The sequence below is a fragment of the Chionomys nivalis genome, chromosome 5 (genome assembly GCF_950005125.1).
Source record: "Chionomys nivalis chromosome 5, mChiNiv1.1, whole genome shotgun sequence".
Classification (NCBI taxonomy): Eukaryota; Metazoa; Chordata; class Mammalia; order Rodentia; family Cricetidae; genus Chionomys; species Chionomys nivalis.
The window spans coordinates 100032834-100104922 of record NC_080090.1 but is presented as its reverse complement, the minus strand read 5'-3'; the positions used below and the strand labels follow the sequence as shown (position 1 = coordinate 100104922).

General features: G+C 46.7%; 1 long non-coding RNA gene across 2 annotated transcripts; it reads left to right on the top strand.

Annotated features, from left to right (window-relative positions):
* The first annotated feature begins 22591 nt into the window (after window positions 1-22591).
* On the top strand, window positions 22592-67065 carry LOC130874990 (uncharacterized). 2 transcript variants are annotated; one of them, XR_009057159.1, is made up of 5 exons: window positions 22592-22692; window positions 62517-62606; window positions 64619-64777; window positions 64860-64993; window positions 66535-67065. It is a non-coding gene; the product is annotated as an uncharacterized LOC130874990 (long non-coding RNA). The 2 variants fall into 2 exon arrangements; XR_009057158.1 differs by lacking the exon at window positions 22592-22692 and adding an exon at window positions 55805-55934.
* The last annotated feature ends 5024 nt before the right edge of the window (window positions 67066-72089 follow it).

Genomic DNA, 72089 nt, shown 5'->3' with positions numbered 1-72089 from the left:
TGTTTTGAGAACCTGTGATTGGTATTGTATATGTTTGTATGTCATGTATGTGTGTGGTTCATGCATGTGAGTATGCAAATATGCACACTTATGCATGTGTACGTGTAGGCCAGAGGAGGAGACATTTGGTGACTTCGTCTATGGCTCTTCGCCTAATTGTCTTGAGACAAGATGGCTCACTGGACTAGAATCTCACTATTCAGGCAGGCTGGCTGTCCAGAGTTCTCCGTACCCTATCTCCAGCCCTCAGTGCTGAGGTTACAGGCAGCTCAGCCATGCCCATCTTTTCACGTGGGCACTGAGGTTTAAACTCAGGATCTCATGCTCTCAGAGCAAGTGCTCCTAGCCACTGAGCCATCTCCCAGCCTTTTGCCTTTATTCTTTAAATATACATTTATGGGATACAGAATTAGGAGGTGACAACTCTTCTCTTTCAGCACTGGAAATACACTGTCGCTTTCTTCTGGCTTTTACGGTCTCTAATTCTGTTGTTATTTGAGTTTGTGTTTCCTCAATTTTCTCTGGCTGCTTTCAAGACTTTTTTCTCAGTCTCTAGTTGACAGAAGTATAATCATAACTAAATTATAATTGGCGTAGATTTCTTTGTGTTTTTCCCCCATTTAGAATTGTCTCCGCTCAGGGTGGTATAACAAAATATCACACTCTAAGTAGTTTAAACAATAAATATTTATTTGTCACAGTTCTGAAGGCTGGAAAGCCCAGGATTAAGGCACCCGCAGACTCCATGCCTGCTGAGGACTGCTTCGCTATGCTGAAAGGCAGACTTCTCACTACACCTTCACAGGTTCTAGAGGAGGAAGCACCCAGCACTCTCAGGCCCAAAGATGGCATTAAGAACTTGCTGCTTGCCGGGCGGTGGTGGCACACGCCTTTAATCCCAGCACTCGGGAGGCAGAGGCAGGCAGATCTCTGTGAGTTCGAGACCAGTCTGGTCTACAAGAACTAGTGCCAGGACAGGCTCCAAAGTTACAGAGAAACCTTCTCTCGAAAAACCAAAAGGAGGAGGAGGAGGAGGAGGAAGAAGGAGGAGGAGGAAGGAGGAGGAGGAGGAGGAGGAGGAGGAGGAGGAGGAGGAGGAGGAGGAGGAGAAGGAGAAGGAGAAGGAGAAGAAGAAGAAGAAGAAGAAGAAGAAGAAGAAGAAGAAGAAGAAGAAGAAGAAGAAGAAGAAGAAGAAGAAGAACTTGCTGCTCTTTCAGAGGACCAGACTTCAGTTCCCAGCACCAACAACTGACTGTAACTCAAGGGCACCTACTGAGCTCTACAGGGACCCCAAGCAGGTGTGTGTGCACACAAAGAAACACACTTACACATGAATAAAGGAAATATTGTCAAAGGTGGGTACTAATCTCATTTGGGGGATCTAACCATCATCTCTGTTACCCACCCCCAAATACACCTACCCCACCACTGCATTAGGGGGTTGGGCTTCAGGGGGGAGACAGAGACATTCAGTCCATAGTATGGACCCCTCATCTTAGTCCTAAGAGCTCGTGTTTCTTGATAAATGTGGGCAATTTTGAGTCATTATTTTTCTTTCTGTATTTCTTCTTTTTTCCATTTTGTGTGTGTTTTTGTGTACACGCACATGCGCATGTGTTTTGTTTTCATATGTATGGGGGTACACATGTGTACCAGTGCATGTGAAGGCCCGAGGCTGATGTCATACACTCTCATTCTTCCTGATTTGTTGAGGCAAGATCTCTCTCTCTCTCTCTCTCTCTCTCTCTCTCTCACACACACACCTTTTATTGAAAATTTCCCCTCCCCCCTGCTCCCCCAGTTCCTCAAATCCCATTCAGATTCACCCCTTTCTGTCTCTCATTAGAAAATAAACAGGTTTTAAAGGGATAATAAAATATGATAAGATAAAACAGAATAGAATGTTGGAATTGGACAAAGCAAACAGAAGGAAAAGATCCCCAGAGAAGGCACAGGAAAGAGAGACCCTCTTGTGCCCACACTCAGGAATCCCATAAAACACTAAATTGGAAGCTATAATAAATATGCAACTGGCCTGTAAGGTTAAAAAAGAGAGAGAAGAAAAAATATACAAATAAAATTAAATAAAAACAAGATAAATTCATAAGAAGCAGGGGGAGAAAGGAAAAGGCTCTGACATGACATTTTGAGACAAGGAACCTCCAAAGATGCCACTGAGTTCACTTTCTGTTTGGCCTCTACTGCAGGGCCTGCAGCCTGCCCTTAAGAGTAGCTTGTTCCCCGGTGAGACTCCTTTGCAGGAAACCCAGTTTTCATTGATGGTGGTTATCAACTGAAGATGGCTCCCGGCTAGCTCTGGGGAGCCCTGTCTCCACCTTCCAGGGCTGGAATTAACAAGTCGACTCCCATGCTTACCCAGCAAATATGTGGATTTCTGGAGAGCCAAACCCTAGTTCTCATCTTCTGTAGGAGTCATCTCCCAGCCCCCTGCTTGCATGTTTTCAACTCCGCCTCCTCCTCTTTCCTGGAACTCCAGTGGCCGGGATGTTAGAGTTTTTAGACACCCAGGGCCTGAGGGTTAGCCTACAGCTGCTGTTCTGGCTTGGTTGTCGCTGATGATGTTTTTGGTTTGGTTTGAGTTTGGGTTTGATTGTTGTTGCTGTTGTTTGGGTTTGGTTGTTAATGGTTTTGGTTTTGTTACTGTTTAGTCTATTTCTTCTCCATTACTCAGGGAGGTTCTATCTTCCAGTTCACAGGGCCTTTTCTCCATCGCCTCAGCTCTGCTGATAAACTCATCCAATTGAGAGTTTTTTCTTTCACTTCTTTTTTCTTTTCAGTTCTAAACGTTCCTTTAACTTTTTTCTTTGTTTCTTCAGTGAGTTTTTTTCCCCTGAGGCCTGATACTTTTCGTTTCAAATTTGTGTGTTTGTAATTGCCAGGTGTAATTTTGGTCGTGTCTGTTCAGTTCGACAAGGACGTGGGTTGAGGCACTACCTTGTCACCTCTAGATGGAAATAGAAGCCTGGGGACTCCCATTCAGACTCCAGTGGTTGCCACGTAGGAGAGTTCCCCATTGCCACTGAGAAGGGTGGGGATTCTGACTCCGGTGTGGTTCTCACTGGCACTGAGAAGAGTCCTGAGTCCTGATTGTCCAACAGGCCTCAGCTGACCCCACTGCAGTGTGAAGGAGAGGGGAGGGGTATCTCTCTAGGGCTGGGATGGGATAAATGTCCTTGTTCATCTCACCGTACTGAGAGGGAGTGCTGAGGCACCTGTGTATGAATCTTACCGTAATGGTGGCCGAAGTCCAGGAACGCAGCTCCATTGTGAGCCTGCATTCACAAGGCTCCCGATCTGATCCTCAGCGCGACTAAACCAGCTGTGGTGTTGCAAGACTGCAATCCAAGCATTTTGGAGACAGAAACAGGAAGATCCGAAGTTATGGTCATCCTCAGCTACATAGTGAGTTCAAGGCCAGCCTGGGCTGCACAAGGGAAGGAAGGAAGGAAGGAAGGAAGGAAGGAAGGAAGGAAGGAAGGAAGGAAGGAAGGAAGGAAGGAAGGAAGGAAGGAAGGAAATATATTTTACCCACTGAACCATCTCCTCAGCCCCACTGTGCCCCTTTGATAGGGACCTTGCCTGTTTTCAGTGTTCTATTTTCCCTGCCATAACTATGAACTCACTTCTCTGTGAAATACTGCTTCACTGCCATTCAAGTGCCGCTGCTTCTAGGGCCTCACAGTGAGAACAACCAAGAGTGGGTATGTGTTAAAATCCGTGTATACATGTGTCTGAATTAATTATGTGTGTGTGAGTGTGTATTATGTTTGTGTGTGTATGTGTATGAGTGTGTGTATTGTGTGTGTGAGTGTGTATTATGTGTGTATGTGTGTGTGTGTATTGTGTGTGTATGTGTGTGAGTGTGTATTGTGTGTGTGAGTGTGTGTATTGTGTGTGTGAGTGTGTGTATTATGTGTGTGTGTGAGTGTGTTATTATGTGTGTATGTGTGTAAGTGTGTGTATTATGTGTGTGTGTGTGTGTGTGTGCTCGCACTCATACTGAAACCCCAGTGCAGTATCACCATGACCATTCTAGCATTTTATCTTCTGTTATTTGAGTTCCTATTCTGGGGAAACCTGGCTGTAATTATCTACAACGTATTTATTTGTTTAACACTCGTATTCAGAGAAAGTTAAGCTGTGCCTGAATGGGAAACATATCTACTGAGCCCAATATAATTTTTGTGTCTAGTACTGGTCAACTTAGCCGCAAGGCAGCCGAACAAGACACTGTCTTCCAGAGTTACCCAGTTCAGTTCTGTGTCTCTACCTCCTTCCGTGAGATTATGTTACTGTGCACTTATAATAAGGTTGTCACTGGCCAAATTCTACAGTTGCCCTTATGCTTCCCCTCAGCTGGTGATGTTTTACAGTTTGTATAAAATTTCCCTTTGTGGTGTCTAGTCTTACAGGTTTTATGGGTGCCCAACTGTCTTAGCACCTCTTCCTGTTGCTATGGCAAAGCTCCTGACAAGAGCACCTTAAGGGAGAAAGGCTCTGCTTTAGCTCACAGTTGATGGTGGTACCGTCCATGGTGGGGAAGCTGAGGCCGTGGGCACCGGATGCAGTTGATCACATTGCACCCCTCATCTGGAAGCAGGAAAGGCAGAAATAAATGCACAATCTCACTCAGTTCCCTCTCACATTTATTCAGTCCAGAACACAAGTTAGGGAATGGCCACAGTGGGAAGGTCTTCCCAACAATTAAGTTGTCCATTAACACCCCCTCAGGTATGCCCAGATGGGCCATTTGCTAGGGGATTCTAGGCTCTGTCAAGCTTACAATTAACATAACCATCACACCAGTTGCCCACTCCCCCCAACAATCCTGCCACCTGGTGGCTTTTTGTCCTAGTGGTTTTATTTTTGTAGATATTATTGTGTATGTGGTGTGTGTATGTGTGTGTGTGCATGTGTGTATGTGTGCATGTAATTGGAGGTTTCTCTCCTGCCCTCCAGTTCCCAAATAACCACTCAGAGGCTTAATATTACCTATAAATGGTTGGCCAATGGCTCTGGCTTATTATTAGCTAGCTCTTACTTTTAAATTAATCCACATTTCTCATCTATGCTTTGACACATGTTTTGTGGCTTGTTACTTTATTTTTTACATGTCTTACTTTCTTTGTGGCTGGCATCCCTGAGACTCTACCTTTCTTCTCCTATATCTCTGCTTGAATTTCCTGCCTGGCTTTATCCTGCCTTGCCATAGGCCAAAGCCACTTTATTTATCAACCAATGAGAGCAACACATATTCACAGTGTACAGAAAGACCATCCCACAGCATTTCTCCCTTTCTGTCTAATCAAAAAAGGCTAATTATAGTTTTCCTTAGTTATGATAAAAGGTAAATTAGATACAAAACTTTAGACTCACAAAGATAGGATAGATGATAGAGTATTTTCCTTAATTTTGCCAAATACAATTAGACTAGATCTTATAACTGCAATTCTTACTTGATAATTGTTTTGTTATATGTAATTTTACTATGTTAAAGTAAAAACATTCCTGTTTGATTAGACATAAAGTGGGAAATGCTGGTCTTTCTGTATGTTGTGATTATGTCTCATTGATTGATAAATAAAGCTGTTTTGACCTATCAGTCACTTTTCTCTGTGTTCTGAAGAATGTCTGGCAGTTTCTTCTGTGAAGCAGGAATCTAAAGGACTATCCCACCTTATTTTAGCAAAGTTTAGCAGTCATTTTCCTGTGGGTCCTGCTTGTCCAGTTTATACAGCATGCTGTCAAGCAGTTTAGGCAAGAGCAGTTTCTTTCCCAAATGGCTAGCCTTGACACATTGAAAGCAAACTTCATAAGGAGTTTCTTCAATACCCATCATCCTTTTTTGAAATAATTCATGCTGCCTGGAGCAGATGTATCTCATCGTCATGAAAAACCTTAGATTAACAAAACATTTTAAATGCTATACTCTGTAGGTCTTTAAAGTATTTAAAGACTATCTATTTAAAATATATTTCTATATGATATTGAAAGCATACCCAACATATCTATAAATATGATTGGTAGAGATGACTAATTACTAACCTAAGTTTTTGAGTATCTTAAATCATTTATAATAATAGCTTTCAAAAATTAGAACTTTGCCTTATATTTTAAATGAACTACATAGGTACAATAAATACCTTAAACAAGAGCAGAAACATATATACAATTTGCTGTAACAAAAATAATGTTAAATTTGTATTAATATACAAAAATCATTGAAACAAGAATAGAAACATAAGCAATGTAACAAAATTAACATTAAATTTGTATCACTATACCAAAATCCATGCCAATGCAAAATAGCTAAGATCAATAGTTGAATTTTTATCCTATATTCCTATAGTCCCCTAAATATAACAAACATCCACAACCCACCAAATAATCAAAGACCATTCATACTCCACCCCCCCAACTCTTGGGAATGTGGACATTGCTTTCTCCAAACTGCTTCCTGCTGTCTGTGGATGAAGTATCGTTAGGGTCCCTGAGAAAATTTGAGATAATGACCAAGTCCTGGAAAGATCAACTATAACCTTTGTTGATGGATGTCACCTGTCAAGGTTCAGGAGGTTTCTTTTGATCAAATCTGGTCCATCTTAACCTGGAATAAATCCATAGCCTCTTGTTTCCTGTGGAAACAAGAGCAAAACAAGAGCAAAACTCCTTCTCCAAAGCAATGCCTCTCTTAAGTTCCATTTTACAAATATATATTTTTTACTTCTGTTTTAAAACTAAGGCATTTAAAAAATATTTAGGTTGGTGTATTTTATCAGTCTCTCTTTCAGTTCCATGTCTCCTGTATCTTGCCCATCAGCTATCAAAAAATTTAAAATTAACACAATAACATACAGGATCCAGATTCCCTGTGTATTTCTTATCTCTATGTGACTTATTCTTTTTTATTATTTTATTTCTCTCTTTAAAGACTTTTTGTGTCATTTTTAAACTATTTATTCCTTTCTATAACTGTCTATATTCTTTTTATTTCTTTCTTAAGCCTCCAGACATTGTAAAACACATTGGAATTGGTGTAGAAGTTCTTCTGTCTGGACCTCTCTTTCTGTGTATCTTTTAGCCTTTTTTGTCTTTATGAGTAAAAACTAGACCCACCACACAGTGCATGGCTGATTAGCCTCTCTGTACAGAGACATGCATGAGACTGCGGAACCCTTGCAGCTTAGCTCATGGCAGCTGGCAGCCAACTCCATCTTTAGGCAGCAGTTGTGAGATGCATCCCTGTGCTGTTACTGGCATGAGACTGTGAGACTAGAAAGCCCAGTGTGGTTCTATTTCTGTGCATTCAGAACCGTTTTTAAGCTTTCTTGGGTCTCATGTGGCTCCATGCCAGACATTGGCCACCATTATGTAATCCGAGGTTTCAGGTTTCTCTGTTCTGCCTGGCAGTTCCTGAATAACCACTCAATGGCTTAACTTTACTTATAAATGCTTAGTCAATGGCTCAGGCTTACTATTAGCTAGCTCTTACATTTAAATTAACACACTTCTCTCGTCTATGCTTTGCCACATGGTTCATGGCTTGTTGCCTTATTTTTACATGTCTTCCTTCCTCAGTGGCAGGCTGATGTCTCCCAGATTCTGCCCTTCTCCTGTATCTCTGTTTGGATTTCCCACCTGGTTTTATACCAAAGTCACTTTATTTATCAGCCAATGAGAGCAACACATATTCACAGTGTACAGAAAGCCGATCCCACAGCACACACAGGTGCATGCATGCCACAGCATGTGTGCAGTGGACAGAGAACAACTTTCGGGAATCCATTCTCTCCTCCTACCTTCCACCTTTATGTGGGTTCTGGGGATTGAACTCAGGTCATCGGGCTTGTGCAGCAAGTACCTTTACCCACTGAGCCATCTGGGTATGGGCACATTCACGATCTCCTCTGGAAAAACATCTGGATTGTGTCCAATTCTGGTTGTTTTATAGACAAAGCTGCTGTTACACATTCCCCACGTTTTGGGGAGTTGACTCAATCAGTAAAGTGTTTGCCCTACAAGCAGGAGTATCCAAGCTCTGTTCCCCAGAACCCTCGCTGGCAAAAGAAAACCATGTGTAGTAACATGCCTGCAAAACCAGCTTCAGGAAAGAATGGGTATTCTAGCCAGAGAACTCCAGGTTCAGTGAGAATCACTGTTTCAAAAAGTACGGAGAACTGGTGAAATGACTCAGTGGGCAAAGGCTCTTGCTGCCACGCCTGATGATCTGCCCTTGACTGCTGGGATCCCCACAATGGAAGGAGAGAACCAACTCCCACAGCTTTTCCTTTGCTGTATGCTCCTCTACACACTCACATACACATACAAATAAATACAATTTAGAAACTTTAAAGAAATAAAAATAGTGCTTGTGGATATTTTTGCTTATTGTTTTGTTTTGTTGAAGGAAAGAGGAGACTTGGCCCTGTAAAGTACTCGCTGCACAAACGTGAGGACTTGAGTTCAGATCTCCAGCACCCCTATAAAAGCTGGGCATGACATAAACATCTGTACTCCTAGTGCGGGGGGGGGGGCAAAACACGTGGGTTCCTGGAGTTCACTGAGCAGCCGTCTAACTGAGAAACACTGACTCAGAAAATAAGGTGGAGGGAAACTGAGAAAGACACTCAATGTTGATCTCTAGCCTCCACATGTAAGTGCACCCCGATGCACGTGTGCACACGCGCATACACACATGCATGCACGCATACACACACACACACACACAGTTTTTGCATGTGCATGTCCAGTTGTTGCAACTGTTGGAAAGTGTTCCAATTTCCTTTCTGTTGCTGTGATAAAAACGACTTGGTAGAGAGCGCTTATCTCATCTTACACTTTTAGTTCGCGGTCTGCCATCAAGGGAAGTCAAGGCAGGAGCTTGAAGCAAAAACCCCTGGAGCACTGCTTCTTCCCAGGCTCATATTAAGCTACCTTCCTAGTAGACCCCAGGCCACCTGCCTAGGAACGGTACCACTCACGTGGGCCTACATTCATTAGCAATGAAGAAAGGGCCTCCACAGACATATCCACACACCAATCTGATGGAGGCAGTTCTTCAAGCGAGGCTCCCTCTTCCTAGGTGGGTCAAGTTAACAACCAAGATCAGTCATCACAAAAGGAATGTCATTTCGACAGATTCTCTTTGTATTCTGGCTGAACGTAGACTGATCATGCTTGTACACAAACATCTATTTCTGAACTCTGTGCTGTAACCAGATTCACTGGATTGCTGCATCTTTTAAAGGGTCAGATGGCACTTAGGGTGTAGCCCAGTTACTCGGAGTCCTTTGTAGGCTGCATGAAGCCCATCCCCAGCAAATGGAGAGAGAAAGATCAGAGGTTCAAAGTCAACCTTGGTCAAATAGCAAGTTCAAAGCCACCCTGGGCTATGTGAGACTCTATCTAAAGAAATAAACAAACAAATAATGGAAGGATTAGGTAGACTAAGTTTTTGACTTTTTTCTTTTCAAAATTATTTCTATTCTAGTTCTGGGCCCACAGGATCCCACCTGCTTACCTGAGAAAGACTCATGACCGTCCTCCACCCCTGAGTGCAGCACTTACCCCTGAATTTCATCTCCTGCAGTTCAGTGACTGCTTTTGTGTCCTCATTCTCTTATTTTTTAAAGATTTTCTTTTCACCATTATTATTTAAAATTATGTGTCTATCTTGTGTGGTATGTGCTTGTGAATGCAGGTGCCTACAGTGGCCAGAAGAGGGCATCAGACCCCTGGATTTGGAGTTATGGGCAGTTTGAAGCTGGACACAGATGCTAAGACCTTTCTCCAGCCCAGTGTCCCTACTCTACCTGGCTCCACACTCCTTTCCCTGATGGCCACTCACTTCCCTCCAGTGTGAACTCTTCAAGGTCTCAATATAGCCAGGCCCCACAGTCTCTCCTCCCTGATGCCTGCTGCTTTGTCCACTTCCGTATCTTGTCTGACCATGGACATTAATGCCCCCCATACCCTCTGCCCTGTCACCCATTTCCAAGTCTATCACCCAGAGGACACAGCAGGCTCAGAAGCACAGAAACCAGGTTTGGGACTGGCTGTGCCTCTCAGGAAACCAGTTGACACCCTAGTGGCTAAAATCCACAGTTGGAGCTGACCTGGAGGTACAGAATAAGTTCAGAGCCCCTGTGCACTCTGACTGCACCCTGTCTCTCAGGGTGCAGAACCCCTGTGCAGAGCCCCTGTGCACTCTGACCACACCCCGTCCTCTCGAGGTGGGTTATGTCCCCTGTGCACTCTGACTGCACCCTGTCCTCTCGGGGTGCAGAACCCCTGTGCAGAGGCCCTGTGCACTCTAACCACACCTTGTCCTCTCGGGGTGGGCTACGGCCCCTGTGCACTCTGACTGCACCCCGTCCTCTCGGGGTGGGCTATGGCCCCTGTGCACTCTGACCACACCCTGTCCTCTCGGGGTGCAGAGCCCCTATGCAGAGGCCCTGTGCACTCTGACCGCACCCCATCCTCTCAGGGTGGGCTCTGGCCCCTGTGCACTCTAACCGCACCCCGTCCTCTCGGGGCAGGCTATGGCCCCTGTGCACTCTGACTGCACCCTGTCCTCTCGGGGTGGGCTATTGCCCCAAGGGCACCTTGCAGCCCACACTGTTGGCTGCTCTCTGGCCTTCTGTTATGACTTGTGGAACTGAAGAATGTTTTCTGTAACAGGACACACAGGAAGTCATCGCCTGCTGTCAGGCTGCACTTTGAGGATTTTGTGCCTTAGGAGAGGCACATGTAGGCTCCATGGATAACACCCCTGGCTCACATACTTACAAACAGGCCTCTCTCTGGTAAACAGAGTGACCAATCCTTCTTTTAAGAGACCAGAGCTTGCCATCTGATCATCTTAATTCCTCCCACATCATGAAATAAGGCACAGGCTTCTCCATTAGCTCAGTGAGGTCCTGTGTGGAGCGGCACAGTGGCGGCCTTCTCAGTGGGCTGGCAATGCCAGTCTGTGGATGTGGCTGGTCTCTCACAGTAACCGATTCACAGATCCACCCTCTGATTTATTAAGTCCGCAACACCTGCCCTAGGTCAGGTCTATGGAAACAGAGACAGGGACTCAGAGATGGCAAAGCCCATAATCACGTCCATGAAATCCCTGTCCAGCACCATCTATCTTGTCCATCCTTTAGTCACCTTTCCGAGACCACTCAGGAGGACAGAAGAGATGGTTTGCGGTTAAGAGTGCTTGCTGCTCTCAGAGGGGATCTGAGTTTGGATCCCAGTTCCCACATTAGACGGTTCACGACTACTTACAACTCCAGCGGCAGAGGCTCCAGCACCCTCTTCCACCCCACCCTGGGCACCAACACGCACGTGTGCATATGTTCTCACACACACATGCTTACGTTTCAACAAAATAAATCATATGCTGTTAACAGTGGCTGAAGCTGGCCTCTGTGGGAAGATGCTGCTGTCATTGGCACCCAAGGAGGTTTGACTAGTGTGAGGGCGAGAGGAGAGTGGGATGGGGTCTCCTCATGGCCATCTGTTGCCTCACCTTCTGCTTCCTCAAGCCATGCTAAAACCAGGCTGGCGGGGGTCATGCTTCCCCAGCCATCACCCACAGCAACCAGCCGTGTGCCCATGTGGCCACTGGGCTCCACAAATGCACCCAAGAAAGCCTAGGGAAGCCACGTTCTGAACGTCGCTTATTTACTATACAATCTTGTTTGTGTCATTTAGGGCCTTCTAGAAAATGAGGATCTATGTGCGTGTAGGGGGCGTGTAGAGCAATGCGTTTCATGGGGACTGCTTACGGGATCATTGAAGAAGGACGCTTAAAAAAATCCCACACTAGCTCAGAACTGAGAAATAGATGGTAATTTATTTAGGGGTAGACTCACAAATCAGAATTCTCTGCTTGAACGGAGATCAGAAGCTGAATCCCACAGTCGGAAAAAGAGTGGATGCATGCTGTATATTGGCTTATATAGTACGAGAGGCCACGCCCTGGTGGGCGGGTAACCATTGGCTGTAAGACTTCCTACAGCAAAGCGTGGGTGAGGAGTTATTTATAGGAGCATGAACACCTTGCCAGTGGCTATGCCACTGAAGAAAATGTCCCTCCCCCTCCCAACAGCCAGTAGCTGCGTATGGATCGTCAGGGATGAGTGGGGCTTGGAGGGTGGATGCAATGGTTCACTCTTCTGCTGGTTTGTGTGGGTGATCACAGCTGCCGAGAGCCCAAGGGTGCAGCAAGGACATGGAGCCCTGAAGACAGTGCTGCATGGAGCTCCACCCTTCCCCGGGCTCTTAGGTTCGTCCCACTTTTTCCTCTATAGTGATTCCTGAGCCTTGGAAGTGAGGTTGGCATAAGTGTCCCATCTAGGGCTGAGGACTCATATGTGACTTACTCTCATCGCTTTGACCAGTTAGGAGTCTATGCAGTGGTCACAGCCTACTCCAAAGAGCATCTTCTCAGACCAAGGCAACACTATTTTAGGGCCCCCGCCCCTTCACTTAGTGCAAAAAGATGTTCAAGCCAGGGGTGCGGGAAACCCACCTAGAACTTGGTTCTCGAGGTCACTTCAGCTTCACATCACAAGTTTTGATGTCACTCACACTCCCCACTAAACCCTGCTTTTCGTGAAAGGAAGAGTCGTGACTGAACACAACTCATGAGCCTCAGGGACCGTGACTTAGCCGGTTCCACTAGTGTGGACGCCGAGGGACTCCTTGAGGAAGCATCATCTCCCGTGACCAGTGAGCAGGAGTTATATAGGTGACACTAATGAGGACAAAGTTAAGTGACAATGTGTGACAATGCCATAATGAAAGCCCTTACTTTGTATGGTAGTCTAAAAAATTAATTAGAATGAGGAAGGAAGGGGGGAGGGGGGAAGATGTCTCAGCGCAGAGCATGCTCTGAAATCACCTGAGTGCTTCAGATGATCTGAATTCAATCCCCAGAACTCGTGTTAAAACAAACAACCAACAACAACAGCAAAAGGCAAGTATAGTGGTTATGTTTATAATCCCAATTCTGGAGGAGTGGAAGACAGACAAATCCCTGGAGCTTGCTAGACAGCCGTCCAGCCTGCTTGACAAGATGCAGACCAGTAGTGGCAGCCCTGTCTCATAAAAGAAGGGATGACAGTGGAATTTGTCCTGTGGTCTCCACACTCATGTATACATACACACACATGCGTGTGCTATATATGTATGTATGTGTGTATGTATAATGTATACTTCCCCACACATGTCCCTGGATATGCATATACACATACAAAAGGAAGGAAAGAAAGAATGGACAAGAAATGCCACCCCAGGGGAAGGGAAAGGCATGTGCCTGGAAACAGGATGGCTTAGCCTGAAGGGAGCCTGCCACATGTTAGAGCCCTCAAGCCCAGCTGTGGAGAGGCCCCTGTGTGGAGGAATGGAGCCTCCTCTCTGTCTGCTGTTCTCTAGAGCAGTTACCTCATGCCCCAACTCTTTTATGATTCGCTGAAAACTTCACACCCAGCAGGGCAGGATACACCCAGTCAGGCCCACCGGACCCTCTAGCGACTGGTCCTGGCTGCTTCTAACTTAGCTCCTCACCTTGGACCCCTGGGAGCCCCTCTTCTCACGCTGATGCCCCTCAGCTTTCTTCTGTACTGGGGTCAGCTGCTCATTTATCAAGGGTGCTGAGCATTTAAGAGTCCTCTCCCACCCAGTTTGGACTGCACCCCTCACGGTCTTGGGTACCCCTGATTGGGATACCCTGACCATCTCATCATCCTTGTCAGCCCTCCATCTGGTTGTGAGTCACTATCCTAGAAGAAGACCTTATTGTCACCTTTGTCCTTTGTTGTCCACGTCTACTTCAGTGTGGTACCTCTCCATCTGCACTTGCCACCCCCAGATCTCCTTAAGTCAGGCCAAGGTCTCTCACAGGGATGCTGAGGTCGAGCCCCCCCCCCCACACACACATACACATCTCTTCTTGCTTTTTCCTCTCCCTTTTTCCTCCTCGCAACTTCCCAGCACACCCTTGGGGATGCTGTTCCCTTCTAATGAACCTCGGGGAATTTTTTAGGCTCTTACATGGGTATCTAATATTTTTGACATAGTGACATGATATTTTGGTCAACACAATATGTTGGGCTGCCTTCATAGCTATCCTGGGACTCTGGCTGGACACGCCTGGAAGTCAACGTTTTCCAGAGGCCCTGCAGGTCTGTTGACTCTGGCCCACCGCTGTGCAACCCTACACAGGCTATATTCCCTCTCTGCCTCCACTGCGGCCTCTCCAGGCTTGTCAGTCTCTCTGTCATAACAGGTTCCCACAAAGGTTGGGAACTGAAAGCATCACTAAGCATTTATTATTTTCACACAGTTCCTGAGGGGCAGGAATTCGGAAGCGGCTGAGCCAGGTGCTTCTGGCTCAGGGCTCCTGCGGCTTTAGCAGAGAGAGAGGCCAGCAAGTCACAGAGTGGAAAGGTGAGATGGCTGGTGGTGACATCTTTCAGGAAAGCCAGCCAGGAGACAGTGTCGCTCTCTGCGGTCCTTCAGGTTTGGAGGTCTGCTGGGGAAGTGGCCACACAGCAAAGGAGGCAAATCCACAAGAAGATGTAAGGATTTTGTATAGTTTTGTATAGCAGGGCAGCTGATTGGCAGCAAACATCTGAGATCAAAGCAATCAGGAGGGGTCTGGGTACAGATCAGTCCATGAATTGCTTGCTACCATGTACAGAGCCTAGCATCACGGAAACACATCACCAAAAAGGAGAAGGAAGAAGAAAAAGAGGGAGGAAGAAGGAAAGAAGGAAGGGGAGAGAAAGAGACAGAGAGAAAAAGAAAGAAAGAAAGAAAGAAAGAAAGAAAGAAAGAAAGAAAGAAAGAAAGAAAGAAGGAGGGAGGGAGGGAGGGAGGGAGGGAGGGAGGGAGGGAGGGAAGGAGGGAGGAAGGGAAGGAGGGAGGGAGGGAGGGAGGGAGGGAGGGAGGGAGGGAGGGAGGAAGGGAGGGAGGGAGGAAGGATCAAAAGTAAGGGGAATCTAGCCTAACCCAAGTGCCCCCAACTCCTGTGGCTTGTGACTGCATCCGTGTCTCTCTCCTGATGCCTGTGTTCCCTTGACATCTGGGCATGCAGAGCCTCCTCCTGAGGACCTACACTAGGCAGCTGGTCTCTCAGTCTTAGCAGGTACCCCTAAATTCTTCAGCACAGCTCATCTCCTGACAGAGGACCCACACACTCAAAAAGCTGGGGAGGGGGCAGTACCCTGAAGGATCTCTTGCTCCCAGAGTGGTTGGAGGAGCCCTAGCTTCAGCCATTTGGGGGCCCAGGCCACTGTCCACCTTGTCTCTGGCTGACTGACCTAGAGATCTATGACCCCCACGTGCCATTTTCTCAGGAGGTCACTTGGAGACAGAGGACAATTTCCTGCTGGAATTCCAGCCACCATGAGCAGACCCCACATATCCCTCTTGCCTAAGACCAGACTCTTGCCCTCTCTGAATGCTGGATTAGTGGAACAGGCCGGGGCGAGCATCAGGAGCTGAGCTGTCCTGTGGAGTTTAGGGATTCCTGCTAAGGCTGAGAGACACCAGCTGCCTAGTGTCACACACCTGTGTAGGTCCTCAGGAGGAGGCCCTAGACTCTGCATACCCAGATGTCAAGGGACCACAAGCATCAGGAGAGAGACATGGCTACAGATCCCAAGGTAGAAGGCCGCCTGACTGTGGTCAGCAGAGACTTGAAGAGCCCAGAGCTCTAGTGTCTGGAAGAAGGGACCTGGAGGAACAGAAATACGTGGTAGGATGGGGTTGCTTAGAATCTCTGCTTTGTAGTTCCAGCCTGGAGTGGTCTGCCCTTGTGACGATGTTATACATTCAGAATAAAGCCAGGTTTAACACAGTTTGAGGGGTGGGGACAACTGAGCATGGTGGAGCATGCCTTTAATCCCAGCACTTGGGAGGCAGGTCTCCATGATTTCCAGAGTAACCTGGTGTACAAGGTAAATTCCAGGCCACCATGACCAGCTACAGAGTGAGACTCTGTCCCCAACCCCTACTCCATTTGTGTGTGTGTGTAAAAGAAGAAAAAAAGAAAGGAAAATAACTGAGCAAGGGCTGGGGAGATGGGGATGGGGGGATGAGGATGGGGAGATGGGGATGGGAAGATGGGGATGGAGATGGGGATGGAGATGGGGATGGGGTTGGGGGTGGGGATGAGGTGATGGGGATGGGAAGATGGGGGTGGAGATGGGGATGGAGATGGGGATGGGGATGGGGAGATGGGAATGGGAAGATGGGGATGGAGATGGGGATGGGGTTGGGGGTGGGGATGGGGAGATGGGGATGGAGATGGAGATGGGAAGATGGGGATGGGGATGGAGATGGGGATGGGGAGGTGGGGATGGGGTGGGGATGGGAAGACCGGCATGGGGAGACGGGGATGGGGAGATGGGTCCCTCTTTATGCAGAAGCCCTTGCTGCTCACATAAAGAGCTGAGTTTAGACTCGAGAACAGACATACAAGCTGGACACAGTGACCCACATCTGCGAGTTTCTGCATCCCATGCTGCCCATGAAGGGCAGAGACGGGAGACTCTCCAGAAGCCCTCAGGCCAGCTTGCCTTGCCTTTGCAGAGGTGAACCAGAGACCTTATCTTAGACAAATTGGGGAGAGGACTGACCTCCACATGCATGCTGCGCGCACACACACACACACACAGCATTTCCAGGTTGGTCACCTCAGCTCTCATACCCACACAAATTATACATCTGCAGCCCCCATCCTCACTGGTAATATCCCATTGACATCTATGGCCAAGGCAGCCCCCTTCACACACCCAGAGCATCCCAACCTCCTCCCCGCTGCCCTGCTCCCTCAGGGTCCCAACCCTCAGTAGTACATAGACCATGTTTCTCGCAGACTCCTCACTAAGGCTCCTACCTGACTCCTTCTGCTTAACCTGGTGGCTTTGACAGTGTCTACACCAGGCTGCTGTCCCCACCTACCTCTATAGCAGCCCAGGGACCCACTGAGACCCCAGGTATCCTACTCTGCTACTTCATTTGGCTACCAGACCTGGGTGTCCCCAGGGAACCCATGGGGACTCTAAACTTATGCAAATTCCTGTTTGTTCATCACTTCATCACTGTAACTCAATTAATATAATTATTCCCATTTAGTTTAGTTTAGTTTGTGATTTCATATTTGAAGCAGGGTCTAATGTAGCTCAGGCTAATTTCAGACTTGCTGTGTAGCCACAGACGACTCTCAACTCCTCATCCTTCAGCCTTCACTTTCCAGAGTCTGAGAATCCAGGCTTGCACCACCCTGCTGGTATCCATGATACCATACCAGGGGATAAAACCTGGCAAGCCCTCTGCACACCAGACTACACCCAGCCCTGCAGTTGCCTCATGCCTCAATCTGTCTCTTCCAGGGGGCCCTCCACTCCAGGTGACAGGTACAGACATCTTCACAGAGGCCATCTGTCCCAGGGGATACACAGGTTCACAGCTGTTTGTCAGTCTCTCTGATGAAGCCAGTGCCTGTAACAACAGCCAACAGGCTCTTCTTCGGACTCCTATCAATCCCAGTGGCTTTCAACTGATCCCCACAGGGCAAGCACAGATGCAATAGCTCAGGATTGCCCCCTTGACCTTCCTTACCTACCAGGAAAAATCGAACACACAGCCTGGGGCCCTGTTCTCCAAGTTAGGCAGCTCCAGGAGCCAGGGCTGAGGTAGGGAGGTCACAGTGAACACCAGGATGCCAACATCACCTCCAAAAGAAACTGCCTGTGACTCCAAGGACAGCAGTCAGTGACCAGAATGGAAGGGGCTGCAGATGCCCCATGCCTCACCGGCTCAGTCACTAAGGGGTCAGCCTCCTCTCTCTGACTCTGTGTCTTCCCCCTCCCAAACCTTAGCTTGGACATTATATGGCTATCTGGTAAGGCTTGCTCAGACCTTCTTCATCAGGGATACCTCCCATGCTGCTGACTTGGGGCAGGGCACCTGGCACAGTGTTTGCCTGGCCAGGTCACCTGTCAGGAAACGCGTGTATAAACCTAGGAGCAGGGACTTTCCTGTCTGTTTGTCTTAATGATCAGCTTGGGCCATTTCTGCTCACTTCTTCTGTGAAGTGCAATTCATGGTAGGAACCTTTCCCCCTTCACTGGGAATGCTCATGGCCAGGGAATGCTCAAAGAGAGTTCTGGGTAATTCTGTTTCTGGGGTGCTGGTCCCCATCTTGTCCCATGCTACTTCGGGACCCTTGCTGAAGGAGTGTTGGATAACTCAACCAATTCTGGGCAGGTCCTTTTCATGGGAACATCTGAAGCTTCTAATTAATTACCAGAGTAACATATAGTCATTCTAGAAAAAGGATTGGCAAAACACACGCAAACAAAACCAAAATAAAATATGATAAACACCACTTGCAGTTCCACCAATTATGTGTGTCTACTGCGAATGTCTTGGAAAGTGTGTGTGTGTGTGTGTGTGTGAGAGAGAGAGAGAGAGAGAGAGAGAGAGAGAGAGAGAGAGAGAGAATGTGTGTGCGTTCTCATGTTCTCATGTCATAGCACACATGCACTGGAGAGAAGATCTCACAACCCACAAGAGTTCATGCTTTCCTCCCACCGTGTGGGTCCTAGGGATCCAACTTGGGTCATCAATCTTAGTAACAAATTCCTCTATCTACTCAGCCATCTTCCCAGCCTATCCACCTTATTTTTTGAAATAAATTCTCTCACCAAACCTGGAGCTCGCCACTGAATCAGATAGATTAGCAGGTTAGCGAGGTCCCTGCCTCCCAGGAATAAAATAACAGACCACCGCACTCCTGGTTCTTCTTTGTGGATTCTGTGGGACCAAACTCAAGTTCTTATCTAGCAAGGGCTTTGCTGCTGTACCTCTCCCCAGCCCTTGTTCTATGCCTCATACTTTATCAACATAAAAACTTCACGGAGTTGTTCTGATGCCTACTAACTGATGTAGCTCCCCAGCCTTTATGTACCCCTCACATTTTCTAATAACCACCAGATGCAGGCATGTAATATTCCATTATGTATTAGGCAGATTCCCCATGGTTGAGCAATGTGTCGATTTCTGCTTTTTATTTACACAGGATTCTACGACAAGCTTGGTGGCTCTTTCTTTATGTTTTTCCCAGCCTGTCACCTTAGAGCCAAGTTAAGACACTTGAGACCAGAGCTCTGGAAACATTTCTCACCCTCTCCCAGTAAGTAATAATGTGTTTAAAATTCATATTGAGCATCTCTAACCCCCAAATCAAAAGCCTGAAATGCTTTGAAATGCAAAGCTTTTTTTTTTTTTTTTGAGCCCTGACATGTCACAAGTGGGAAATTTCACACCATGAAACAAATAGAAAAGACGGTATAAAATTACTTTTAGGCTTCATGTGTGTTACATATGAAGTATGACCATGTCCTCAGCAGACATCTTGCTTTGACCCCAGGGAACACCCTGAGCCAGCTCCACATGTCTTGTCTGCTCCTAGGTTCTAATCCATGCAACTGGGAGCAAAATTAATGCTGATTGTTTCTCTGTGCCACCAAGCTATGAACATGACCTTGTTTGACCTTGATGAACCTTTTTTTCCAAAGCCTACCAGTCCCTCCTCTTCCTCCTTCTGAGATTTCAGCCATCATAGAATCTGCATTTTTTTTCCCTGCATATAATCTGCTGACTGGACTCCTTGTTCCTATCACCTCCAGTCGTAGAGACATAACCGTCCTTAGCTAAACACTTACTGTGTAGCAAAATACCTACTGTGTGCCCTGCTCTTGGCACAGAGTTTGACCATTCATGGAAAGCATAACTAAATGAAATTGATTCATTGTCACCATATGGTGAGTGACTTTTCCTGGAGACAAGAGAAAATCTATTCACCCAATAATTGGCCCCTGAATAGGACAGTGCCCAGATTCTTGTCTCAATGCTATATGTGTGTTTCCAACACCAATGTGCTTTATTGTATATATAATAGGGAGTAATATCTAAAATATTTCACAACTAGTACAGCACGGATACCAACACACCAGGATGGGTACCTCATAGAGTGATGCAAAGTCAATTACCCCCTGCAGGGTTTTTTTCAGTGAGGGATCCTGCAACAATTCAAACTGCATCTCAAGGAAAGACCTCATGGGGATGTGTAGTCACATCACGGGGCTCTGGCTCATGCACACCCACCCCTGGAGCTTCCTGGGCTCACATGACAAAGCAGGGAAAGAATCTCACCTACAGAAGATGTCTGCTCCATCCTCCGAGAGGACCATGAGTCGGGGACTACTGGCATCATTTGTTAAAGTGGGGTCACTAAGGCACCAGTGGTCACACATCAACTAAGTGGCCCTATACCACCATAGTCTCCACAGCTTTCCTCTGGGACCCAGTGCTACATATGAACGCAGCAAGCAGCCGATTATTTGAAGCACAGCATACCTCCTCAGAGGAGAGCGGGGCACAACGTGGGTACTGGCTGAGGGTCTGATACTACCAGGCTTGACTTCGGGTCACATTCCAGACTCCTCCCCTTTGTAACCTTGCTGTTCTTGCAGCCAGCCATCCACCCAGCACAGCAGCGGGGACCCCAGGCATAGCTTCCAAGTGCAGGAGTCTTTAGAAGCCACAGGTCTCATGGGAGTTCACTGCCGTCGAGCAGCTGTGGTACAAATATGTGCCACCTCCCTGAGCTCATTCCCCTCATCTCCAGTACAAATGAAGGATCGCACCTGATGAACATTCAGGCCTAGTGCACAGGTGTGTGTGTGTGGTGTGTACATGTGTGTGCATGTGTGTGCATGTGTGTGGTATGTGTATGTGTGCATGTGTGTATGTGTGTATGTGTGCATGTGTGTATGTGTGTGTGGTGTGTGTATGTGTGTGCACGTGTGTGTATATGTGCATGTGTATATGTGTGTGGTATGTGTATGTGTGTGCATGTGTGTGTGGTGTGTATATGTGTATGCATGTGTGTGTATGTGTGCATGTGTGTGTGGTATGTGCATGTGTGTATGTGTGTATGTGTGTGTGGTGTGTGTATGTGTGTGCATGTGTGTGTATGTGCAGGCACATGTGTGTATTTTCATTGCTATCTCATAACTGCAGGTTTGCTACTCTTATGATTTATTATGTCATATCAGAGTTTTCTCATGGTCTTAGGTGACCCCTGTGAACAGGTTGTTCAACCCCCAAAGGAGCTACAACCCCTAATGAAAACCACTGAATTTTGGCTCTTTCTCTCCCCCCAGCCTGGAGTCCTAGGCAGCCAGCTTGCCCCAGGGCTCTCCTGTCTCTGCCTTTAGAGCTCTGGACTTTCAAGCTAGTCACAATACTAAACTGACTTTTGCATGAGTGCTGGGAATTTGATTTCCAGTCCACACCCTTGGTCAAACATTTTATCTGCCAAGTCATCTCTACACTACTCTAGGATTCCAGACATTTCCTGTCACTCTTAAAAACCGTTCAAGAAATCCCGAACAAGGTACAAAGTGACAGGAGTCAGGAACAGGGTCTTGGCTGAGTCCATATCACAGGCTCAGACCCTGCCCTGCCCTGCCATCCTTGGCTTCAGAAAGGCTGTCATTTCTCCCACTTCTGCTCTGTGTGTGAGGGAGAATGCAGATTTGTGCTTGTGTGGTGTGTAGGACAGAGGCCACCCTCAGGTTTCATCCCTCAAGTGCCAGACACCTTGTTCTATAAGAAAGGGTTCTTTCTTTCTTTCTTTCTTTCTTTCTTTCTTTCTTTCTTTCTTTCTTCTTTTTTTTTATTGAGCTATGTATTTTTCTCCGCTCCCCTCCCTTTCTCTTCCCTCCCCTTCTACCTTCACCCACAGTCTGCCATGCTCCCAATTTACTCAGGAGATCTGAGACAGGGTCTTTTCATTAACCTGGTTTGGGCCGATTGAGCTAGACCAGTTGAGTCCCAAGGATCTCCCTGTCTCTGCATCCCAGGGCAAGATTAAAAGTGAAAGTCATCACGCCCAGCTTTTCTTTTCTTTTCATGTGGGTTCTGGGCTTGAACTCAGATCCTTGTGGTTGCACAGCAAACATTTCACCGCCTGTGCCATCTCTCCAGCCTCCTTTGCATTTTGCACAATATAATTTGGGTGCCCAGAAGCCTTCCTCCAGGAGAAACATTTGTGCTGGATGATATCAGCCTAATTAAGGGCTCCATTTTGGGGGCCTGGTTGCTTCCCCCAGCTTCTAACTCCTGCCAAGCCTTACTGGCCCCAGGGCAGGCCAGCTACCTGCACATGTGGGCTCCGGAGCCTTGGGCACCAGTGTGCCCTGCCCCCGCCATGATTGATATCTTGATTAGGAGCCAGGAGCTGGCGGGCCAGGTGTTACCTCGGCCTGGGCTGGAGGCAGCAAGCTCTACTAGGCCGGCCCTGAAAGGCACAAGCGTGTTCTGCGGTAGCAATGAGCCTTTGTTTGCCTTGGCAGCGCTGTGGCCTCCCTGGGGCCAGCCCCATAAAGGGTTTCTGTTCGGGCTGGAGGACTCATTGTCGAAAAATTGTCCCTCAAAAAATTAGCATGGTACAGCGGAGAAAGCAGAACGCCCTGCGAATGACAGCTGCCGGCCCCAGACAAGGGCCGGAGAGAGGGGCTTTGCAAGGTGCCACATCCGAAAGGCACCGGTCAACCCAGGCCTGGAGTGGTCCTGGCAGTGGCGGGACATACGCAGGTAAGATAAGGAAAAGTGGGGAGTGCGAAACCGGGACAACCCTTCACACGGTTCATCCCCATTCCTGAGGATGTCGGGGCGCTTTGAGAAGGGTCCCTCGGTGAGCTGGCTTAAAGAAAGGTGATTGGGTGGCAGTGATGTAAGAGATGAGGGGAGAGGGAGAGAGAGAGAGAGAGAGAAAGAGAGAGAGAGAGAGAATCCTAAAGGTTATGTGGTTAATTGAACATCAACAGCCACAGATACAATTATGCCCCATTGTGTCTTTCTCCCAGTGTGTTGATGGATAAGTAACTAGATTAAAGGAAGTGGGAGCCCGGGTTGGAAGGGCCAGGCAGTGGGGGGGAGATCCCTTCTGAATGGTGACCCAGGGCTCCCGCAGACCCCAGCAAGGAGGGAAAACAGTCAATTAGAGAGGAGAGAAAAGATGGAGGGAGCTGGGTTTAGCATTTGCATAAAGGCTGGGGCCCTGAGGCTGCCACCCTTCATGAGTGGTGAGAGGCAATCGTTCCCAGGGGAGAGGCTGGGGTGTTATATTCAGGTAAGACACATGGTAATTGTTGAACATCTCAACCCAAAGTCTGTGTGTACGCAGTATATACAAGGCAACAATGGGAGTGAGTGGACCAATATATAGGGTGTGTGTGCACATGAGCTTGTGTGTGCACGCATGGCCACTGATGTGAGTAATCTTGCCAGCAAGGTGATTTCCAGTGGGTTGCACCTGTGTGCCTTGCACTGGCCTAACTTCCTTGTTGAGAAATGTGCAGATTTGAGTAGGTGTATACCTGAGCATAGCTGAGCATAGTGGAGTATACCCGAACATAGCTGAGCATAGCTGAGTATAGCTGAGCATGGCTGAGCATACCTGAACATAGCTGAGCATACCTGAACATAGCTGAGCATACCTGAACATAGCTGAGCATAGTGGAGTATTCCTGAGCATAGCTGAGCATACCTGAGCATAGCTGAACATACCTGAGCATAGATAAGCATAGCTGAGCGTAGCTGAGCATGACTGAGCATGGCTGAGCATAGTTGAGCATACCTGAGCATGTCTGAGCATACCTGTGCATACCTGTGCATACCTGAGCATGGCTGAGCATAGCTGAGCATACCTGAGCATAGCTGAGTATAGGTGAGCATAGCTGAACATACCTGAGCATAGGTGAGCATACCTGAGCATAGCTGTGCATACCTGTGCATACCTGAGCATGGCTGAGCATAGCTGGACAGGAAGCGTGCAGCTGGCTGACTCCATCCCACCAGTATGAGAGGCAAGTGCCTCAAAACTCTCCCAGGCTTTCATGATGTTGACCCTAAAACAGGCCCCCAGGCTCACCAGGCATCTAAATTGTCTCCCCAAATCTTCCTGTATCATCTAGCCTGCTATTTTTGTGGTGTCCCTGCCCCAAGACCAACCCCAGTCAAACTTATCCTTTCTTTAAAGTTTTTCTTTCTTCCTTCTTCTTTCTCTTTCTTCTTTTTCTTTCTTCTTCTTCTTCCTCTTCCTCTTCCTCTTCTCCTCCTCCTCCTCCTCCTTCTTCTTCTTGGTATGGACGTTTTTAAAATCAGGTCTCATGTATCCCAGGCTTGACTAAACTCACTGATGTAGCCAAATATGACCTGAATTTCCCATGTGGGGGTGGTATGTGTGGATTTGTGTAGGTGTGTGCACATATGCATGCAAGCCTGTGCACAGTGTGTGTGTGCGTGCAGAGGGCAGAGACTGACACTGGATGTCTTCCTCAGTTCATGTCTCACACTGAACCCTGATCACTGATCCCACTAGGCTGGCAGGCAGTGAGCTTTAGGGAAGCTCCTCTCTTTGCCTTATGTTTGCGAGGCAGGCACTTTACCACCTGAACCATCTTCCTAGGCCCAGCTTTGAATTTCTGATCCTTTGACCTCTACCTTCCCAGTGATGAGATTATAGGCGTGCACCACCACGCCTGGTTTATGTCTGGCATGCTCCAAATCAGGACTTTGAGCATGCTAAACAAGCAGTCTACCAACTGAGCTATATCCCCTGCACCTAGCACCCTCCTTTCTCAACAAGCAAGGAAAAGACACCAAGGAATCCAGAATCTGAGCCATCTAGGGTTAAATGTTAACCCCAGCTTTGTGACTCAGACCATGTGACTACCCTACTAAAGACGATGGCCAGATCCAAAGTTAAGGCTGTTTTAAGGGTTGAATAAGGTCCTGTGTAGAGGTGGTGGGGGGGAGTCTGTATATCCTGGTCCACCTGGGACCGTCTAATGTAATACCTGTGGCCCCAGAATAATTATCCACGGTGCCCTACACTCTCGGAAGTGTCCCAGTTTGGATGATGAATTCTACGGCTGTCCCAAATACAAGTGGGGCTGCAAGGAGTGTTTTTCCCATCTCTGCCTCTTCGCCCTCTGTTGTGTCACTATTAAATCTTCCTCTGTGTGTGATGTGCGTGTACTCACGCATGTATGACGCATGTATGGAGGTCACAGGATCATCTCTTGGGCATCACTCCACACCTTCCTCCTTTGTTTCAAGATAGGCTCCCATTTTTGGTGTTGGGCCAGTGTGTACACCGGGCCCACGAGCTCCTGGGCTCTCTCCTCCCTCTGCCTCCTGCCTTGACTCAGAAGCACCAGGACCACAGATGCACCCTCCCTCACCCGGCTTTATGAGCGTTCGAGGCTCTGAACCCAGGTCTACCCCGAGGGCTGCCTCCCCAGCCCTCTGTGCTGTCGCTGGGGCATTGCTTCAAGGCTCTGTTATGCCATGAACTCCCAAGAGGCCACCCTGGAGCCATCCTTTCCGTGTCACAGAACTCCTAAATATACAACAGATGCTGGGTGACGTGGTGCCTGCCCAAGAACAGAGTGGCCTCCCAGATTTTGCGTGCAGGCGACTATTCTCTGTCCACTGGCGTTAGAGCAGAAAACTTCTAGACTTGGGGTATCTCGTGGATGTGGGGCGCTACCTTGAAACATAAGTGGGAGCCACATTTATTAATCATTCGTCAGAATCAGTTCTTGGTGTGGGCTAGGACTCACTCTCCCCATCCAGGTCTGCTATTTCCATATTGCCCTGACTCACCTTTCCCTCAGGGGCCGACAGTTCCCCTCCATGTCCTAGGCTCTATGTAACCAAGCCGTGCTACACTTCAAACTGATGACACACTTGTCATTCGATGCGGCAAAGCGAATATGCTCATCTGTCTATGTTCACACCCTGTAAAGCGACTGACAAAGGCATGGCAGCACAGCCCCTTAACCTCAGGACTCGGGAGGCAGAGGCGGGTGGATCTTGTGAGTTCAAGGCCAGCCTGGTCTAGATACTGCGGTCCAAGACAGCCAGGGCTACATAATAGAGAGACCCTGTCTCAAACAAAAGAAAGGAAGGAAAAATGAATCAAAGGATCAAGATATCAATTTTAAAGGCAAAATTGTTTTTGAAAGTTCTGCTTAAAGTACACTAGACCCCTGTGGAAATACTCGGAAAGCAGCCCCAGGCTGGGACAGGAGATCACACCTTATAAAGGACAGGACTTTTCTGAATCTTTTTCTTACAATGGTACATTGTTGAAAATGCTTTTCTATCAGATTTGAATATTTAGAACTATCACATTGGCAAGAACATGTTGTTAAACAAAATTTTAACTAAAGAGTAATATATGGTTGAAAAAGCAGACAGCCAGGGTTGGTGAGAAAGCTCAGTGGATAAAGATGCTTGCTCTACAAGCCTGAGAACGAGAATTCAATGAGTTTACATGGAAATAGGGAAAGAGAAAACTGACTTTGCAAGGCTGTCCTCTGATTGCACGTTTTCTATGGCGTGTGTGCCCCACCCCATACACACACACACACACACACCTCACACATAATACTAACAATTGTAAAGACACACAGAAGAAACCACAAATTGAAGATCTTTTGGGAGATTAAAAAAAGCAAGCAAAAGTAAGTCACTTGTGAAAAACAGGTAAAAGAGAAACATTGGGGGCTGACAAGATGGCCCAGAGAGCAAAAGACCTTGCAGCCACACCTGACAATTGGAATTTGATCCCTGAAACACACATGCTGGGAGGAGAGAACCAACTCCCTTCCACAACTTGTCCTCTGAGTTCTGTATGTGTGCAATGACACAAACAAACAATAAAAATGAAAGAAAACAGGAAGGCCCCAAAAGCTGGAAGAGCCCAGAGCAAAATTCAGGGAGACAGTCTATACATAGGCAGACTACCCAAGGAGAATAAAGTTGAGCGTTCTGAGGGCTCTTAAAATTTTACCCTTTCTCGGGAAGCTTCTAGGGGAAGAGTTCCCTGAATTGAAAGAGGAAACTGGAGAGACGAGATGGGCAGAGGGAACCGGAAGCTCGAGGCATGGCGGACAGTGACCTTGATAAGAGGACTCGCAATGTGAGAAACTGGGCACAGGAGATCCCGAATCTTACACCAGGAGAAAGCCTACGGCTTAAAATGATAGTCCGACTATGAGTTAGCCAGCAAACAGAAATGGAAGACAATTGTTAATTTTGGAGAAGCAAAAAAGGGGTGTGAGACACAATAATGGGCTGGGGAGACGTCTCAGTAAAAGAAAAGCTGGGTGTGGCGCTGTGTGCTAGTAATCCCCCCCACACTGGGAAGGCTGAGATGGGAGGGTCCCTGTCTAAATCAGATGAGGCAGCAAATTCCAGGTGAAACTGAGAGATCTGTCTCAGAAGAGAGAGAGAGCAACTAAGAAAGACCCCTGAAATTCACCTCCAGGCTTCACATGCATGCACGCACACATGCACGCGTGCACACACACACGTGCATGTGCACACACATACAAACACAAACAAATAGTCATAGTATAAGGTCTTCTATAAATATTTGCAAATTTGTAATAATTCAGAAGTTAGCCAAAGTAGTTTGTCAGAACTATGCTTCATAAAGAGCAAACAAATGTTTTGGGGGAGCAGGGAGACAGTATCTCACTGTGTAGTCCAGAGCCTCAGGCTCTGAAATGCTAGGGTTATAGGTGCATATTGCTACATTAGCTAAAACAGTCTTTGGGGGTTGATTTTCCACCTCCATGTTTCCATGGTCCCTAGGGCTTAAGCTCGGGTGGTCAGTCTTATGTGTCAAGTGTCTCCTCACCCACTAAGATGTTCTTCTGTAAGAGGAAATCAGTAGATCCCTGAGAGACAAGGGAACATCGTGCCATTGGCTTCTGTCACGTGGTGTGACTGTGGGGATGACACATTCTTGCCTAGCAAGGGCCCTGAGAGCAGGAGTGGACTTCTTTGGGATCGGCCTCCTGCTGTGCTCAGCCTACAGCTTTCTCTGTTCTTCTGACTGAAGGACAACTTGTAGGAGTGGCTTTTTCCTTCTAGCATATGGGTCCCGGGGTTTGAACTCAGGCTGTCAGTCTTAGCAGCAAGCGCCCTGAACCCCTAACTCATCTAACTGGTCCTTCATTTTGTTTTGTTTTTAATTCTTCCCCTCTTAGGAAGACTACTTTTTAATAGATTTTTTTTCATAAAATATATTCTGATTAAGATCTCCCTTCCCCCAACTCTTTCCAGATCTTCCCCATATACCCACCCACCCAGATTCACACCCTTTCTTTCTCTTTCATTAGAACTTAAACAGGCATCTAAAGTAGTAGTAGTAGTAATAATAATAATAGTAGTAGTAGTAGTAATAATTAATAAATACTAGACTAAGACAAAAAAGAGCCAAAGAAAAAGCAATCACAAGAAACACACATACATTTTGAGAGACACAGTCTCACATACAGAAAACCCATAAAAACAAAATTGGAAGACAGAAGAGATCTATAAGGGGGGGAAATCCCAAAGTATGATGAGACAAAAAACCTCAAAATAGCACTGAGTTCATTTTGTGTCAGCCAGCCACTGTCTGGCCTGGACCCTGCCCTTGAGTGTGGTTTGCAAGATTCCACTGGAGAAAACTGATTTCCCCTTCATGAGTGTTTAAACAACAGCAGAGAGCTTCTAGGTTAAGGACAGGGTCTTGTGTCCACTGCCCTTCTCAGTGCTGGACCCATCTGGCTTAGACCTGTGCGGGAGCTGTGCATGCTGCCACAGTCTCTGCGAGTGCATGTGTGCATCAGTCCTAAAAGACACTGTCTCCTTGGGGTCCCCCATTCCCCTACCCCGGATCTTACAATCTTTCCACCTCCTCTTCCACAGAGTTCCCTGAGCCCTGAGGGCAAGCATTTGATGGAGACATCCCATTTAGGACTAAGTGTTCCAAAATCTTTCTCTCTGCATATTGTCTGGCTGTGGGTGTCTCTGTCTTTGTTCCCGTCTGCTGCAGGAGGAAGTCTCTCTGATGATAGCTGGACAAGGCACTGACCTATGAGTATAGCAGGATGTCACTATTGCTATGTCCCCTTAGCAGACAGTAGTTTTTGGTTTTCCCCTAGGTCCATGGCCTATCTAGTCTCAGGTTCTTAGCCACCCAGGGAAATATCAGGAATGGGTTCTGTCTCATGGAGTGTGCCTGAATTCCAATCAAATAGTGATTGGTTGCATCTACAACTTCCCCGCTGCTATTTTACCGGTGAATCTTACAGGCAGGTCACAATTACAGAGTGCAGGATTTGCAGCTGGGTTGACGTTTGCCCTTCTTTGGTAGAGCAGGGTGCCTTCCAGCCCCATGAACACTGGTCAGTAGGGATGAGGGCTCTAGGCAGCCACCAGCTCGATTTCTCTGTGTTTAGTGAGTTCTGTGGGTGTTGTCTTCAGTAATGGGGCCTTACATCAGTTTGTATAGAGCAACCAATAGCCTTAGCAATAGCTTGAGTTATTTGGGGGTTTCCATGGGGTCCCACTGGCCCACAATTTCTTTAGGTGTAACCCATTCCTAGTACTAGTGGTAAGAGATGTTTGTTTGGGACTTTGTTTCCCCCATTATTTGGTGATTCCAATTTAGAATTTTTTTCTTTTTTAAATTTATTTATTTTTATGTGCATTGGTATGAAGGTGTCAGGTTCCCTGGAACTAAAGTTACATACAGTTGTAAGCTGCCATGTGGGTGCTGGGAATTGAACCTGGGTTCTCTGGAAGAGCAGCCAGTGTTGTTAACCTCTGAGCAATCTCTCCAGCCCCCAGGTTTCTTTCATTTCTATGCCCCCCCCAATCCACTCCTCAGAAAGGGTAAGGCCTCCCATGGGAGTCAAGAAAGCATGGTACAGGGGGCTGGAGAGATGGCTCAGTGGTTAAGAGCATTGCCTGCTCTTCCAAAGGTTCTGAGTTCAATTCCTGGCAACCACATGGTGGCTCACAACCATCTGTAACCAGGTCTGGTGCCCGCTTCTGGCCTGCAGACATAAACACAGACAGAATATTATATACATAATAAATAAATTATTAAAAAAAAAAGAAAGCATGGTATATGAGGTTGAGGTAGGACCAAGCTCCTGACCCCTACATCAAGGCTGAGCGAAGCAGCCCAACATAGGGAAGAGGCTTCAAAAAGCCAGTCCACTCACCAAGGACAGATCCTGGTCCCACTGCTAGGGACCCCACAAACAGACCAAACTACACAACTGTCACCCACATGCAGAAGACCTAGGTCAGCTCCCTAGCTATCAGTCCAGAGTCTGTGAGCTCCCCAAAAGCTCAGGCCAGCTGCCTCTGTGGGTTTCCCCATCATGCTCTTGCCCCCCCTTTCCTCCCCTCATACAATCCCTCCTCCGTCTCTTCAACTGTACACCCAGAGCTCGGCCCACAGTTTGGCTGTGGATCTCGGCACCTGCTTCCATCAGTTACTGGATGAAGGTTCTATGAAAATTAGGTTAGTCACCAATCCGATGATAGGGGAAGGCTGGTTCAGGCACCCTCTCCACTATCGCTAGGAGTCTTAGCTGGAGTCATCCTTGTGGATTCCTGGGCGTTTCCCTGGCACCAGGTTTCTCCCAAATCCCATCAGGGCCCCTCTATCAAGATATCTCTTTCATTGCCCTCCCTCTCTGTCCCTCCCCCAACTCAGCCAACCCATGCCTCATATTCCCAACCCCACCCCCAGTTTACCCAGGAGATCCAGTCTATTTTCCCTTCCCAGGGCAATCCACGCATCCCTCTTAGGGTCCTCCTTGTTGCCTAGCTTCTCCGGGGCTGCACCGCTCTGTTTCTATCACTATAGCTCTTTAGAACAAGATGAGGTCCGGGGGTAGCGCCTCCAGCAGTTCTTTTATTCTTTGGGATTGTTTTAGTTATTCTGGGCTTTTGGTATTTTCACATGAAGCTGAAAAATTATCCTTCCAAATTCTGTGAAGAATTGTTTTGGAATTTTGAAGGAGCTTTCATTGAATCTGTAGATTTCTTTTGGTAAAATGGCCATTTTTACTACATTAATAACACCAATCCTAAGAGAGACATATGTGGATCTGCCTAAGAAGGGGAAAAAAGACAAGATCTCCTGAGTGAACTGAGAGTGTGGAGGACAGAGGGGAGGGTGGAAGGGGAGCGAGGAAAATGTATAGCACATTTCTATCCAAACAATTAAAATGAGAGGGGTTAATAATAATAATAATAATAATAATAATAAAATAAAATTAATAATACCAAGCCATGAGCATGGGAGAACTTTTCATCTTCTGATACTTCCTCAAAGACTGGAAGTGTTTATCACACAAGTCTTTCACTTGCTTGCCTGGAGTCACTGTGTTTTTGTTTATTTGTTCAGACTGTTGTGAAGGATGTTGACTCCCTGATTTCTTGTCTCCTCATTGTCATTTGTATATAGAAATGCTCCTAATTTTTGTGAGTTAATTTTGTGCCCTGATATTTTGCTGGAAGTGTTTATCAGCTGTAGAAGTTTACTGGTGGGATTTTTAGGTCATTTGTATATAGACTCATCATCTGTAAACAAAATTACTTGGACTTCTTCCTTTCCTCTTTATGTTCCCTTGAGATCCTTCGGTCATCTGACTGCTCTAGCTAAGACTTGGAGTTCTCTATTGAACAGATATGGAGAAAGTGGGCAGCCTTGTCTTATTCTCTTCATCTAGGTGGATGTTGGCTGGACGATTGCTGTAAATTGCTTTATTATGCAATATGTCTCTGTATCCCTAACTCCCTAGGACTTTTAAGATGATCATGTGGTTTTGTCTTTCCGTCTGTTTCTATAGATTACGTTGATGTATTTACATGTTGAATCATCTCTGGGATGAAGTCTACTTGATCACGGTGATCTTTTGAATGTGTTTATGGATTCAGCTTGCAAGCATTTTACTGAGAATTTTTGCATCTGTAATTCTCTTTCTTTGTTGGGTCTTTGTGTGGTTTAGGTATCAGGGTAATTGTGGCCTCATAAAAAGAACTAGACACTCTTTCTTCTGTTTTTGTTTTGTGGAATAGTCTGAAGAGTATTGGCATTAAGTCTTCTTCGAAAGTCTTAAAATTCTGCCCTAAAACCATCTAGCCGCCCCCCCCCCCTTTTTTCTGTTTCACTAGGGATCATAGGTCTGTTTAGATTATTTAGCTGACCTTGACTTAACTTTGGCAGGTGGTAGGCATCAAGAAATTCATCTTTGTTTGTTTGTCTTCCCAATTTGGTGGCATCCAGGCTTTTAAAACATGTCCCTAGAATTCTCTGTATTTCCTCAGAGTCTGTTGTTATAGCCCCCTTTTCTTCTTCTCTAATTTTATTAATTTGGATCTTCTCTTTCATCTTTTGGTTAATTTAATTAGGGATTTGTCATTTTTACTGATTTTCTCAAAGAACCAACTCTTCGTTTCATTGATTCTTTGTTTTGTTTGTTTCTGTTTTATTGATTTCAGCCCTAAGTTTTATTTTTGTTTGCTGTCTACTCCTTTTTGTATTGTTTCTTCTTTTTGTTCTAGAACTTTCAGGTGTGTCATTGAGTCACCGGTGTGAGATCTTTCCGGTTGCTCTTTGTAGGTACTTTCATTGTGTGCTGTGTGTTTATGTGTGTTATGCTTTCATTTTCACTCAATTCTAGAAGATTTCTAATTTCTCTTTATTTCCTTCTTGACTCGTTTCTTCATTTAGCTGTGTGTTATTTAATTGCCATAAGTATATAAACTTCTGTTGTTAGCATTGTTATTAGTATGTAGTTTTAATCCACAGTGGTCAGATAGGATATAGGGTGTTATTTCAGTTTTTTTGGATCTGTTAAGACTGACTTTGTGTGCAAGTATGAAGTTAGTTTTTGGAGAAAATTCTGTGATTGGCTGAGAAGAAAGTGTATTCTTTTGTGATTGAGTGAAATGTTCTCCATATGTTAGGTCCATTTGGTTTTTAATGTCTGTTAGCCCCAGTATTTCTCTGTTTATTTTTTGTTCAGGTGACCTGTCTATTGGTGAGAGCAGGGTATTGAAGTCAATCACTATCACCGTGTGAGGGTCAATATGCAATTTTAGTTATAATAGTGTTTCTTTTATGAACTTAAGTGCCCTTGTCTTTGGTATATAAGTGTTTAGAATTGCAATGTGTTCTTAATGGATTTTCCTTTGATGAGTATGTAGTGTCTTTACCAATCTCTTCTGACCAAATTTGGGCTGCAGTCTATTTTTTCAGATATTGAAATGACTGTGCCACCTTGCTTCTTAGGTCCATTTGCTTGCAATATCTTTTTCTATCTTTAGCCCTGAGGTAATGTCTATTCTTGATGTGAAGGTGTGTTTCTTGAATACAGCAGAAGGACAGATCCTGTTTTTGAATCCAGTCTGTTAGTCTGTGTCTCTTTATCGGAGAATTGATTTCATTGATATCAAGACATATGAATAGGCAGTGTTTGCTGATTCCTGTCATGTTGCTGTTATGCTCTGAGGTTTTTTGTTTGGTTTTCATTTTTCTGCTTTTGATTTATTAGTCTGAGATTATTTATTCCTTGTGCCTTCTTAGGTGTGATTAACCTCTTTTGATTGAAGATTTTCCTCCAGTACCTTCTGTAGAGCCAGGTTTGTAGCTAGATATTGCTTAAATTTGGTTTTATTGTGGAATGTTTTTCATTTTCTGTGTACTGTGATGGAAGTTTTGCTGGGTATGGTAGTCTTAGCAAGCATCTGTGGTCTCTTAGAGTCTGTAGACATTTGTACAGGCCCTTCTGGCTTTCAGAGTCTCTGTTGAGATGTCAGGTGTTATTCTAATGGATCTGCCTTGATGTGTTATTAGATCTTTTCCCCTTGCAGTTTTAATATTCTATCTTTGCTTTGTAGTTTAGTGTTTTGATTATTACATTTCATGAAGAATTTCTTTTCTGGTGAAGTCTATTTGGTGTTCTGTGTGTTTCTTGTACCTCAATAGGCATGTCCTTCTTTAGATTAAGGAAATTTTCATCTATGGTTTTGTTGAAAATATTCTCTGTGCCTTTAGCCTGAGCTTCGTCTCCCTCCACTATCCACGTTATTCATAGATTAGGTCTTTCCTAGTGTCCTGGGCTTCCGGCTTGTGCCTGGATTATTTTAGATTTAACATTTTCTTTGACTGAAGAATCTATTTCTTCTATCTTGTCCTCAGTGACTGTTCTCTCTTCAATCTATTGTGTTCTGTTGGTGAGGCTCACCTCCAAGGATTCCATGTCCTGTGTTCTGTTGGTGAGGCTCACCTCCAAGGATTCCATCTCTGTGTTCTGTCGGTGAGGCTCACCTCCAAGGATTCCATCTCTGTGTTCTGTTGATGAGGCTCACCTCCAAGGATTCCATCTCTGTGTTCTGTTGGTGAGGCTCACCTCCAAGGATTCCATGTCCTGTGTTCTGTTGGTGAGGCTCACCTCCAAGGATTCCATCTCTGTGTTCTGTTGGTGAGGCTCACGCCCAAGGATTCCATCTCTGTGTTCTCTTGGTGAGGCTCACCTCTAAGGATTTTTTTTTTAACTTCCTAAATTTTTCATTTCCAGTCTTCCCTCAGTTTGGGTTCTCTTTAGTGATTCTATTTCTACTTTCACGTCTTAAACTGTTTTTTTTTTCATCTTGTTCCACTGTTGGTGTTTTCATAGACTTTATTGATGAATCCAGTCATTTCCTTGAACAATCATATGGATATTTTGGAGTCCTCGTCTTGTACTTCAGCTGTATTGCATTTCTTAGGTCCTACTGTAGTAGGGTCGCTGGGTTAGGGTAGAGACACATTGTCCTGGCTGCTATTGACTGTTCTTGTGCTGGTGTTTAGGCATCTAAGTTCAGGATGATTGTAATTCTAGGTGTTGATATCTGGGCTTGTCTGTGTTGGGTGGGCATTCTATTCCTTATTCCTGTGGCCCTCTGGATCTCAGTACAGTGCGGTATGTGTGGACTCTCTGGTAGTGAATGCTTCTGACATCCTACCAGATGTGGCTGCTAGGGTTCCTGGGTAGAACATGTTTCTGGGTATTAGGGGCTGGCAAGTAGGAATGGGAATATAGGCTTGGTTGGGGGGACTAAAAGGGTCCATAGGAGGGAGGAAATCTGAGTCTTCCTGTAGGATCTTTGGATTGAGAGAAGAAAGTCAGCCTCTGCAGATGATCTTCTACAGGGCTGGGAGGAGAATAAGAAATTTGCAATGGCAGACAGGAAGGAGAGAGAAAGGAGCTTTCATTTTAAACTACACACTTTCCTGGAATGATCAGCAGGAATTGATTCATAGCAAAATACCAGAGGGCACATAAATTATACAGAATAAAAGATAATTGATCACCAGACACGGGCATACATGCTTTTAATCCCAGTATTTGGGAGGCAGAAGTAGATGGATATCTGAGTTAGAGGACAGTCTGGTCTCCATAGTGAGTTCCAGTACAGCCGGGGCTACTTAGAGGACCCTGTCTCCAGGAAAAGAAAGATTATTTTATCACAGTTCTATCTAGAGTCTGTTACATCCAAAACGCAGCAGTAGGGTCTGCTCAGCCCCCATCCTGACATGGCCAAGTGTGTCACATAGTGAGAAAGGGCAGAGGAAGTGGCCTTTCCTCTTAAGGCCACTAATGCCAGGAAGTGGACCCCATCTTCATGAACTCATCTCATTTTAATCACTTCCCAACTGTCTATGAACAACACCTGCATATTAATTTGTAGATTAACTTTCCCGGACAAGAATTAGATGATTAGCATTAGGTACATAGAAAGATGGTCAGCAAGCAGAAGTAGTGGGCAACAATTAACTTCCGGGAAAACAAAAAGTCATAAAAGACTAAATAAACTGGGGCTAGGGGCTGTCCAAGTTAGTAAAGTGCTTACATACAATCACGAGGACCCAAGTTCAATCCCCAAGACCCTTTAACAGTTTTTTAAATAATAAAAAATTTAAAAACTGGGCATAGCAAGAAAGAGAGAAAGAATGAAATAAAGAAAAAAGAATATGTGCATATACCTTTAACGCCATCACTTAGGAGAGGCAGGCAGATCTATGTGAGTTTTGAGGTCAGCCTGGTTCAAATAGAAAGTTCCAGGTCAACCCAGACTACGTAGTGAGAACCTGTGGTATTCTGTGGTTTTCACCCTTTGATCCCATCTCAGAGCAATCAGGAGTCCAGGGCTTCACACGCCAACCTCAGAGAACAGAGTGGCTTGCCTGGGTGAGTCTTGCCCCCTTGCCGGATATTCTCATTCTCTCTCCCCCTCCCTCTGTGTGTGTGTGTTTGTCTGTCTGCTATTGCTCCCCCATCCCACGCACCCCCACCACACACGTGTTCCACTCTCCTAGCTCTCTCCTAGAGCACTAAGAAACAAATGAGGCCACCTGACCCAGGCTCTAGCCGGAGTGACTCATGTGACCCGCAGCTGTGTCTGCAGCACACAAGCCCCTGCTCTTCAGCCTGGTTGTGGTGACAGAGTTCCTGAACTGGAGTGGCCAGACATTGGGCAGCTCTTGGAGACACGGGTAGGTTAAGTAGGGGACATCTTCCAGAAGTATCCTCCTCTAAAAGAGAAGGACGGGCCAAAGCTGAGACAGGTATGTGCTACCCCAAGAATTGTGTTGGCAGAAGGCCCAGGGGACTGGTCAGGGTTTGTGGAGACAACCTGTTCACCCCACCACTCCGCCCTGGCTTCTCCCAGCTAGACAGAGAGCAATGGGCTCCCTCCCGGATCACTTTGCACAGCTGACTATTTTGGCCCCACATCCGCTGGTTCTTGCCCACGGGTAAGAAGCTGGCAATCTGCCTGCCCTACTGCCTCCCAAAGAGACTCAGTGAGGAATCAGGGAAGAGCTGGCAGGGTAACTCGGCCCTTGCCTCCCAAGCATGAAGACCTGAGTTTAATCCCCAGGACCCATGTACAAAAGCTGGCCATAGTCACAGCCCTGAGAAAGTAGAGACAGTGGACAGCCAGCCTACCATAATTGGTGAGCCCCAGGTTACAGTGAGAGAAGCCCTGTCCCGAAAAAATAATGTGGTCTCTAAGAAGAGGTGTATCAGCAGCTAAGATCACGTGCTATTCCTACAGAGGACCTGAGTTAGGTTCCCAGCACCCAGGTCAGGTGGCTCATAACCACCTGTAGCTGCAGCTCCAGGGCATCCAATGCTTTCAGCCTCTGCAGGCACCTGCACTCAAAAACACATACCTGCACAGATAGACAGACACGCACACACATGTTTTAAAAAATAAGATTTTAGAATCACACATATATGTATATGACATATATAGATACATAGATAACATATATGTGATATGTAATAGATATATGGTTCACTCAGAGGTCAAAAGAGGCAGTCACATCCCTGGAGCTAGAGTTAGAGATGAAGCCAATGTGAAAGTGCTTAAAATGGAACCTGGGTCCTCTGCAAGAACAGTAAATGCTTTTAAACACTGAGTCATCTTTCTAATTACTAAATTAAATCTTCAAAAGAAGAGGAAGGAAGAAAGAATGGAAGAAAGAAAGAAAGAAAGAAAGAAAGAAAGAAAGAAAGAAAGAAAGAAAGAAAGAAGAGATAAATGAATGGCTCCTGAGAAACACCTATGATCACCCTCTGCCTTCCATGTATACATGCATATACATACACATAATCACAGAGAGAGAGAGAGAGAGAGAGAGAGAGAGAGAGAGAGAGAGGATTAGATATCCCTGGTGCCAGTAGAGAAAGTCTAGTTTCTCATACTACCAGGCCTGCAGGATATTTCTTCCTTTTTGGTTTTGGTTTTGTTATTGTTTTTGTGTATAGTGAAGCAGTGTAGTGTATGATTACAAATGTGTATACAGAAGCCAGGAGAAAGTGTCTTGTGTGTAGTGTGTGCTCACAGGTGTGTATGTAGAGGCAGTGTCGTGGGTGTAGCATATGTTCACGGGTGTGCACACAGAGGTCAAGGGGAAGGTGTAGGGTGGCTTGTGCTGTATTTTCCTGAGACATGGTGCCACTGAACCAGAAGCTGGACTGGCAGGCTATATGCTCCAGTAATCCCATCTCTATCACCACAGTGCAGGCTGCAGGCATGCACAGTCACACTGGCTTCTTCTCCCGTGGGCACCTGTGATTCAGACTCAGGTCCTCACGACTGCACAGTAAGCACGCTTACCCACTGAGCTATCTTCCCAACTGGGCAGAGAATTTTTTAAAGTGGAAATACTACTTTGTAAGAGCTTGGTCAGTAATTGTGAGATGCTGCCACCAGGTGGCTCTCCTCCAAGCCCCTCCCTCCTGGACCACTGAGCAGCATCGGGTACTGACCCAGAAGAGGGTCTCCATGCTTGCTCAAGGCAGCCTGCGGTTGGCACTGGAGTGCCAGTCCTCCTCTACCTGGGTACCTTCAGGCTCTCTTTAGACCCTTCATCATTAACTCTGTGGTCCCACTGACCCCACGCACCAGAGGACCATAGGCTCCAAAAGCTGCCCCTTCAGGATCAGCTTCTCAAGGCTCGGTGATGCTGTTCAGCAGAACCTCCTCTAAGAGGCCCAACTCCTCCCTACAGACATGGCCAGCATCTTACGCCAGCTCTTAATTTCCTTTGTCTGTCAATGGGGTCCTTCCATCTTCTCTGTGTGTGTGTGGTGTGTGTGTGTGTGGTGTATGTGTGTGTGTGTGCTCATGTAGATGGGCACGTATGCAATAATGGACATCAAAGGTTGACAACGAGTGTCTTCAATTGCTTCACACTTTATATTTTGAGACTGTGTTTCTCAGCAAACTTGGATTTCACCGATTTGACCAACAAGTCCCTGGATCCCCCTGTATAGCTCTCCAGTGTTAGGATTACAAGAACATTGCCGATGAGTTCTGGAATGTTGAACTCTAGTCCTTTACCAACTGAGCCATCTCCCAGCCTCTTCTTGGCTTCCTCCACAGAGCTTCCAAACCAAGATTCAGTCCTGAAAAAACGTGGGGAGCCCCAATGCAAGCTTAATAAATGTTTGCTATTAAGATACATAAATAAATGAGCCCGCTCATGAGAAAAAAAATAAAACTTTATTATGCGATCATGCCAATGTGAGAGGACAACGTTGGGGAGTTGGTTCTCTCCTTCTACCGTGGGCTCCAGGATCCAACTCAGGCAGTCGGGGAGTGGGGGAAACACTGCAAGCATTTTTTCTCCGCTGGGTCATCTCACCTCCCTCCAGTTCACCAGATCAGATACCCAGGCCCCATGCTGGGCAGAAAGTGAATGAGCAAATGAAGCGGCTGCCTAGTTAAAGGGGAGCAGAATGATGGATGGGGAAATGGAAAATGGCAGGGATTTGGTGAGTGGGTGGTGGGGAGCAGGTGGGATGGATGGTGGGTAGCTGGAGGGATGGGTGGTGGGGAGGAGGGATGGGTGGTGGGGAGCAGGCGGGATGGATGGTGGATAGCTGGAGGGATGGGTGGTGGGTAGGAGGGATGGGTGGTGGGTAGCTGGAGGGATGGGTGGTGGGTAGGAGGGATGGGTGGTGGGTAGCTAGAGGGATGAGTGGCTGCTGAGTCCTTATTTGTGTTATTTGTTGGGGAAGAATCAGGTCACTTGGCAATGTCCCCAACAGGACCCAGATCAAAACAGATGAATCACTTACATGCAGCCAGCTGCGGCAGGGAATGGGGGTAGAGGGGTGGGGCAGGGTGGATAGACGTGCCAATGCCAAAGTCATGCTGTGGGGACACCCTAGGGAGCCACCACACAGTCAAAACAGGCCCTGCCCCAGATGGGAGCCAGGGCACATCAGGAGGGAAAGCCTGGGGACTCTTCCAGAGAGCAGCTGTGGCTCATTAGCTGAGCACCTACTAGCAGCCCAAAGGTGTCCCATAAATCAGTCTAGAGCTGGAAAGCCCTGGGAAGAAGGGTTGGCCTGCTCTATTGGAAAGGAAATGAGAAACTGAGAAGGGAAATGACTGACCCAAGGTCACCCAGCTGCAAGGAGCAGAGTCCAGGCTAAGCTATTTCCTCTGCTGGTTCCCACCTGACTGGTACGTGTGGCCTTAGGGAGAGACCCTGTCCAGCATAGGACCAGATCTGGGAACAGACCAAGCAGGAAGCGTGGCTTCCAGGGTATCTGCGGAGGATGAAGCAATAGAAAAGGACCTGGCCCCTGGCACACTTTAAAGGAGAAGCCTCTTATCTGGGTGCCCTGGAGCCTTGCCACTGTGGCCTTGCCCTTTTTGTAAGTCCAACAGTGCCTTCCTCTTTGGGCCTGGGCTTTCTCAAACATCGTTCAAGAGTCAGTTCCACTACCATGGGCCTCGGGGATTGAACTCACGCCGTCAAGTTTACACAGCTAATTCTCTTACTAGCCAAGCCATCATGCCACCAATATTCTGGTCTCTAAAAGGCAGAGTCTGGATTGTCGCTCAATTAGTGGGGTGCTTGTTAGCATGCGTAAGGCCCGAGGGTCCATCCCCAGCATCATAGGAGCCAGATACATTGCACTGCTCTCATCCTAGCGCCAGGGAAGGAGGACCAGAAGTTCACGGTCATCCTTGAATGCTCAGTGAGTGCGAGGCCAATGCGAACCCTTTCTCTGAGAATGGCTCAGGCCACCAGGCAGGATGCAGAGGCAGAAAGGAGTCCATGAGGGCTTTGGTGATTTCTGGCCACCCCACCAAGATGGTGGACATCACCACCCAGCTCCTGAACAACTTGAGAAGCTAAGAATGACATTGATGCTCAGTGGCAGGGCGACTACTTTATCACGAATGATGCATTGCCCTGCCCACTATCTACCTTAAGGCAGTATGCTGCAAACACTATTAGTCTGTGTATGTGAAGCAGGGCTGGAGAAGGGCACCCCTGTGGGTGGCTCTCCTGAACACCATCTCTGGAGCAGAGCGCTTAGCATCATGCTATGGACAGGGATTCTGAAGCTCAGGGATGTAAGGCACATCACGGAAGGTAGCCCACCTCACACAAATGTGAACATGACTCAACGCTGTATGAGCTAGTATGGATCTGTGTGTACAAACGCACCCCTCACAGGTCCCCGTTTCTGAGATAGTCGGTGGGCAAGATGTTTTTATCTCTGAGGCCCTCTGGATTGCAACACCGGGAGTCAATGCTGCCAGATGAAAAAACTCGCCAGCACAGTGTCTGCTCCACTGACATCAGCCCTGCTCTGGGGGTTATCTGAAGGCAGAACTGGGTATCCTACGCCTCCCTACCTGACCTTAGCACCCTCACCTGTACGATTAGCCAAGGTGCTGACTCAGCAGGTGGACTGTAGACAGCCCCAAGAAGGATCCTCTTGGAGCTGACCCAGGAGTACTTGGAGACTAGCCTGAGGACTCCAGTCTGGGACGCAAAGGCCTGGCTCCCAAGGTCAGAGGCTGCTGGAGTGGGGGCCCAGGATGCTTCTGGGGCTCTCATTCCACAGCAGCTAATTTATTGTGATGCAAAAATCCGGCTCCAGGGCGGGAAGCAATGCTGCGAGCCAAGCACGCTCCCATCCTGTTCTCTTCCACATATTTTCAGTATTTATTGTCCCCATATGTGATGCCGAACATTCAAAAACATGTTGCTGAGATCCCTCCAGAAAGGCCTGACATTTCACAATCTCCCTCCGATGCCGGGGATTACTGCTCAGGACAGAAAACGTGGTTGATTCAAAACAGATTGGGGCAGGAGAAAACAATGGCAGGGCCTGTGGAGAGACCCCCGGTTCCACTGCCAAGAAAGATGGGAGGCGCGCCCACCAGAAGCCCAGAGCCAGAGCCAGGGGCAGTCAGGAGGGGCTGCCACTTGGTGCTGCACAGCTACTGGAACAACGTGGGCCATTGCTGGGGCTCTCGTGGAACCAGGCTTCCCGGATGACCTGACATGTGGCCACTCTTCCTAGTTCACAAAGAGAAACTGAGATTGTGCTCGGCGAGTCTGTCAATCAAAGGCTGCGGCAGGCTCACCGGTTAGGGTTTCCATCCAAAGATGCTGGGTTTGTTGTTATCCCTACGCTGCAACATTACTATGCCTGCCTCTGGTGCCCAGGAGGAAAGGTGCCACCTAGTCCTTCATCTTTGAGACCAATGAATGTGTCCTGGAAACTGTGCATGCCTGTATTAATGGCTTTTCTCATTGGTATAACAAAATGCTTGACAATACAGCTTCAGGGAGGATGGGTCTATTTGGCTCGAGGACACCGTCCTTCAGGGTGGGGAAGGCCTGACAGCAGGAGCGAGAGGCAGCTGGTCACACGGCAACCACAGTCAGGAAGCAGGAAGATCAATGCTGGGGCTCAGCTCACTTTCTCTTTTCTGCTCAGTCCAGGACCTCTGCCCATGGGGTGGTGCCGCCCACATTTAGGGTGGGTCTTCCTACTTGAGTTTATCTAATCTGCAAACACCCTCACAGACACACCCAGAAGTTTGTCTCCTATTTCACATCCAGTCCAGCTGACAAATAAAATTAACTAATGAGAGCTGGGGAAATGACTTAGATGAGAAAGAACACTTACTACCCAAGCACAAAGACCCAAGGGAGCCCATGAACCTGTAACTGCAGTGCTGTGAGGGTTAGGGGAGCCCATGCACCTGCAACTACAGCACTGTTGGGCAGGGGAGCCCATGCACCTGTAACTGCGGTGCTGTGAGGGTCAGGGGAGCCCATGCACCTGTAACTGCGGTGCTGTGAGGGTCAGGGGAGCCCATGCACCTGTAACTGTGGCGCTGTGAGGGTCAGGGGAACCCATGCACCTGTAACTGCAGCGCTGTGAGGGCAGGGGAGCCCATGCACCTGCAACTGCAGGCCTTGAGTGCAGGGGAGCCCATGCACCTGTAACTGTGGTGCTGTGAGGAGCAGAGGCAAAAGTATCACTGCAGCTTCCTCACTAACAATGCATAGCTCCTGGAATTCTAACACACAAGAGGCAGAGTCAGGAGAATGACAAGTTTGTGTCCAGTCTAGGGTAGATAGAATGGAAAGGAAAAAGGAAGGATAAATAGAGGAGGAGAAGAAAGTGGAAGCGGAGAAAGGGGAAGCTATACCACACTGCTGCCAAGGGGCCAGGCCCTAAGGCAGATCTCCAAAATGGAAGCAAGGATGTCCTAGCCCGATGTGACAACAGATGACAAAGGACACATTGTGTGCCCCTAAAGGGTCGAGTTTCTAACAATCAAGGAGACGTCATGTCATACACCTCTACCTAATGCTAACTAGCCAAGTCCCAGGAGCTCTGAGACCAGAAATCCAGACCCTTCTGTTCTCCATGACACAACTCTACAGTCAGGGCAACGGACCCCAGGTAGGGCAGTCAGGCACTGAAAACAAACAGACAGACAAAATGTAGACTGCCCAGTGAAACTCTGATTGCAGGTAAGTGGGCTGGAGAGACGGCTCAGGCAGTAAAGCGGTCGCTGTACAAGTTTAAAGACCTGAGTTCAAGCACAGAACCACAGGCAAAGTCAGGCACACCTGCTGATTCTTTAAAGATTTTCAATTAAAATTTTAGTCATTTTCTAGTTTTAACTGTCGTGGATTAATTTGGAGTTTTATGGTAGAAAAATACATAAATCTGTATTTGATAGTGAAAGCGAAGGCTTCTCAATGACTTTCAGAGGCCAGAAGAGGGCATCAGATGCCCTGGAACTGGGGGGTACAAGCAGTTTTAGAGCCTGTGTGGGTGCTGGGAACTGAACTGTTTCACCCTGGAAGAGCAGTTAGCCTCTTAATCACTGAGCTATCTCTCCAGTTCATGGTGGTGCACCTGTAATCCCCGTACTGACAAAATGGAGATGAGGGTTTTATGACCAGCCAGCCAAGATGAACTAGCCAGCTCCAGGCAATCATGAGAGACCCTGTCTCATTAACACAAGACAGCCCCTGAGGAACAATGACACCTCACGCCTCCGACCTCCGCACACATGTGCATACACACATGTGTACCCGTGCACATACTGGCATGGACAGGCACACGGGTACAAGATATGTGGTAAACAATAGGTGGCCAATAAACCAAATTTAATCTGTCTCAGGGCCAGCGAGGTTGCACAAAGGTACAGGAACTCACCACCCAAGCCTGGCGACCTTTGTTTGATCTCTGGAACCTACATAAATGTGGAAGGAGAGAACCGACTCCATAAAGGGTTGTCTGACCAGTGCCATGGCACGCATGCGCCCACCCACACACAGCATTTCCCCGCCCCTGCCATGAGAAGAAAAGCATGGTGGGAAGAAACGGGAGAAAGGTTGCCTCCACGGCACTTACCTTAACGTATCCAATGTAGCTTTAAAGTGTTTGATTTTTTAAATTGTCCTTTTCCACGCTGCTGAGTTAGGTCAACTCCTGACAGTCAGCATCTATTGCTTCTGGTGTCACAGTGAAGGCCGCCTGGCAGTGTGTCCAGACCGAGGGATGCCAAGCACTCAAAGACCCTGCCGGGGACTGAAGAAAGACAGCCGCCAAGTGCATCTGAGGCAACGGGTGCCACTCTCAAGTACAGGCCTGGACTGGCCTCCACCCCCTGGGTCAGAAGAAAGGAATCCTGGGCCAACCCCAGCCCAGAGCAAGGCCTGGAGGTCCCTACTTCAAAGCCTCACACTAATGCCTCTCGACAAGCGTGGCTGAGCCTTGGGGTGTTCCCTTGAGGCTGACAGCCCCTGTTCTCAGACAAAGCCATCAGGAGTAAAGCAGTGTGAGGCCAGGAGCACACTGTGACCCAGCCATGGCCTAGTGAGGAGAATGTGATTTCACAGTAGGCCCATAGCCAAGCATTCATATCCATCCAGGGTCAGTAACTTTGTACTGGCTGGTCATGGGGTATCTCCCAGAATACCCTCTGCTCTCCTTTTCCCACCCTGGTGAAGTTGAGCCACCATAGTCACTAGTCTCTAGTCAGTCTAGGTCCATACATCACATCTCAAGCTTCCTCTGGTCCTAGAGAAAGGCTGGAGGGTGGAATAGAAAGAGGACAGGCTTGGAGCCAGGTAAAATCTTGTTCTTGTTCTTAGAATAACACCCTGATATTAAGTAAATTATTTCATTCCGTCATCCTCAGTATCCCTCATCTGTAAGCAGTGACCTAGTCATCACAGTAGGGTCATTGGAAGTCTCATTAGTATGTGAGTGTTGTGTGGCTTTCCCTCAGAGACATGATCAGATGTCTATCCACCCTGGTAGGGCACTGAAGACAGACCAGAGTAACATTCCACCCAAGTCCAACTTGGAGAACCAGTAAATTTATTGGGATTATTTATGGGAGCATGGACGATTTACAGGCAGCTGCATCATTGGAAAGCCCACTTCAGCAGGAGTAATAGCTCAGAAAAGTTTCATACATGACTTACAGTCAGTCCTGAGGTTCTGAAAGTATCTTTTCCCCTGCAATTGTCACTGCTTACATACTCTTAGAAGGGGGGGGGTTGTAAATCTTGTAAATTTTAGGACCTGTTTGAGCCTTGTGAGTTGTTTACTACTCACTGAGTCTTAGAAGTTTTCTTTTCTTCTTGAGTCTCTATGTTTTGGTTACATCAATTTATTTATTACGCAGTGGGTGTGTGCTCACAATTGAATGTGTGTGCTGGGGTGGGGGTGCCACAGGTGCCACAGCAAGTATGTGGATGTTAGAAGACAGTTTACAGAACTCAGTTCTCTTCTTCCACCAAGTAAGTCACATGCATCAAACCTTGGTTATCAGGTGTGGCAACACTTTATCCATTGAACTACCTCACTGTCCCACTTCTTGAGTCCTGACAGCCTCCCTCTGTGTTAGAGTGTTTCAGTTAGGAACTTCCTTCTTATCTTAAGAAACCTCAGTCCTAGCATACAGCAGACAGTCTACTCTGTAGCTTCCAGTACCTAACAGCCTCCTCTAAAGCTCCCTCTCATGGGACCTATAGCACTAAGTACAGTGGTGGTCCTGCCTTGAGCAGCAGGAGCCCTTTAAGCCCTGACGGTCTCCAGCCAGGCTGGGAGGTCCAGAATGTTATCATTACTCATTTGGTAACAGTAGAGACATCCACTGTGTTTGTAGTTCTTTTATAAGCAATTTCAGAGTTCTGAGAAGAAATGTCCCAAATGTCTCAAGATGGGAAAGATGCTACATTTCTCTTAAAGTCTTAGGTGGAGTTTAGATATTATACAATGTTATATCCAGAGCTTTCTATTGATTAAAAAGTAGCCAATATCTAAGAGGAGAGAAAATAGACTCATATCATAATCACTGTGATTTGTGTGTGTGTGTTATAGTGTGTGTATGGTACATGTGTATGTGCATACAACTGTCACATGCATGCATGGGAATAAACCAGAGGAGGACAGCAGGTGCCCTGCTCTATCACTCTCAACATTATTCTGTTGGGACATGGTCTCTCACTGCTAGACTGGCAGCCAGCAAGCGTCAGCAATCCTCCACCACACCAGAGTTATAGATGCACGGCTAAGCTCAGCTTTACATGTGGGTGTCTAGATTTGAACTCAGGTCCTCATGCTTGTATAGCAAGTGCTTTTACCCACTGAGTCATCTCCCAGCCCCAGACTCCACCTTTTGATGGGGATAGTGACAAAGAACTTTCAGTCCTCTTTAATAGATCATGATGGATATCATCATGGGGGTGGTGTTGTGTTTTCAGACACATATACAAGTACTAGACCAGCTGTTCCAGAAATCCACCTGCCTCCACCTCCCCAGCACTGGGATTACAATTGTGCACCACACTCTTCTTCCTTTCTGTGGGTTCTGAGAGTCAAACTCAGATCCTCAATGCTTGCAAAGCTAGCGCTTCACCAACTGAGCCATCTCCCCAGTCCAGATTTCATCATTCTTATCCATGCCCATCCCTGACCAAGGTCCATGGGCTTAACTGGCCAAACTACAATGTGGCTGAGGATGAAGACATGTTGGTTCACTTGGTCGCTATGAGAGAGTTTTTAACTGTCAACTTGACACAACCTAGAATCCCTTTGGGAGAGAGTTTTAATTGATGCTACTAAACTGGCTGAGGAATTATGTAGATCAGTTTGACTTGTAAGCATGACTATGAGGGACTCTGTATTGTTAATTGATATAGAAAGATTCAGCCCACTGTGGGCGGTACCACTCCCTAGACATGGAGTCCAGAACAGTATAAGAGAAGAGAAAACCAGCAGGGATCAAGCAATCAAGCACCTGTGTCCTCATTTTCTCTCAGTTCTCTTTTGTTGTTATTTTTTTTTTACATCCGGTATAACTAGATATTTCTGGTTGTCCTGTAACTCTCTATAGACCAAGATGGCCTTGAACTCACAGAGGTCTGCCTTCCTTTGCTCTTGGGTGCTGGATGTACACCCCTACAGCCCTCTCGCTGCTCTTGCTGTGAATGTGTTCCTTTAAGTTCCTGCCTTGATTCTTCCACATCAATGGGCTGTAACCTGCAACTGTGATGTTGTGATGATGCAGGCGAATACACCCCTTCCTCCTTAAATTGCTTTTTTACAAGCTATTATTACAGCAATAAAAACTAAACTAGAGTAGTCATTCTGTAGTAACTATTCATGAGAACTGTCTATGTTCTCAGAATCAGAGACACAATGAAAGCTTAGCTCTGCCCCGTTAGGAATGCCAAGCCTTGATGTCATCTGTCACAGTCCAGTGTGGCTGACCTGTAAGGTCTCTCAGATGATGGCAATGAGACAGTGTGGCCTGGTACCCAAACTGAGTATGGTAGAAGCTAAGGAGATGGCTAGAGACAGAGGCGTCAGCAGGGGTCAGGACTAGCATGGCCAGAGTATGACATCCTGAGATGTCAGCAGAACTGAGTGGGACATCAGAAGCTAAGAGCAAAGGGTATCCCTAGGCATCCTTCCACTCGTGGGTATTTTAGGAGTAGCCTCTTATATTGTCAAGCTGTGTCAGCTGTGGGAGGAGGGCAGGCTATCCGGTGTACAAGAAAGAGGCAGATTTTGAGTTCCATACAGTGTTGGCTGGCTCACTTCCTTGTCCCCAATCCCAACCCTCACTTAACATCTGGCCCCAGGGAGAACTCATGGGCTCTGAGGCAGAGATGCTAATCCAGACTCATCCAGAACTCCTGGTTCCTCTGATGCTGACCCCACGGTAATCTCCATTCCTGAGCACCCAGCTGATAGACTGACATCTCCTAGGTGGTCAGGAAGAAAGCTACTTCCCTAAGAATGGGCACTGTCTATAGGTAACACAGACCTGGCACAGAAACTAACCCCAGAGAAGTAGCATGGGAAGCGAAAAGATGATTTGGAGGCTCAATGCCCTCTGTGCTCTTTCAGAAAACCTGAACTTCATCCAATGACTCACACTTTTCCATCCAGCTCCAGGGGATCCAATGCCCTCTTCTGGCTTCTGCAGGCACTGGCCCATGTGTGGCAGGCACATACAGTCAAACATATAGACATAAACAGAAATATTTGTTTTTTAAATATGTCAGGATGTTGTTGAATTCAGTTGACACGGGGAGGCTGCCCCACACTGTGAGATGGTGAGACAATCGTGACTCCAAAGTTCCCAGGGGCCTGGATCTGCCCGGGCCTGAGGCCAGTTTCCGGCCTGGCAAGGACAGGGTAGATGCAATTCGGGCTTTGCTACAATCTGTAGATTTTGTCTTGCTTCCCTGGGGACTGTCCCAAGCAACCTGGCCTGGGGTCAGGGGAGGACAGGGCAACAGGCTCTCCAGTCACCCTCCCTTGGCTCCTCCAGCCTGCTGATTGCCTTGGCCACAGCGGTGGGAACCCCGGCAGCCTTGATCTCCCAGCAGGAGAGAGCGCAGAGCCTGTCCTCTCCCAGCCCAGCCTTGTTGAAACTGTTGCAGATCTCCCTCTGTGTCTTGGTGGCTAGGGCTTCAGGTGTGGGCCTGTGGAGAAAGTGTGGAGACTCCTGGAGGGAGAGCTGGAAGCAAGACCACCTTGAGCACCTCACTCAGCAAGCAGTGACTGGAGATGGGAGGGTGCTGGATGGAGGGTACCAAGGCAGGGAACTTGGCCCCTCTTGGGAAGGCATCCCAGCAGTGCCACGCATGCGCAGTGTGACCTGCACAAGTCACTCCAGCGTCTAGGACCTAACTTCATATTGGAAAATGCATTTGTTCTCAGACTTTAAGAGATCATTTAGAAGGAAGGGCTGAGGATGTGGCTCAGTTGGTAGAGTAGTTTCCTAGCATTCGTGAAGTCCTGGGCTTGGTGCCCAGTACAACCTAAACTGGTGTGGTACCGTATCCTTGTAACCCCAGCACTCACTCAGGAGGTAGAGGCAGGAGGATCAGAAGTTAAAGGTCAGCCCTAATTATATGGTGAATTTGAGGCTAGCCCAGGCTATATATGATACCCTGTCTCAAAATAAAAATACAATAAAGAGGTCAGGACTGGGGAGAAGGTTCAGCAATCAAGAGCACATACCAAACTTGTAGAGGACTCACGACCAGTTTCCAGCACCCATGCTGGGCAGCTCATCACCACCTGTAACTCCAGGTCGGGGGATCTGATAAGATACCCTCTTTCTGGCCTCTGAGTGCACCAACACTCACATATACAAGCACATACACACACATAGTTAAAAATAAAAATTTATTTACTTAGCTTACACCTCTATGTTATAATGCATTGTTGATAGAAATCAGGGGACAAACCCAAGGCTGAAACTCGGAGGCAGGAATTGGAGCAGCGGCTGTGGGGTAGTGCTGCTTATTGGCTTGCTCCTCCTGATCTGTCAACCCCAGGGCTAACTACACAGGGGCAGCACCAGCCATTGTTCTCTGATCCTCCCACATGAATTAAAAATCAGGAGACTGCCCTACAGACAGGTCTACAGGCACTCTGATGCAGGTATTTCTTCAACTAAGGTTTCATCTCCCAGATTACTCTAGCTTGTGTCTGACAGAAAAAAAAAACAAACAAACAAAAAAACAAAACAAAAACAAAAACAAAAAAAAACCAACCAGGACAAAGAGCCTGGACAATCTCACACACCAAGACATTGCCAGTAAACCACAACCTTTCCTTTCCTGTTTATCCCCAATATCTCACAGTCATATCAATATCACAGTATAAAACAGTATAACTTTACAAGTCCCACAATCTTTAAAAATTCAAGCTCTTTAAAATATCCAGGCTTGAGGCTGGAGAGAAGGCTCCATGGATAAAAAGACACTTGTTGCTCTTGCAGAGGTCCCAGATTTGATTCCCAGAACCCTAGTGGTAGCTCATGGTCATCTGTAACTCCAGCTACAGGAAGTCTGGCATTCTTATCTGGTCACTATGGATACCAGGCATGCACATAGTATATACATGCAGGCAGAACACTCACACACAACCGCCCAGCGTCAATTGTCCCCGTAAAGCAAAGGTTCAGTTCGGCAGTGCTGGTCTCTTGTTAATCACAGATGATTCTTCAGGCCCATCTAACAAGAACCACAGATTTTCAACTCAAAATACCATCTGGGCAGCACCAATAGAGTCTTTGCTTCCCTTGAAATTTCACAAGCCAGGTCTCCATCATCTGCCATGCTCTCAAGATTGTCTTTCAAGCCCCCACAGTAAGAGACCATTAGGCTCTGAGCACTCAATGGCTTCTCTGGTTCAAAGTTCCAAAGTCCTTCCGTGATTCTCCCAAAAACTGCGTGGTCAGGTCTGTCACAGCAAAACTCCTAACATATTAATTTCTGTATTAATTCTTCTTCCCAGATAACTTTAGCTTGTGTCAAGTTGAAACACACACGCAACCCAGAAAGGGAGTAAGACACCATCCATGATGGAAGCAAATGATAAAGAAAATGTTTAATTTGGGGCTCACACTTTCAGAAGGTGAGTCCATGACTATCCCGGCATCAGGAAGGTAGGCGTGCCTACACTGGAGCAGCAACTGAGAGCTCACATCTTGATCTACGAGCACAAGACAGAGTGAGCTAACTGGAAATGGCATGGGCTTTGAAACCTCAAAGCCTGTCCCCAGTGACATACCTCCTCCAACAAGGTCACAACTCTTAATCCTTTCTAAATAGTTCTATTGGGGATCAAGTATTCAAATATATGAGCCTGTGATGGAGGAAGGTCATTGGTTAATTAATAAAAAAAAACTGCTTGGCCGTCATAGGTTAGAACATAGGTGGATGGAGTAAACAGAACAGAATGCTGGGAGGAAGAGGAAGTGAGCTCAGATGCAGGGCAGCTCCTTTCAGAGACAGATGCCATGCAGCTCATCGCCAAGCCAGACGCGATGAAGCAAGCCGCCAGGTCAGACATGCTGAATCTTTCCTGGTAAGACTAGTGCTACACAGATTATTAGAGATGGGTTGATCGGGATATGAGAATTAGCCAGTAAGGGCTAGAGCTAATGGGCCAAGCAGTGTTTAAAAGAATACAGTTTGTGTGTCGTTATTTCAGGGCATAAGCTAGCCAGGCAACCAGGAACTGGGGTGGCAGGAACACAGCCCGCAGCTCCTACTACAAGCCTGTGGGAGCATTCTCATTCAGACCATCACAAAATGAACTGGCATTCCTCCATCCATGCCTTTGAGTTCCTGCCCATGGGAAAGGACTGGACAGAAATGAGTGAGATGAGACCCCAGAACCCAAGAACAGAGCAACTTGTTCTGAAACCAATGCCAGTGGTCAGTGTGCTGGGGGCTGTGAAGACTGTCCTTACTATCTTGGTGTCGCTTAGGTTCTGCCTTCTGGAATGAGTATGAAGCATTGTGTTTCTGTGTGCCTTTCCCTCTCCCTCCCTCCCGCCCCCCAGTGTGTGTGTCTGTAGTATGTGGATGTGTGCATGTGGATGTGTACCTATACATGGAGGCCAGATGACAACCTCTTATGCATCTGTATCTCATTTAACCCTTACAGACAAACCTACGAGGAAGGCACTGCTTTCATTCCCATGATAGAAGTGAAGGAAATGAAGGGCAGTAAGGGAAAGTGACCTATCTAAAGGAAACCTGGAAGTGCTGAGATAAAACTGCAAACACATTTCTGACTCCTGAAGACTGGTCATTACTTCCCTTGGTGAGAGTGAAGTAGATGGGTAGGTCGGTGGGTGGTCAAGTGGATGAGTGAATAGATAGATGGATGAACAATGTATAGGTAGGTGGAAATATGGGCAAATGGGAAAAGGATTGGGTGGATTGACTGATCAATGGATGGATGAGTAGGAGGGTAGATAAATGGGAGGATGAGTGAATGGTGTATGGATAGCAATGTGGATGGATGGGTGGATGGATGGATGGGTTGATGGATGGGTGGATGGATGGGTGGGTGGATGGGTGGATAGATGGATGGATGGATGGATGGATGGATGGATGGATGGATGGATAGATGGGTGGGTGGATGGATGGAAAAATGGATCCGTGGATGGTGTGAGAATGATAAGCAGATGAGTTTTAGGGTAGATAGAAAGATGGATGGGTGTGTGGAAGAGTGAACAGATGGGAGGCTGGGTCTAAGTATGCAAGTAGATAGAGGGTTGGACGAGTGACTGTTGTGGGGAGCTGTGGGCTGTGTTCCTACTGCCCCAGCTCCTGGTAGCCTAGCTAACTTATGCCCTGAAATAACAACACATAAATTGTATTCATTTAAACACTGCTTGGCCCATTAGCTCTAGCCCTTACTGGCTAATTCTCATATCCTGATCAACCCATCTCTAATAATCTGTGTAGCATCAGTCTTACCGGGAAAGATTCAGCATGTCTGACCTGGTGGCTTGCTTCATTGCATCTGCCCAGGAGAGGGGAGCATGGCTTCTGAGCTCACTTCCCTTCTTCCCAGCATTCTATTCTGTTTACTCCACCCACCTAAAGGCTGGCCAATCAAATGGGCCAAGGCAGTTTCTTTATTAGCCAATGACCTTCCTCCATCATTTCCCTTTTTTCTGTTTAAACAAAAAAAAAGGGAAGGCTTTAGCTTCAACACAGCAAAATTACATATAACAGTTATCAAGTAAAAATTACAATATTTACATTTATTTTATCTTTATCATAACTAAGGAAAACTATAACCATAACTAACTATTCTTTAACTCCATCAAAGACTCCAGAAAGATACAATATTACCTAAGCAAACAAGAAATAAGCAACTTCCAAACTCTAGAAATGACAGAGACATCTCGCTGCCTGGACAGTCACCCAAAGTTCCTCTGTACCGTTGGGGCATCCATCTTCGGCCTACAGGTCCATAGTATCCAAAGACATTTCCATGAAGCAGGAAATTTCAAAGGCAGTTCAGTCACTATCTTCTGTGTCCTACAGAATGTCTCGCAGACTCCTTCATGAATCAGGAATCCCGAAAGATCATCTCACCTTTAGGCAAGTTCAGCAGTCCTCTCTCTGTGGGTTCTCTGTGTCCAGTTTATGCAACAGTCCAGGCAAGAGCAGTTTCTTGCCCAAATGGCTATCAAACTCCATAAGGATCCTCTTTGATGCCCATCTTCTTCTTGAAGTAGATTGGTGCTGCCAGGAGCAGAGTGTCTCATTGTCATGAAAAGTCCTAAGTTATTAAAACATTAAATAGCATATTCCGTAGTCTTTGAAAGATATGAAGAATGTCTATCTAAAATATATCTATGTACATCTAGAAAATCTAACATGACTACAAACTTGACTATTATAGATAACTATTCATTAACAACTTATATACATAACATTTTTACATGAGCTACGCAATCACAATACCTTAATCAATATCAGAAATACATATACATATAACAAAATTGACCTTAAAAACTATAGCAATGCAAATTATTCATACCTATATCATCTCCCCCTTTAAATGTAAAAGAACATTTATAAACAATATTTGGGAATATGGACGTAGTTATTTCTCTCCAAACTGCTTCCTGCTGAATGGGGGTGCTGTTATTCAGGTCTTTTATGGGATAACCTGTGTGCTAGATTCAACTCAGTCAGTAGTCAAGTGAAGTAATTTTTTGAAGGTGTTCACAGCAACTTTTCAGGAGGGCATGGTCTATCATACCATATTGGGATGGAAGCAATCCACAGGGTGTTATCGTCTGTGAAAACAAAAGAAGAATCTCTTTTCCAAAGTATCATATCCTTAGATCCAAATTCTGAAGTCAAGGTATTTTCAAAATATCTATGTTGGATTAGTTGAGTAGCATTTATAAACAAATATCTTTTAGCAGCTGTTGCTCCTTTCTCAGCATTAAAACAATTCAAACAGAGCATAATAGCATACAGTATCAAATTTCTCTGTGTATTTTCCATCTTTGTGCGGCTTTATTTTAACCTCTATTTTGTTTATTTTTACTTTTATTTTTTGCTTTTTGAGACAGGTTCTCTGTATCTTTAACCTGGACTAACTCTGTAGACCAGGCTGTCCTTGAACTCTCAGAGATCCACCTGTCTCTGCCTCCCAGGCATTGGGATTAAAGGTGTGTGCTACCACACCTTGAAGTCACAGAGGTCAATCTCCCTCTGCCTCCCAAGTGTTGGGATTAAAGGTGTGTACTACCACACCCAACTACTCTCTTTCTTCCTTTTTTTTTTTTTTACTTTTAAGTACTTTAACTTTTAGCTTGCATATATTTTTAACACACTGTAAATCATTTAAATATTTTCTTTGACTTTGAATCTTTCTTTTACTGTATATCTCTCTTTTTCTGACCACATGAGCCTTGAAATTACTGAGCAATATGGGTAGGTTTAAAGCTGTGGCTTTGATGGCTGGATCCAGCCCATTCCTTAGCTTTCCAGCCTCATGGCTGAGGTACTGGCTGTAGCCATTTTTATTGCCAAAACTCTATGGCGTTTCAGGGTCCCTGCCAGCAAGCAAGCTGCAGCATTGCACTCAGAAACCACACTCAAACATTCTGTAGTCAGATCGTCTGCCTGAAAGAGTCAGAGTTTGCCCTGACAGGACAGACCGGAACACCAGCATTTTAAAACAGTACAACTTTTTTCCTGCTATGGCTGAAAACAAACAAGCATTCAGTCAGCTTTTATCAATACCATTTAAGTGTTTCGTGGCAGGACCTCTTAATGAGCAGCAGGGTTTTGCAGCTAAAGCTGAGTCAGGAAGCCTCTCTTAGATGAGAGCGCTTGCTTCCCTCTAGCAGGCAGAGCAGACCAGAGAAATTGCTGCTAGCAAGAAAACATGCTTTACTCTATTCTTTCCCAAGCTTTCTCAGGCTTTCTGTGGATGCAGTTGTCCACACGTTGGGGGCCATTCTGTTGTGGGGAGCTGCGGGCTGCGTTCCTGCCGCCCCAGCTCCTGGTAGCCTAGCTAGCTTATGCCCTGAAATAACAACACATAAATTGTATTCATTTAAACACTGCTTGGCCCATTAGCTCTAGCCCTTACTGGCTAATTCTCATATCCTGATCAACCCATCTCTAATAATCTGTGTAGCATCAGTCTTACCGGGAAAGATTCAGTATGTCTGACCTAGTGGCTTGCTTCATTGCATCTGTCCGGGAGAGGGGAGCATGGCTTCTGAGCTCACTTCCCTTCTTCCCAGCATTCTATTCTGCTTACTCCTCCCACCTAAAGGCTGGCCAATCAAATGGGTCAAGGCAGTTTCTTTATTAGCCCATGACCTTCCTCCATCAAGTGACCAGAGGGTGAATGACTGAAAGGGTGGATGGACAGGGGACTTGGAGAGTGACTGGAGAGGTACTTAGGTGGGTGCAGGATGAAAACAGAATGGACTAGTGAACTGGTGTACATGGAAGACTGCGAAGCTGAAGACTAAAGCTAACTGCTAATGAGCTCCAGTGTGTCTACCAGGATGGAAATTAAAACACTCATGATAGGTTCCTGCAAGCTGGTGAGCACCCGGCCCACTGCCCTCTGGTCTTTTGCAGCTGCCCAGCATCCCTTCATTCCCAGCTCATCTCTCTGGAACAAGCACTGCCCTTGGTCACCCATCTCTTGAACCTCACTTCTGGTGGGAGGACCTGCACCCTGAGACTGTCGGAATCATACATTAGATGTGCCCCCGGCTCTGGGGTGGGCAGCACCGAGAAGCAGGTATGAAGAGAGATGCACACAGGAGTAAGCTGGCATGGGAGTCTCCCCGCTCTGCGCCCAGCCACCATGCTGCCAGGAGTATCACAGCCAACACACTATCATGGTGGACTTCTAGCGGAAGCTCACCTAGAGTCTGCTATGAACAACTTCCTCCCACTTCTTGAGGGAAAACTCTATTGCACAGTCCCGGGGACTTTGAATTATCACCCCCCACACACACACACACACAAAAAGTGCCATCTAGAGAAGGTGATGTATTTAAGTCAGTAGAGTGCTTGTTTAACATGAGTGAGGCCCTGGGTTGATTCTGGCACTGAAGAAACCAGTATGTGGTTGCATGCTGTAATTTTAGCTCTTACAAAGTGGGGACCTGATAAGGAGTTCAAAGCCACCCACTGCTAAAAGCCTATTTCAAGGTCAGCCTAAACTACATAAGCCCATATTGCCAAAAAAAAGAAAAAGAATAAAAAAAGAAAAAATGTAGGAGGGGAGGAAGAAGAAAAAGAGAAAAAACTAAATGAGGGAAATAGTTTGGGTTCAGGTGCGGCCAAATCCAGGTCTAGTCGTCCAAGTGTCTTTGTCATGCTGTGAAGAGACACCATGACCACAGCAACTTTTGGAGAGGAGGCTGGCTTCCAGTTCAGAGGCTTGGCCCATTGTTGCCATGGCAGGAAGCATGGTGACATAAAGGCAGACTTGGTGCCAGAGAAGGAGCTAAGAGTTCTAGATCTGGGTTGGCAGGCAGCAGGGAAGAGAGAGAGACTGGGCCTGGCTTGAGCTTATGAGACCTCAACGCCAATCCCCAGTGAGACACTTCCTCCAACCAGACCACGCCTACTCCAACAAGGCCACACTTCCTAATAGTGCCCTCCCTGGTGACCAAGCATTCAAACCCATAAGCCTTTGGGGGGGCATTCTTAGTCAGACCACCACACTAAGTCTTCAGAGGGTAGAGAAAACCTCTTTTCTTAATTCCATGAATGGAACTCTGAGCCTGACTTCTTGTGCAGTGACTGGGGTTGTATTGTACGCAGTACACTGGCTGCCTTGCCTGGGTCGCCTGCTCACCTTTGACTTTGAGGAAACGAAGAACTGAAGTTTTGTCTTCACCTAAGACACAGTTTTAAATGAATATCAGGGTACAATACTGCCAAGGGAGATATGTGGAAGCAATATACATCCATTACAATCTCCGTAAGTTCTCCCAAGAGGTGGGCAGGACCAACTGAACTCTGAACTCTGACCTTCCCTCTGTAGACACCGCCTTGGAGAGCCTTAGAACATGGAGCTAAGAGCAGGGGAGATGGTGCAGTTGGAAAAGTGCTCGCTGTCCAAGCATGAGAGCCTGAGTTCAAGCACCAGGGTCCACATACAAACCAGGAACAGTGGTGTACACCTGACCTGTGGAGACACAAGTCAGAGAGGCAGGACCACCAGCCTGGCCAACCTGGAATGGCAAACTCCAGACTCACTGAGAGTCCCAGAAAATGAGGTCCCTCAGCCTCTGACCTCCATGTGTACACATGTGTACACACAAGGAACACTGGAGCTCTCATAGTCTTGGTGACCTCCCTTACAGGTAGTCCTTGGTAGCTCATCCTAACAAAGCCACTCCCAGCTCAGCCCTCCCCCAAATTCCTGACACAGTGAAACATAATGAAGTAGAGTTTGTTTCAAACCACAGTGTGTATGTGCGTGCATGAGTGCGTGTGTGTGTGTATGTGCTGATACATGTATGTGTAGAGGTCAGAGGTCGATGTCACTCTCAACCTTATTTTTTATTATTTATTTGTTTTGGGTTTTGAGACAAGGTTTCACTATGTAGCCTTGGCTGACCATGAATTTACTATGTACACCAGGCTGGCCTCCAACACCCAGAGATCTCTCTTCATCTGCCTCCAGAGTGCTGGGATTAAAGGTGTGTGCCACCATGCCCAGCTCCACCTTAATTTTAAGACAGACTCTCACTGAGCCTGGAACTCACCAGTTCATCAAGCCTAGCTGGCCAGCAAGCCCCAGGGATCCCGCTGCCCTTTCCCCAGAGCTATAGTTACAGGGGCGTGTCCCACACCTGACTCTATTACAGAGAGATGGTCCTCAAACCATGATGTTTTAAGACAATTTGTTATATACCACAGACAACTGGAACCTTCTCCAGCAGAAAGCCGTGCATATGGGTGCCAACACGCACACACACACACACACACACACACACACACACGAATATTTACTGAACCATTGTCAAGAAAGCAAAAAGCTAGAAACAACAATGTTCTCCATCAATGGGAAACTGGTGTGAATGGCAGCCATGGAGACTTACTATGGGATAGATATCGGCAATACGGGACAGTGGGTGGAAGGTGCCTGTGTCAACCAGGGTGCTGGCTAAACTGTGTGTACCCAAAAGCAACTGGCAAGGAGGTAGGGCAGACTGGGAGTATTTATACAAAATCTTAAGCCATGCAAAACAGCACGGTATTTTGTTTGTGAATGCTTTTCTATGAGTGAAGATACAACCGTGTGCAAAGGAGAGGAGCTCAGGGTGGGTGGTTCTGGAGAGAAGGAGAGGAGAGAGTGGGGAGCCGTGTGGAAGGAATGCAGTGGTTCCTGTGTTTTATTCCCTGGGGACTGGGAAGATGGCTGAGGAAAGTGTTTGCCACATAAGCTGAGGGCCTGAGTTCAGCCACCCAGCATGGATGTAAATTAGCCAGTCAGGCAGCCTGTGCTGGGGAGAGTGGAGACAGGAGGGTTACTAGAGTCAGCTGGCTAGCCAGCCTGGCTGAATCCTGAATCCTCGAGCTCCCTCAACACTGAGGAGACCCTGTCTCAAACAATATAGTAGAGATTAGGGAAAGAGTTCAGTCCGTAAAATGTTTTCTGGACAAGCAGGAGGACCCGACTTCTGTCTCTAAACACACATGAAAGAATCCAGACATGGTGGTACCTGCTTGTCAGCTCATGACTGGGGAGAAAGAAACAGGCAGGCTCCTTGGGCTTGCTGCTCAGGCATCCTAGTCTACCTGGCCAGTCCTACACTAGTGAAAAACCTTGTGTCAAAATGAATAAACAAAAATCTGTGGAATCTGGGAGAGGATTATATTTGACATTAACTTCTGGACTTACACACACACACACACACACACACACACACATACAACCTAACTCTAACCTTAACCCTAACCCTTAGCCCTAGCCCTGACCCTAAACCTAACCCTGACCCTAACCCTAACCCTAACCCTAATCCAACCCTAACACCCTAGGCACCTCACTTCATAAACCCAAGAAACCTGTGCATACAGAAACTAGAAGATATGGCGGGGGTGGTGACAAGTTGTCCTCTGACCTTGAGCACACTGTGGCACACACGCCTCCACACATATACAACATACACACAAAAAGTTAATAAAATACAATTAAAGAACCTACCACAGATGAATAAAAGGAAATGAAATGAAAACAATTATTTTTTAAACAGCTGCTTGTCACCAGGCTTCCACATGCATAAACATACTCTCCGTCTCTCTGTCTGTCTGTCTGTCTGTCTGTCTCTGCCTCTCTGTCTCTCTCTCTCTGTCTCGTTCTCTTTCTGACTCTCTCTCTGCCTCTCTCTCTCTGTGTCTCTCTCTGTCTCTCTCTGTCTCTCTGACACACACACACGACAAATGAAGTTTTAATTGAGAATCACCAGCATAATCTAGTGCCTTCCCTCTTCCCCTGTGCTCCTCCCCACACCTTCCATGGGCTCCATGCACACCTTATCCATTGCTTCAGATCTGTGCTCACTTCTAGGGGGACCCCCCACCCCTTTCATCTCACTGCTGGCCATCATTCCCTGCCACCTTTAATGCCTTCCTTCCTGTCCCCACTTGAGGAAATTTTCTGGGCTCTTTACCCAAGAATGGGATTCCTGGCCCCAGAGTCTATGCAAACGAAATCAAAATAAAGACTGTTTTCCAGACTGGTCGCACCTGTTCCCACTCCCACACTCATGGGTGACAAAGGCCTCGTCTCCCCACGCACCTGTCAACACCTGGTATCCATTACCCACCCTCCTGATTTGCCATTCTGATGGGCGCAGAGTGGGAACTCGCTTCAGATTTACATTTCCTTTGTGATGGTGAGCTGGGACATCCACACACATGTGTCTTAGTCACCGGGGATTCTTTGTCTGGAATTTATCTCCTCATAGCCGTCACCATCTGTCTCTTTTGTTGGCGGGTTTCTCTTTGTTTGTTGTTGTTGTTTGCTTCACTTGCTTTTATGTGTGAGTACACAAGTTCACGTGTGTGTGTGTGTGTGTGTGCACATGTGCCTATGCACATGAACGTCAGGCTTCGGTCAAGTGTTTGTAATTCAAATTTTATTGTTAGTTTTTAATGGTGTGTATAGTGTGTGTGCATGCGCTCGTGTGTGCATATACACACACACACACGTGTGTGTGTATGTCTGTGTGTGCAGTGCTTTCAGAGGCCAGAAGGAGGCATCAGATGCCCTGGAGAGTTACAGGTGATTGTAAGCTGCCTGACATGTGTGCTGGGTACCAAACTCAGGTCATTTGCGAAAGTAGTAAGGGCTCTCTTCACTGCTGAACCATCTCTCCAGCTCCTACTTCAGGAATTCTTGATCAGGGACTGTCTATGTTTTCATAAGCAAAACCAAAGCCAGGCAGTGGGGGGGGGCTCACCTTGAATCCCAGAACTTGGGAGGCAGAGGCAGGCGGATCTCTATGAGTTCAAGCCCAGCCTAGCCTACAAGAGCTAGTTCCAGCACAGGAGGTAGAGACAGGAAGACCAGATGTTCAGAGTCATCTTTAGCCAAATTGTGATCTCAAGGCTAGCCTGTGCTACACAAGACATTAGCTCAAAGAAAGGAAGGAAGGGAGGGAGGGAGGGAGGGAGGGAGGGAGGGAGGGAGGGAGAAAGGAAGGAAGGAAGGAAGGAAGGAAGGAAGGAAGGAAGGAAGGAGAAAAGGAGGGAGGGAAGGTGGAAAAAAGGAAAAAAGAAAGGATGAGAAAAAATATTAAGATGAAAAGTATGTTTCTCCTTGTGTGAGCATCTAAGGAGGTGGCTGTCCATGGAAGGACAGTTTTTCACATATGATCACCCAGAATTTCAAAGTCTGGGAATCTCCTTGCTCTTCTATTCCCTTGGACATGATCCTCATCCAGAGTGTGATCCACTGAACATTCTAGAAGGAGAGAGATGTTCTTTATGCTGTCTGCCTGTCTTTCTGCTCATGTTCTACTGCCTGGAATTTGGTCCCAGGCCATATTTCATGATAAGAATTCTGATGTCAAGTTGGGTAGCTACGTGCTTGGCTAACACCTGGCGTATCTATACTCAATGAGAAAGAGGATACAGTGACACCAAAGGAGAAAACAAGCCAATTTTGTTCTTTTCTAACTTGTTATCCACAGCCCGCTATTGTTTTGTACAAGCTTTAGAACGGGGTTATTGGGCTCTTCAAGAGGTCTGGTTGAATTTCTCTTATTTTTAGGATTACTAGCAGCATAGCTACAGCTACGGGTTGAGCACCTTTATCATGTTAGCTCATCCCGCCTGTGTGTATAAAATGTTGTTTTTGTTTTGTTTGTTTTCAGTTCTTATGCATTTCCCTATGGCAAGGAGGTTTTGTTTTGTTTTTCCCCAAGATGGTCTTGCTCAGGTCGATTGTGTCAGGTAAATCCTGATAGTTTATAGTCTCGACGCTACTGCAAGCAACGACTTATTTTCCAATGCTGTGTGTTACAGAGCAGGGAGTTCCCTGCTCCTGGCTGTTCTTTCCACAACCCATGAGCTAAGAAATGTCCGTTTTTACAGCTTTAATAGGGAGTTATTTTAACTGGAGGAAGGGAAGGGGAAGATGGAGAAAATATGTTCAAGAGTCTTCATGAAGCCGATGGGACCAAAAGTAGTTGCTGTCAAAGCTCTGCCACCTTGGGAATAAAGCAATGCCTTCGGCATGCAAGGCAGTCTGTGGCCTCTCTGAGTGTTCTCAATATTCTAATAGCCTTCCTGGTGATCAGCTTGGGGGTCCCGTGCAGTTGATCATGTTGTCTCCAAATGAGTCTTACTCCCTCCATTCCTGTGTCTCTCATGCTTTTTCCTTGTTCTAAGCTTTGGCCGATATTATAATATGTCAAAGAAAGAAAAGGTGGTGGGGCGGGGGTGCTCAGAAAACGTCTTAGCTAGAGTTTCTAATGCTATGATAAACACCATGACTGAAAACAACTTGGGGGCAGGGATTTCAGCTTACAATACTTAGGTGACACTAATCACCGAGAGAAATCAGGGCAAGAACTCAAGGCGGGAACCTGGAGGCGGGAGCTGAAGCAGAAGCCATAGAGGAGTGTTGCTTACTGGCTTGCTCTCCTGGCTTGCTCAGTCGGCTTCCTTATACAACTCAGGACCACCTGCCCAGGGGTAGCCCTGCCCACAGTGGGGTGGGTGGGCCCTCGGGTGGCCCCTCCCAGCCCTCCTGTGCCTCCCACTCCGATCAGCAGTCAAGAAAATGCCCCAAAGGCTTGCCAACAAGGACAATCTGATGGAAGCGTTTTCTCAACTAAATTTTTCCTCTTTTCAGATAACTCTAGCTTGTATCTTAACAAAAGAAGAAGAAGAAAAAGAGGAGGAGGAGAAGAAGAAAAAGGAGAAGACCCAACACAGCAGATAGGTAAATGTGCTTGCTTCCAGTCCTGGTGTCCTGAGCTGCATCTCTGTAACTCACAGGGTGGAAAGAAAGAACCAGATCCTGCAAGCTGTCGTCTGCTTGCACACTCAGACACACACACACTCACAAATGAGTAAATAATAAAATGGAATTTAAAATTTAGAAAGAAAAAACACAGTAATGTGGTAATGAAAGTATGCTTTGTTCTAAATCTTAGTATAAATGGACCAAAGATATCGTCATTAATTGTGATTCTTGTAAGTGTTCCGGTATCTATTCCTTATAAAATGGAGAAGCCTGAGCTGGTGAAATGACTCAGCTGGTAGAGGTGCTTGCCCAGCAAGCCCGACAACATGATCTGATTCCCAGAGCCCGTGCAGAAGTGGAAGGAGAGAACTGACCACACGAGGTTATCCTTTGGCTCCACACACACATCATGACACACGCACCACCCCACCCCACCCCAAACCAGGCCCACATACAATAACAATGAATTGAAAAGAACACCAGGAATCCCTTCCACTCTTGGTTTTCTAAGAGGTTTTTCATTAGAATCCCTCAAGTGCTTTTGAATCTGTAGTGACTTGGTCTTTTCATTCATTAATGTCAGGATTTTAATTGATGGGTTTCTAAAGCTGGGCTGTTTCATAACCCTCAAGTTACGTGTTCACTAAAAATCTGTCAGGGCTGGGGAGATGGCTGAGATGGTAAAGCAGCTGCTGAGAAAGCATGGGGGCCTGGGTTCAATCCCCCAGACCCTGCATTTAAAAAAGCAGGAATGGCCACACCTGCAATCCTAGAGGCAGACACAAGAATCCTGGGGCTCACTGGCCAGCCAGTCAAGATGAGCTGGTGAGAGACCGTGTCTCAAAAATAAGATGAATAGTTACTGAGGAAGACACCCGACATCCACCTCTGGCCTCCACATGTGTGCATGCACATATATTCACAAATATTGAACACTTATGCACACACACACATGCACACACACACATGCACACACACACATGCACATACACACGCACACACACACATGCACACACACACAATGTCTTTCCTTACCAGTCTCAAATCTAGGTTACACTAACTAACTAGTTTAAATTAACTAGGTCAATAGCTAAGGGGTACAAGTTAGTTGCACTAACTAACTTTACTAAATGAAGTGGCATCTTTCCTGATTCATCTAATTCTGGAACAGAATTGGGAACAGCGATCTCACATTCTTTGAAGATTTAATAGAGCATACCTGTTGAGACCATTTGCGCCCAGGACCCGGGAGGTGGTTCAGCAGAAAACCCGAGTCTGATCCCCAGGGCTCACGTGGTAGAGGAGAGAACCAGCTCCCGCAAGTTAGTCTCTGCCCTCCACATACATCCCACGGTATTCACATGCCACACACACACATAAAATAAACAAGTTTTAAGAAGACCATCTAGCCAGGTGGTGGTGGTGGCATACACCTTTAATCCCAGCACTTGGGAGGCAGAGGCAGGCAGACCTCTGTGAGTTCAAGCCCAGCCTGGTCTACAAGAACCAGTTCCAGGACAGGCTCCAAAGCTACACAGAGAAACCCTGTCTCAAAAAATCAAAACAAACAAAAAGACCATCTGAGCCTACACTTTAAAAATAAAAAATAAAAAAGACTCGTGGTTATCATTTCAAATTTCTGACTGATTTCTTCGTACACTTTTTTTGAAACAAGATCTCACTATGTAGCCCAGGCTAGACTCACTCTCATCTTCCACGTGCTGGGATCATGTGGCTCTGGAGACTGACCCCAGGGTTTCATACATGCTAGGCAAGCAGTGAGCTCCACCCCTAGACCACTGCTTCATTATCTTGGCTTTCGGATCAGGTGTGTATAGCTATGTTTTCCTGTGAAGGTTCTTGGCTGAGTCTCACGTATGCCCATACAGCATGTCTGTGAGTTTTCTGGTCTAAGCATTGTATAAATTTCCCTAGGAACTTTCTCTTTAATCCAGGTCTAATTTACTGCGATGTCATTTTGTTTCCAGACATAAGGGTATCCTGTACCACTGACTCTGACTTCACAGCATGGTGACCAACAAACACAGGTCGTGTCTTCTTTCTGATACTATGGGACTTTCCTGGAGGCACAGCTTGGGAGCAACTTTCCTGAGCACTCCTTGCGTTTTGAGTGGTGCATTCTCCAGGTAGCTATTTGGATCCCTCCTAGAATCCCTCCTCTCCTGTGAAGTTCATGTCTGAATGACTTGCCATGTCTTGCTTACTCAGCACCGCAGGAAAGTAATGAAACTTTGAGGACAGGAGCCTATAAGAGGTTTCCAGGTCACCGGGGATGGGCCCTTCAGAGAGCCTGTGGAATCATGGTTTCTTCCTTTTTGTCTTTCACCTTGGTTACACATGAGGTAAGAGGTTACACATTCCATCCATGATGTACCATTAGGAACCAAAGCAGCAGAGCTACCAATCACAGGTTGGAACTTCTAAAACTATAAGCCAAAATAGCCGCCGCCGCCTCCTCCTCCTTCTCCTCCTCCTCCTTCTCCTCCTCCTCCTCCTCCTCCTCCTTCTCCTCTTCCTCCTTCTCCTCCTCTTCTTCCTCCTCCTCCTTCTCCTCCTTCTCCTTCTCCTCCTCCTCCTCCTCCTCCTTCTCCTCCTCCTCCTTCTCCTCCTTCTTCTCCTCCCCCTTCTCCTCCTCCTCCTCCTCCTTCTCCTCCTTCTTCTCCTCCCCCTTCTCCTCCTCCTCCTTCTCCTTCTTCTCCTCCCCCTTCTCCTCCTTCTCCTCCTCCTCCTCCTTCTCCTTCTCCTCCTTCTCCTCCTCCTCCTCCTCCTCCTTCTCCTCCTTCTCCTCCTTCTCCTCCTCCTCCTCCTCCTTCTCCTCCTTCTTCTCCTCCCCCTTCTCCTCCTTCTTCTCCTCCCCCTTCTCCTCCTTCTCCTCCTCCTCCTTCTCCTCCTCCTCCTTCTCCTCCTCCTCCTCCTCCTCCCCCTCCTCCTTCTCCTCCTCCTCCTCCTCCTTCTCCTCCTCCTCCTCCTCCTTCTCCTCCTCCTCCTCCTTCTCCTCCTTCTTCTCCTCCTCCTCCTCCTTCTTCTCCTCCCCCTTCTCCTCCTCCTTCTCCTCCTCCTTCTCCTCCTCCTCCTCCTTCTCCTCCTCCTCCTCCTTCTTCTCCTCCCCCTTCTCCTCCTTCTTCTCCTCCTTCTTCTCCTCCTCCTCCTCCTCCTTCTCCTCCTCCTCCTCCTCCTCCTCCTTCTCATCCTCCCCCTTCTCCTCCTTCTCCTCCTCCTTCTCCTCCTCCTCCTCCTCCTCCTCCTCCTTCTCCTCCTCCTCCTTCTCCTCCCCCTTCTCCTCCTTCTCCTCCTTCTCCTCCTCCTCCTCCTCCTCCTTCTCCTCCTTCTCCTCCTCCCCCTTCTCCTCCTTCTCCTCCTTCTCCTCCTCCCCCTTCTCCTCCTTCTCCTCCTCCTCCTCTGCTTCCTCCTCCTCCTCCTCCTTCTCTTCCTCCTCCGCTTCTTCCTCCTCCTCCTCTGCTTCCTCCTCCTCCCCTTCCGCTTCCTCCTCCTCCTCCTCCTCCTCCTCCTCTTCATTGCTGCCCTCCCCAATTGCCTCTACCTTTTGAGTGCTGAGACAATAGGCATGTGCACCATGCCTGGTTTATGAGACTCTAGTATAAAACCCGGGGATTCTGGCAGGTTAAGCAAGCACTCTGCCAACACAGCTACACTTCCATCCGTGTGAGCCATCTTTCTAACACAAAACTTCAGCCACGCTGGGCGGTGGTGGCGCACGCCTTTAATCCCAGCACTCGGGAGGCAGAGGCAGGCGGATCTCTGTGAGTTCGAGACCAGCCTGGTCTACAAGAGCTAGTTCCAGGACAGGCTCCAAAACCACAGAGAAACCCTGTCTCGAAAAAACAAAAACAAAAACTTCAGCCGCATCACCTCTTTCTTTCAGTGGGGATGAAAGGCGCTTCAGCTGAGCTGGTAACACCCCAACTCCTTCCTGACACTCTGCATGGTGACTTCCTTGCCAGGAATATTGTGGGAGACACGCACCGGATCCGCTTACCCTCTACCCTGGGCACTGTGACTCTTCCCTCTGGAATTTTCTCCCAGGGCTTGCTTGGCTCCTCATAAATACCCACTCGCCCTCCCAGATCCAGCTCTTAACCACAGTGTCCCCATAGACACCTGGCCTCCATCCAGGAAGTGCAATCTTCAGCCCCCTACTGCGTCACACCCGCTGGGTTCTGAGCCTCATCCAGTTCACCCTGCCACCCGAGGCCCATCGGAGGCGTTCCTCCACCCATCTCCCCCAGCATTGCCCCAGACTCAGCTCACCTATGCTCTTTTTCATTTATTACAGTTACTATCTGTTTATCATTTATTAAATATTCTGCTTATTTAATCACCCTACAAGGTTATAGAAGGCCATCTGCAGGCATGTATATACTGTGCTTTGACCATATCATCTACCCTCTCTCCTCCCCAGACAATTTCAACTTTTCCTGCATGCCAACTCTATGGTTCTGAGCACGTGTATCTGTAAAGTCTGGGACCCTCAAATGAGAGAAAATATATGATGTCTTCTGAAACTGAGACTTAATTCACTTAATATGATCCTCTCCACTTGATTCCTTTTTACAGCAAACAACATAACTGTATTCTTTTGTTTTGTTCTGTTCTGTTTTGTTGGATTTTTCAGACCCTGGTCACTATGTAGCTCTGCAGCTCTGGCTATCCTGGAGCTCCCTGTGTAGAGCAGGCTAACTTGAACTCACAGAGAACCTCCTGCTTCTGCCTCGACCTCTGCCTCTGCTAGACGGTTGAATTCTTTATGTCTGAAAAACAACCATAGTCTTCATTAGTTTTTATTTCTGTGATGAGGCACTATGACCAAGGCAACTTACAGAAGAAAGTACTCAATGGGGCGTCCAGTTTCAGAGGGTGAATCTATGGCCATCAAGGCAAGGAGCATGGCAGCAGACAGTGGGCACTGAGCAGGAACAGAAGCTGAGAGCTCACATCTGTTCCACGAGGACAAAGCAAGGAGGGGGTTAACCAACAGTGCTGTGTGAGCTTCTGAAACCTTAAAGTGACACACCTCATTCAACAAGGCCACACCTACCAATCCTTCCCAAACACCTCTACCAACTACGGACCAAGTATTCAAATATGTGAGCCTATGGGGGCCATTCGTATTCAAACCTCCACAACCATTGTCTGTATATGTAGTAGGAGCTGCGGGCTGTGTTCCTGCCGCCCCAGCTCCTGGTAGCCTGGCTAGCTTATGCCCCAAAATAACAACACACAAACTGTATTCTTTTAAACACTGCTTGACCCATTAGCTCTAGCCCTTACTGGCTAATTCTCATATCCCGATCAACCCATCTCTAATAATCTGTGTAGCACCAGTCTTACCGGGAAAGATTCAGCATGTCTGATCTGGCGGCTTGCTTCATCATATCGGCCTCTGAGAGGAGCTGCCCTGCGTCTGAGCTCACTTCCTCTTCCTCCCAGCATTCTGATCTGTTTACTCCACCCACCTATGTTTTAACCTATGAAGGCCAAGCAGTTTCTTTATTACTTAACCAATGAAATCAACAGATTGACACTCCCACATCACTTCCCTTTTTTCTGTTTAAACAAAAAAGGAAGGCTTTAACTTTAACATAGCAAAATTACATATAACAAAACAGTTATCAAGTAAAAATTACAATATTTACATCTATTTTATCTTTATCATAACTAAGGAAAACTATAACAATCTATCTATTCTTCAACTCCATCAAAGATTCCAGAAGGATATAATATTACCTAAGTAAATGAGAAGTAAGCAACTTACAAAACTCTAGAAATCACAGAGACATCTCGCTGCCTGGACAGTCACCCAAAGTTCCTCTGTACCGTTGGGGCATCCATCTTCGGCCTACAGGTCCATAGTATCCAAAGACATTTCCATGAAGCAGGAAATTTCAAAGGCAGTTCAGTCATTATCTTCTGTGTCCTGCAGAATGTCTCGCAGACTCTTTCATGAATCAGGAACCCTGAAAGATCATCTCACCTTTAGGCAAGTTCAGCAGTCCTCTCTCTCTGCGGGTTCTCTGTGTCCAGTTTATACAATAGTCCAGGCAAGAGCAGTTTCTTGCCCAAATGGCTATCAAACTCCATAAGGATCCTCTTCGATGCCCATCTTTTTCTTGAAGTAGATTGGTGCTGCCAGGAGCAGAGTGTCTCATTGTCATGAAAAGTCCTGAGTTATTAAAACACTTAAAAGCCATATTTTATAATCTTTGAAAGATATGAAGAATGCCTATCTAAAATATATCTATGTACATCTAGAAAATCTTAACTAACATGACTACAAACTTGACTATTATGATTATCTATTAACAACCTATATACATTACATTTTTAAATGAACTACACAATCACAATACCTTAATCAAGATCAGAAATACATATATATATATATATACATATAACAAAATTGACCTTAAATTTATATCAACAAAGCAAAACTTATACCAATGTAAATTATCAATATTTATATCATCTCCCCCTTTAAATGTAAAAGAACGTTTATAAACAATATTTGGGAACATGGGTGCAGTTTTCTCTCTCCAAACTGCTTCCTGCTGAATGGGGGCGCTGTTAATCAGGTCTTTCATGGTATAACCTGTGTGCTAGGTTCCTCTTAGTCGGCAGTTGAGCAAAGTAATTTTTTGAAGGTGTTCACAGCAACCCTTCAGGAGGACGTGGTCCATCATACCATATTGGAATAAAAGCAATCCACAGTGTCTCATCCTCTGTGAAAACAAAAGAAGAAACTCTTTTCCAAAGTGTCATATCCTTAGATCCAAATTCTGAAGTCAAGGTATTTTCAAAATATCTATCTTGGATTAGTTCAGCAGCATTTATAAACAAATATATTTTAGCAGCTGTTGCTCCTTCCTCAGCATTCAAACAATTCAAACAGAGCATAATAGCATATAGTATCAAGATTCTCTGTGTATTTTCCATCTTTGTGCGGCTTTGTTTTAACCTCTATTTTGTTTGTTTTTACTTTTGTTTTATATTCTCTGTATATATTTGTCCTGGAATAACTCTGTAGACCAGACTGTCCTTGAACTCTCAGAGATCCTTCTGTCTCTGCCTTCCAGGCATTGGGATTAAAGGCGTGTGCTACCACACCTTGAAGTCACAGAGGTCAATCTCCCTCTGCCTCCCAAGTGTTGGGATTAAAGGTGTGTACCCAACACACCCAACTACTTTCTTTCTTCTTTTACTTTTAAGAACTTTAACTTTTAGCCTGCATATATTTTTAAACACACTGTAAATCATTTAAAAGTTTTCTTTGTCTTTGAATCTCTCATTACTGTATATCTCTCTTTTTCTGACCACACGAGCCTTTAAATTACTGAGCAATATGGGTAGGAATAAAGCTGTGACTTTTCCAGCTAGATCCAGCCCATTCCTTAGCTTTCAGCCTCATGGCGGAGGTACAGGCTGTAGCCATGTTTATTGCCACAAGTCTATGGCATTTCAAGGTCCTTGCCAGCAAACAAGCTACAAATGCTCTCTCTGTAGCTGACCTCCTGCCTCAAAGAGTCAGAGTTTGCCCTGGCAGGATTGGCCACAAAGCCGGCATTTTAAAACAGCACAACTTTTTTCCTGCTACGGCCGAAAACAAACAATCATGCAGTCAGCTTTTCATCAACACCGTCCAAGTGTTCATGGCAAGACCTCTTAATGAGCTGCAGGTTTTCCAGCTAAAGCTGAGTCAGGAAGCCTCTCTTAGATGAGAGCGCTTGATTGCCTCTAGCAAGCAGAGCAGACCCAAGAAATTGTTGTTACCAAGAAAACATGCTTTACTCTATTCTTTCCCAAGCTTTCTCAGGCTTTCTGTGGATGCAGTTGTCCACGTGGGCGCCATTCTGTTGTGTGGAGCTGCGGGCCTGCTTTTCATCCTGCCCGGCTCCTGGCCGCCTGCACGGCTAGCTTTATACCCAAAGTAATTACACGGAAACTGTATTCTTTTAAACACTGCTTGGCCCATTATATCTAGCCTCTTCTCGGCTAACTCTCGCACCTGGACTAGCCCATTTCTAAGGTGAGCTTACCGGGAAGATTCTAGCCTACGTCCATCCTGGGTCGGAGCTTCATCGCATCTGCCCTGGAGAGGAGCAGCATCACGTCTGCCCCAGAGAGGAGAGGAAATGGCATCTGAGCTCACTTCCTCTTCCTCCCCGCATTCTGTTCTGTTTACTCCACCCACCTATGTTCTAACCTATGAGGGCCAAGCAGTTTCTTTATTATTTAACCAATGACCTTCCTCTATCATGTATAAACTACATTTTCTTCTGTGACGGACATAATGACTGTCCATCTTTCTCTGTTGATGGATACTTAGGTTGGCCCCATAACTTAACTATTGTGAATACCACACATCAATGTGCATGTGTCTTTTTTCTTTTTTTTTTTTCTTTTTATTTTATGAGACAGGGTCTCATTATGTAGACCAGGCTACTAAGCTGGCCTCAAACTCTAATTCACACCTGCTACTGCCTCTCCAGCACTAGGGCTGAAGGCCTATGCCACCACACCTACTTTCAACCTCTTCTCTCCAAAACAACCCCACAAAGGCTAGAGAGGTGCCTCAGTGACAGCATTTGTTCAAAAGCATGAGGAAGGACCTGAGTTCAGATCCAAGCACCACACAAAAGCTGGCCCTGGCAGCAAGCGCCTAATGCTGTCAGAGACAAAAGCAGTAGGATCATTTGGGCTGCCTGGTTGACAGCCTAGGTCTAGTTTAGTGATAGAAACTGCCTGAAGGACACTCTACATCCTCCCCTGGCCTCCACACACATACCCAAACATATGCAGATAAGCCATACATGCATACACATACATACACACATTCACACAAATATTCAGAAAATTAAGGGGCTATCAGATCAGCTCACAGGGCAAAGATACTTGCTGCCAAGTCTGAAGATTGGAGTTTGATCCCCAGGACCAATGTGGTGGAAAGAGAGAACCAGCTCTCAAAAGCTGTCCCCTAAACCAGGAGGTAGTGGCACAGGCCTTTAATCCCAGCACTCAGGAAGCAGAGAGTTCAAAGCCAGTTCCAGGACAACCAAGGCTACACAAAGAAACCCTGTCATGAGAAAACAAACAAACAAAAAAAGTTGTCCCCCTAACCTCCACATGTGCACCATATACTACATAAACAAATAAACAAATAAATATAATTGTTTTGGTTGCCTCATTCTGGCATGTACTGCAGAGACCTGGTGTCCCCTTATGTGCTGTGCTGTGCCTAGTCTTGGGTAAACCTCAGCTCTCTTTGCATCTAAGTTACATCTGGAACTTAGGGCCAGATTCATGGGCACAGAGGTCCTGACCAGAGCTCTCAACTCTAGAAGCTGCCTAAGCATTGGAACTTACCTACCATGCAGTCACAGCACCTCGGCCCCCACCATAAGGAGTCTTGAAAACACAAGCTCG